This window comes from Leptonychotes weddellii, chromosome 4 (assembly GCF_054177405.1).
Source record: "Leptonychotes weddellii isolate Sample4059 chromosome 4, ASM5417740v2, whole genome shotgun sequence".
Lineage (NCBI taxonomy): Eukaryota > Metazoa > Chordata > Mammalia > Carnivora > Phocidae > Leptonychotes > Leptonychotes weddellii.
In genome coordinates, this window is record NC_138372.1 from 60,188,372 (window position 1) to 60,260,460 (window position 72,089).

The 72,089-nt window shown below is 36.3% G+C and overlaps 1 long non-coding RNA gene across 1 annotated transcript; it reads right to left on the minus strand.

The window, feature by feature from the left end:
- Nucleotides 1–28,413: 28,413 nt before the first annotated feature.
- On the minus strand, nucleotides 28,414–58,777 carry LOC145721112 (uncharacterized). The gene is made up of 3 exons (XR_014144577.1): nucleotides 58,694–58,777; nucleotides 29,711–29,860; nucleotides 28,414–29,385 (listed from the first exon to the last, which is right to left on the minus strand). It is a non-coding gene; the product is annotated as an uncharacterized LOC145721112 (long non-coding RNA).
- Between the last annotated feature and the right edge of the window lie 13,312 nt (nucleotides 58,778–72,089).

Sequence of the window (72,089 nt, forward strand, 5' to 3'; positions counted from 1 at the left end):
GGTTGCAACTGAGTCATTTAAATAATGGCACTAAAGTTGAGTTCAGATATTCATTTTGATTGCAAAAACAGTTAATGATATAAGAATGTATTTACCTGCCAAATTTTTATTAGCTATAGTACTGGAAATTCCAATTTTATCATTTTTAGAGAAGTTTTGAATACTGAAATTTAGTCTTCAGTAATAGATACATAATGTAATCTAAAGTAAAAAAACAAAAAACAAAAAAACCCCAAAACTTGAAACTCTCAATTGCAATTTTATTTGTCATTGCTGTCACTGTTGTGTTATTCCTTCCTCGAAAATTCATATAGATCAGCAGGAGTGGGAATGGCGCACCTCAGGTTACAATGCTTTGCCTGGATTCCTAAGCAAACAACAAACAAATATAGACATGCAATTAAAGTTAAATTTTTTTTGAAAGATAAAAGCTAAAGATAACTTCTGATTCTAGAATGAGCCAAGGTCTATAAAATTCCTTGTGGGTGTAACTCTTCATTTCTTAAAACTGTTTCAGGGAGTCAGTGTAACAATGCGCAAGTAGCTTCTTCCTGAATATTTTAATGATATCCTCGTGCCCTGAGTTAATGATCCTTTTCCGTTAACAATATATTGGGGACTCTAGTGAAAGAATGGTCCAAACACAGGCTTGGGAGTCAGGAAAATTGAATTTAGTTTTAACACCACTTTTAAGGTGATTCTGTAATTCTGAATAACTCCGTGAAGTGATAGTATCTCTTTTCTTTAGTCCTCTCATGGGAAAAGCAATTGCTTGTGTAATTTAAACTAATATCCTTCAATAATTATTGTATAGTAATGGGACATAAAAAGGATTGCATCAGTTTTCTGTGATTTTTTTTTTTTTAAGATTTTTTATTTATTTATTTGAGAGAGAGAATGAGAGACAGCGCAAGAGGGAAGAGGGTCAGAGGGAGAAGCAGACCCCCTGCCAAGCAGGGAGCCCGATGCGGGACTCGATCCCAGGACTCCAGGATCATGACCTGAGCCGAAGGCAGTCGCTTAACCAACTGAGCCACCCAGGCGCCCCTCTGTGATTTTTCTGTAAAGAAACTACCAGAGAATTCCCGGTGAACCAACAGGAACTGCTCGGTCTTTATTACCTTGAAATTTCCTTTCCAGGTGGTAAGACTTAGGTACATGGCTCTGACTCCTTATACTAGTCTCAAATGGACTGAAAAAGAGTTGAACAATGAACGATTTTTCCTTTGCTTCAACAGTATCAAAGGCCAGGAAATAAAAAAGGTTAATGATTTTCCAGGCAGCCTACTTCCGGTAAGGATGGCATTTGATGACAGGTGCTAGAAATGATGGGAGATGTGTATGGAAACTTTCCCATTCCGCCTGTAGGTGCTTGTTCCTAGAAATCTACTACATCCCCAGCTATGCTTGTTTAAGGTAGTCTTTTAAAAAAGTACTTAAACATCTTCCAACCAAACTATTTATAGGCATACTATATTTAGCAGGTTACATGTTTATTTCATTTTAAACCCATTAAAGAAGTAACCTAGTCTTAATTTGCATATAGTAGATAGCCATTTATGAAATGCTGTATTTTATAAATTAAATTATGAGGCTTTATAACGAAAGCCAATAATAATCTTTCATTCATTTATAGTATTACAGAGCCTAAATAAGCAAATGACTTTCTTAGTGTCTGAAAATATTTATATATGTGATATATAGCAGAGTTTTTGGCAGATAGTACTTGTTCAAAATTATGTCGCTTCTTACTTTTTGTTTTTGGTGAGGGTTGGGCGTGGGAAGAGGATGGTGATGTGATTAGAATTATTAGCTCTACAAAAAAGATAGCGTTGGACTTCAAGTATTAGAATTCTTTCAAATCAAAACCAAGTGATGACTGAGAAAACCCTTGCAGTCCTATTTTACATGGTAATTCTTTGAAGATTTTATATATTTATGTATTTATTTGAGAAAGAGAGTGATAGAGAGAGCATGTGAGTGGGGGGAGGAGCAGAGGGAGAGAGAGAGAACCCCCAAGCAGACTCTTTGCCCTGACTGGAGCCTGATACTGGGCTCCATCTCACAACACTGAGATCATGACCTCAGCTGAAATCAAGAGTCGGCTGCTTAACCGGCTGAGCCACCCAGGAGCTCTTACGTGGTAGGTCTTTGCATCAAAAATTTAAATAATCATCGACACAATCAACTGAAAATAGCAAGTCATTTTTTGACAATTTAAGACAGGAAGTATTTGGATTGCAAAAGTCAAAGTTACTCTTTAATCGAACTTCCACTAATCCAGTATTCTTTCACTAAGAAAATATTTGTAACTTATTCTGTGGGCCATAGAGATTTCTAGATTGTGGGCATGCAGGAGTGAACAAGACAGTCAGGACTTCTGTTCTCCTGGAGCTTATTTTCTAGTAAGAGAGACATTAGATCCTTAAGTAAATAACCCAATAAATCAGTTAATAAGGGCAGCAAAGAAAATAAAACACAAGGTGTGCATGGAAGTTTGACAGATGCTGCTAGTTGCTTATTCACTCTTCCTTCACTGCTGAAAGAATATCAATGCTGTTCAAAGTGGCAAGAATTTTACCTGTTTAGACATCCTTTGCAGCTAATGGTAGTCATGACACCGTTCTGAATAGTGAAATTTAAGAAGACTTTTGGATTTCTGGGACAGTTTTGCTTTCCTTATACAGGTGTGTCCCCTCCTTTGCCATTTACTTCTTGGTGGAAAGCAGAAGGGACGGATGGCTGCTACAAGAAGCCATGCTGTGACCATGTGAGAAAGACAGGACAATGCCCTGAATTAACTTCACCAATTGCCTATGCTTGTCTCATGCAGGAGAAAAATAAAGTCTTAATTCATTTAAGCTACTCTTTGATTGAGTTTTCTGTTAGTTGTGGACAGATGTGATTCATACTTTATACAGAAATGATGGGCAGTGATTAATATATACTGGATAGTTAGGGAAGGCATTACTGGTACATAAATGTGATAAGAAGTGTCCATGGCCATAAAAATATAAAATATATGAAAAAGCATTCTAATCAGAGGGAAGACCCAGTATACGATCACATGTCAGTCTTGAGCTTGACCAATGTTGCCAAAGTGTCATGAATTATGATGAAATTCTCTGTGACCATGAAGTAGATGGCTAGAAGACACTGCCTGGTAAGTGCCTGGATGGAAATTGGGTTTGAGAAGGAGGTATGTAAAGCAAGGATATGGAGAAGGGTAATACATGGAAAAAGAGAGTGGTTATTTTTTTAGAGAAATATTGCTTAGTATGGGAAACCAGGCCACATATCAGAAGCTGATGAGCCGATCCTTTGCCATGTGCACACACGATATATACTATCAATTATTCTTCTAGTTATGAACTGGCAATATATTCCTTTTAATGTCAGCAGGCAGACAATATTTGATTTATTTCCTTTCTTCCAGTACACAGTCAAATATACAATTTCCCATTTTAAAGTGGCCTATACACCAAGAATTTTATTTTAAAAAGCTTATTATATTTAAGTCCACCTATGAGTACAAACAAATCTAATATCAAAAGTCTAAAAACAAAGGTCAATATCTGAAATCTGAAAATCAGAATCAAATCTAGAAATCCACTCGCAAATGAAACTGTGGATATTGCTTTGTTAATGAATGACATGATCTCAGGTTTAAACTACTACACTTTATACTCATGTGACTAGATTCTTATTAAACCGAGTCCATAATTTCTGGATCCAGAGAAACGTAAATTCACAGAAAGCCAAACGTGAGTACTGCAGAGAATACCCAAACTGATGTCAAAAGTCTAGCTGTGAAGATGGCAGGCTGCTATTGGGAAGGTTTATGTATTACAACAGTTAGCCTGATCCGATTGGAACATTGCGGCTATGAAACAAAATACAATCATCAAAGATATCTGTATTTTAAAACAAGTCATCACGTGTTTATTTCATAAACATTTGTAAAACTTTGTTGAATTGTTAAATCTTGTAATCATTCATTTACCATAATTATTAGTTGGGGTTGAACGTAAAATAAATGTTCTTTGCAAATTTAAACATTATATATTATTGTTTTGCTTTTAATATGAAAGTCTACTCCTTTTTCTATTTCCTGAAGTAAAGCTGTTAAATACCCTTTACCAAATGATTTATAAATGCAATTTGTTTTTAAATAAAAGTACAGTGGTACAATGATACGAATTATTATCACTAAAGCTTTTAATTAAAACCTAAAATATGTGTGTCACTGTTAAAGAAGTTAAAATTTCCAGAGCCTTAATAAGAAAAGCTATTTGTTAAGGGGTCCTGAAGCAATTGTGCTTTTGAAGATAAGACCTAAAACAGCTTCACTCTGGCTTTTTTTTTTTTTTTTTTTCCTATTTAGCTTTTGAATCTTGCTTTCATGGAAGTTTTCTCTATTCTCTGTGTGGAGAAACACCAAGGAGGTATCTGCCTGGAAGGGAGGACCTTTTACAAAAACTTAGGAAACTAAAAGGGTTCAGATGAAAATGTGGAGAGTTGTTCCAGAAACCCTGGCAGTAATTCCAAAAAGACATGATTTTTTTTTTTTTTTTAAGAATCTTCAGGGATTTATCTTGAGGGATTTCATGCATTAAACTGTAGTATAAGAGGAACGATTTTGTAGGAACTCATCAGGGGTGCAGTGTAACCAGCAGTATTAATAGGGACTTGATGCTACAAGAATCTGCAGGTAGTGAATGAACAGCTGGGGAACAGTTTGACTCACAGATGCTTCCACATTGGTAGAGGCCTGTGGTGAAATTCATGGATATTTTACAAATAACAAATCCATTGCCATTCCAGCTGTGCATTCTCAAGCTGTAGATAATGGCGGAGGGTCCTTATGCCAAGGGCCCCCAGAACTAACACAGAATTGCTTGTATAACACAGAGCCCTTACTGGATAATAACTCTTCCTCAAGAGTCAGATCATTCATCTGTCAATATTGAAAGCCAAGATTCTCATTTAACATCATAGTGAAATGGTAAATGACCGGGGATGCAAAGAGGAATCTCTTTTTTACTTAAATTTCTGCCTTACCCTCCATATTTACCAGGTTTTTTTCCTGAATATTTAAATATGCAGAGATCCCCAGTCATCTCCAGCCTCATCCCTTGGCAATTTGTTAAGGCTTAGCATCTCAGCAGAGATTTTCTTCACTGAATAAAGCTGTGTGGAAATGTGGACTATGGCAGTTAAGTGAGTCCAGCACGAAATAACCAAGCAATATGAAAACCATTATGATGTTAAGGGTCTGGCGGCAAATCTGAATTATTCATTACCCTTCCCCCTTTTACCCGGTCGACATATGGGGTCGTGTGGGTGTTATTTTTATTAAGAACTGGAAAATTTTATGAAAAGACAGAGCTTGCTTTTGTTTTTAAACTCTTTGCAAATAACTATGCTAACTTAAAAATATGCCTGGTCCAGTATCAAAAGTTTAAGATATCTCATTGCTATTTATCACTGAGAAATTTTGGATTATTTCTTCTACATAATGGCAAGAAAAATGAGAAGTTGGAGATCTGGAAAGGCTGGGTTGAGTCAGTGACTTGTAAAGCACAACTCTCCTACAAAATATTGTTAAATTTTAAAGGCTGTTAACCATGCTAATGTTTGTGTTCATTCTCATGAAGAATATTTAAATGTGACAAATTATAAAGGTGATGATGGTTTTTCAATGTCATGAATAATTTTAAAAGCATATTCTATTGTTTCCTGCAATTGAACTTGCAAAAATTTATTTGTTTTGAACCATTTATTACTTTAGCTTTACCCATGTACTTACAGGTGCATTCATCAATGGATGTTATTACATGTATCCAGGAAAGCGATTCAATCATTTGAGGGTGACTTATTTTACTGGAGGTTAATTTGTAGGCTGCTCTGGAGCTATATGGCTTTAAGAAGTTACTGAAGGTGACAAAATGAAAATTAACAGCTTTAGCCCTGTATGGCTATATTCATAGCTGAAATTGAACAAAGTGGAAATAGGAGGCCATTGCAATCCCCAGGATAGACTTGGCTTGAGGCATGTCAGTGTGCTTTAGGTTTTTTTTTTTTTTTTTTTTTAAGATTTTATTTATTTATTTGAGAGAGAGAGAATGAGAGACAGAGAGCATGAGACAGAAGAGGGCAGAGGGAGAAGCAGACCCCCTGCTGAGCAGGGAGCCCGATGTGCTTTGGGTTTTAGTGTCACTGCTGGAGGCTGTTTTTATGCAAGCAGATCACAGGAAGCCTGTGAACCTGAAACATGTGAGTAAAATGATTTTCCTGGAAGCAATTGTTTATGATTGGTTGCATCTAGCAAGTAATTATGCATTAGCATTTTAAAATGCAGGTGCTTTGCCAATTTCAGGAGATATAAATATATGTAATTTGTGTCTCACTATCACTTCGTAGTTATTCCCATTTTACAGTTGAAGACATTTGTGGTCCAGAAGAGTTAAAGGACCTACTTACATTCCTTGTTCCTTCTCGGGCATAGAAATAGGAAGATTAATATGAGGGCCATTGCAATGATCCAAGTTAGAAATAATGAGGACTTGAGCAAAGAGTGTGTTGCAGAAGACAAAAGATGGTGTGGAGATAAAAAATGCAAGTTTTGGTGACTGGAGGAGTGGAATGGAATTAAGGATGAAAAAGACTGATATTTCAAGTCATTGTCTATGATTATAGGAATGTAGGGAACTTTTTTTTTTTTTGACTTAACTGTTTGCTTTGACATGAATTAGACTTAACGGAGGATTTGCAAAGATAGTACTATTTCTGTATTCCCTTCACCTAGCTTCCTCTAATTAACATCTTACATAGTGCAATTATCAAAATTAAGAAATTCATATTGTTGCAATACTGTTAAGGAAACTATAAATAACATTCATAAATGTTCGTAAGTGATAATCTCAGGTAATTATTTGAATAAGTATCTCTCCATCCCCATTTTTTATTTTTGTTTGCATTAAAATAAAACACTGAGGAATGCTTAACAGACTATAGATGTTAAGACATCAGTTTGCAATTGATTGGAACTTACCGAGGAACACTCCATTTTTAAAATCTGAAGTTGTTTTGGAGAGAATACCATGGTGACTCATTTTCTGGTCCTTTGATCTGATGTATTCCAGCTTATTACATTTGATTGCAGTGTTGGATACTGTGACCAATTCAGCTCCTTTCAAGTCCATCTTTTCAAAAAGTTTGATAATTAGTTTAACAGAATTATTTCAGACTTCTGCTTCCAGCCAAGATGAAGTCCCAGTGAGCAGGTTTACCCTTCTGCCTGAAATAACCGAAAAGTGGGTAAAATATAGGAGACATTGCTTTTCAAGACACTGTATTTCAGCAAGAGGTGTTGATCCTCCATCCCCAACTCCTTGCCTATAGAACTGATTTCAGCATCGGCAGGCAGAGCAGGGAGCTCATCTTTCATCATCTGCCTGGCAAATGCAGGTGGTGTTCCCATTTCCTTACCAGGAGAGTATTAGGGGGTCTGGAGGCCAGCTGAGCATCCATGTCACACCCAGAAGCAAAGAGACTTGAGGAGGCGGTGCAGGTATAACTGGTCACCATTAGAATTTACATCCCTCTCCTCCATGTTAGTGGGAAGAAGAGCCTCCATCCTACTTGGCATCAAACAAATGGAACAAGGTGGTGTAAGTAGGTGCTAATAAGCAGTTCCCTTTCCCCCCCTCCCTGGTGTCATTAAGGCCCACTGGAGAGCTGAACTTCTTTGTCCACCAGCCACACTATGATACTCTGATAAAGTGGTCTGAAGCAGGGCTAGCCACACTCTTGTTTCTCTACAGAACTCCCCCATCTCCAGCATGGTTGTTGAGAATCCACTTCAGGAGGCGCAAGGAAGTAGAAGAAGCAGTTGATTCTCCACTTGTCCCACTTCCCTTCTCATGGTTTCTGGGGGTGGGGGTGATAGCAGAGGGGGCCAATGCAGAGGTGAGCTTCTCCATCTTGCACCCATAAAGCAGTTTTTGGGCTTGAGTCCTTCACTTCCCACCTCCTTGGTGGTAGCTGAGATCAGGGAAAAGCTGATCTACCCCTCTGCTCAGAGGTAAGGAGGTGGTGGGAATAGATGTCCTATATTTAATAGGAAGGAACAGGAAGATCAAGGGGAAGCTAACCTTCCATCCCAGCTATGTGCGATGTGTGGTGGGAGTCAGCACCCCACTTGTGTGGGAGGAATGCCAGCCAGGCATGTGGGAAGATGGGCATGAACACACAACTGGCCTCATGTTACAACTCACCTGGGGACTGCCTACTAAAAAAAAGTTAAGTAAGATTTAAAGTCTCATAGCCTAATGTCAAATATAGCTAGAAAAGAGTAAAAACATAAAACTATTCTTCATACTAAGAACCAGGAAAATCACCCAGGAGGAAATACAATCGACAGATGCCAACATGGAGATGAATCAGATGTTGATATTATCTGACAGACTTTTTAAAGCAGCCATCAAAAGGTGCTTCACCAAGCAATTACAAATTCTTTTGAGCAAATGAAAAAATATCAATGAAGAAATACCTAGGTATTTATTCAAGCATATATCCGTATGAAGGTTTGTTCAAGAATGTTTATAGCAGCGTATTTGTTCTGAGAAACCAGATGTCCTACAATAAGTGAAAGGATAAACAGATTCTGGAATATTCATACAAAGGAATACTGCTTAGCAATAAAAGTGAACAAACTATTGATGTATGCAGTAACGTAGGTGAATCAAAATGATTAAACCGAGTCAGAAAAAAACAGAGTACATGTTGAGGATTACCTTTACATAAAGCTTTAGGAGATGCAAAATAACCTATTGTTTCAAAAAGCAGATTAGTGGTTACGTGGGGACTGGGAAGGGCAGGAGACAGGAGGGAGGGACTCCAAAGGAGCAGGAAGAAACCTTGTGTGGGGGGGTGATATGTTCACTATCTTGGTTGTGGTGATGGTTTCTCAGATTATATATATATATATAATATATGTCAAAACATATATATATATATGTCAAAACTTACTGAATTATGACTTTAAGTATGTTCAGTGTATTATTTCAAATTTACCTCAATAAAACCGTTTAAAACAAAAACAATCCTGCAAACTCCTTGTTTTGGGTTACTTACTGAATTGTATTTATTGATTCCCTGTACAGGTTAGAAAATGGAATCACTGAATTTTGCAAGGAAAAATTTCATATCAAGGTTTCGAAGGTCACAAGAAATATTCCCTGTCAGGAAACCAGAATGCTGTTTTTTCTTCCTGTGGGCCGCAAATGTCACACTTTGTGCCCTAGATAATGTATCTATAATATTAACAAAGACATTAATTTTACCATTTGCCATGCTAAATAGTGGGTGGATTAAATTAAAAGATATGCTCATAGCATATAAAACATTGTATCTAAACAAGAACACGACTGCAGTCTAAGAGTTAAATTTTCTTTTCTGATAATTTAAAATATTACATGACCATGACTGAAAACATAAAACAACTATTAAACATTTAGAACATCTAGGATTTAAAAAGTCTGAAGGGAGAATACTTACATTTACCAAGGGTTTTCTTTGTGCTGAGTTTGTGCCAGGAACTTCAAGTGTATTATTTTATTTGACTCACACAGAAATCTGAAAGAAATAGTATTATTGTTTACTGCAAAAAGCTGAGAACAAAACAGATTAAGAACTTGAGTCAAGTTAATAAAGATAGACTTAAAAAATTTTTTCCGAGGCCTTTTTATTTCAGAATTTATTTATCCTGCCAATAGATTTCCATCTTGCCAATAGTTTCTGTGAATGATGCATATAAAGAGATATTCCACATAGATACACACACATATATATATATTCCACAGTCAATTTAAATTTTTATTTTGTAATAATATTTGTGAATTTTCTTAATTTAACCATGTTTGATATACACTCAAACTCATCTAATCACCTCTTATATTTAAAAAATAAAATAATAGGTTTAATAGTAATTTCAACCACAATGCTCACGACAACATTGAAAAGATGCAGTGGCTGAGCTAAAAACAAATACAAAAACAAAAAGCAAAACCCCCCATATGTCTTCCTTTCACATTTCAAACATTTAACTTTATAAATAATAAAAATGTAGAGGATAAATAGAAAATCATGCAGCTGGAAAGAAGCATCAAACTACCTCTCTTCCTCCCTTCCTTTCTTTACCTTTCTCTAAAACACAAGCAAGTAGGACAGGAGAGAAGAGGACACCAATTCTTTGAAATCATCATATGATTTCTGCAAAAGTCTGAAGGATCAGGTTTGGTATCTCACAAACCACTGCTCAGTTTTGTGGAGATTCCTTTGAGATTCTCTTAATGTAGAAAACCACACTTTGGTTAGAATATTGTCTTTGTAGTTCTAAAAAAGCAGAAAGTACCCCAAGTCATTTTTGAAGATTTTAAAGCTTTTATTTCAAAAACCAACAATCTAAAGCTACCAAAAAAAAAAAAAAAAACACCAAACCCAAAACAAACACAAACCAACAAACAAAACAAAACTCACCCTAAGGACCTGAGTGTTTTTACAGTTCCTGTAGGCTTCATGGTATCATTAGAAAGGTTTCCTTCCAAATGTTAGATTAGGAAACTAAAACAAATCCACAAACTTTAGTGGGTTCTTTTGTGCTGTCTGGAGTTTCTCTCAAATTGGAATTGGAATAGGAATGAAATATTGAATATGGAACAAAACAGAAACTGTAAAAAAATTGTATTCTTTCTAACCATTTTGAATTTTGGAATTGTTCTAAGCAAATCTGACCTTCCTTATTTCAGTATTAATAAACAATGAATATACAATATGAAACTTTTATATTTGATTATAGGTCCCTATGGAAGTATCCAACCCTGGAGGACAGAGTAATGGGTAATAATAAGAAAAAGCTTCCCAGAGGAATTAACAGGTGATTCTTAAATAAAGGTTAGCTATGTTCTCCAAGGATGAAAAGTAATCCAAGGGCGGGGGGGTGGGATGGGGGGTGGGTAGGGAAGGCACATGAAAGGCATGGTATTTGTAGGGATATTTGTATAGCATGGTTGAAGGGGAGGGTGAATGTGGGGAACAGGAGAGGACAACAGAAAAATATGGGACAATATTTTGAAGACTGTTAAATGGTTCACTAAAAGGCTTTCAGCAGAACATTAATTTGACCAGCTGTATGTTTTTGGGGGAAAAAAATCTGTTTGAGGGACAGATTTGAGACAAGTGCGCCAGACAAGTTCTGAAAATATCTCAGGACAGATTGAGTGTTGGGTTTTGCAAATGGAGAGGAGGAAAAGAGTTTAAGAAGCAGAATCCATAGAACTTAATGACTGTGGGTGAGCAGAGGGAGAGAAGGGACAGTGAAGAATAACTCCCTGGATGACTGAATATAAGTAGATGGACAATCATTGCTTAGATTCTCAAGATGGTTTTGGGGAAAGATTAAAAAGCTGAGTCTTGGACATTTTAAGTTTGATGCACCTGTATGAATATTAGAAAATATCTGGAAGGTCCTGGATACAGTTTATGGTATAATAGGAAATGGGATGAAATGGTGAAACAAGAAAAGCAAAACCATACAGACATGTTCTTTCCTTCATGCAGTTCACTACCTATGGGAAAATACAGGCCAAACAATTATAAAAAATTAGTGTTAGTGCCGTCCTAGTGTTGCATAGGGAAGTAGAATATGTAATAAAAGGTTCCATTGGGTAGACTTCACCTAGCCTGAAGCACAGGGTGTCAGAACTCTTCACTGTGACAGTTATACCTAGTTTGGCCCTGGAGGTGAATAGAAGTTGGCAAGGTGATGCAGGATGTAGGGATAGCATCACACAGAGGTAGAAGCAACTTTGACACGTTCACGAAATAAATATGGATGGACAGACTAATCACCCTGGTCTTATAGAAACATGGACTGAGTTCTAAGAACTATGAGAAAACTTGGAGGGAATTCAAGAAGAAAGTGACATGATATAGAGGTTTAGAGCTCAGAAATATTAACAGTTCAAGGTCATATGGGTAGAATTAGATTGTTAGAAAATATTTCCAGGACAATAAGGTAAGATTCTCTCTCTTCTTTCTTTCTTTTCTTTTCCTTCCTTCCTTTTTTCCTTCCTTCCTTCATCCTTTCTTTCTTTCTTTTTTTCTTTCTTTCTTTCTTTCTTTCTTTCTTTCTTTCTTTCTTTCTCTTTCTTTTCTTTCTTTCTTTCTTTCTTTCTTTCTTTCTTTCTTTCTTTCTTTCTTCTTTCTTTCTTTTTCTTTTCTTCCTTCCTTCCTCTCTCTCTCTTTTTTTCTTCCTTTCTTTTAGAGAGAGATTAAGAGAGAGAGCACACATGGGGGGTGGGGAGGGAGAAAGAGAATCTTAAGCAGGCTCCATGCCCAGCACAGAGCCTGTTGTGGGGCTCAATCCCATGACCCTGTGATCATGACCTGAGCCAAAGTTGAGTCAGATGCTCAACAGACTGAGCCACCCAGGTGCCCCAGATTCTCTTTTTTTATGCGAGAAAGCATATGGTTTTCTATATTGCCTTGAGATGTAATGTTATGAGGTGATAAAATCCATCCAAGCAGAATATCAATGATAAACATATTAATATTAGTATCATAATATCAATATTAAAAACTACATGTACTAATAGGGATAGCTAATATTTATTATCTATAGAAAAGTATGTTTGAATCTTGGTCTAACTATTTAATGGTGATGAGGTAGTTAGCTAAATTCTTTAAGCTATTAAAGTTTAGTTATTTTTGTTTTCAAAACAGGTATATTAAAAGCAGCTTTGTTATGTGGTTGTGTGACGTTAACAGCTGTATATAATACATAAAAAGTGCTTAGAAAGTGCCTGTTAACACAGGAGGAGCTCAGTCTATGTTCTCTATAATTGATATTTTTTAATGCATATGTATCCCTCAGAGAAGTTTACACATTAGACTATCATTCAATAGCACCTCAGTGTAAACCGGTTTATCAGATGACTTCCCATCTTGAAATAAGCCAGGATGCAGAATCTTACTTATTGCTAAGATGGAGATAGTTAGCGTTTGCTTCTTGTGTTGTCACGTGATGCAGCCACCTAGTTCAGTGTTACAGTGAAATCCACAGCATACATAGGCATGAAGAGTTTACACATGGAAGGAGTCTGTATACCATGGAGTCAAAGTTACCACCTGGTTCTCTGCAGCAAGGTCCTTAATTTTTATTCCTGGAAATATCCTCATTGATACTGGAGACAATCAAAGAAGGAAGGGTGGAGTTTTAACATTTATCTAACTCAGAGTTCAGAAAGGCTCAAAGAGACTAGAGTCCATTGAGTAGATCCATATAGCTCATCATTGGTCTTAGATATATTTTTTCATATTTAATCTAGACAACAGTCTCTCAAGGTGGAAATTTGTTGGGCTTAATGTAGAGCATGAAATCAGCCATAATACTGATATTGCTAAATTGAAACACAGGCCTCTGGGGGCAAGGGAGGTTTTGGAGAAGGGTGTAGACCTTTGGAATGGTGACCACTCTGCTGTTGGAATGCCACGGGGAGTTGCCTTGCCCCCCCCCCCCAGCTTTCTTAGCCCAAACAGCCCCTCTGTGATCTAAGAGATGTATGCATTGTCCCCTAGGCTATGTTTAGTAGAACCTGCAGATTAGCATATCTTATCTTGCCCCATAAATCCTCTTAGTTTCAGTAAGACCCCTTATCACACATCAGGTGCTTGAGAAACAGTGATAAGGATTTGTGATTATCCTGAAGGAACAATAAAAGTGGGAGCAAAGAAGAGCAAAGGGTCTTTGTCTCTGAGTGTTGACCCCCTTGCCTTCTCTCTTTCACGGCAAAGTTTGGAGTCATCTTTCATTCGTCGGTACAGGGAGTGCTTGCCATTCCTGGCAGAAATGATCATACTTAATTATTCCTGATGAATCAGTGTCTCAGAAAGGAAAAAGGAGTTTCCCAATATTACACCATTATAATTGCAAGGTACTGGATTTAATTCCGTTTCTAAGGCCCCCTAGTAACGCACACATGCATACCAGCCCCTTTCATTTCTGCTTTCTGCTGGTTCCCACGCTGTCTAATCTCCTTTTCCCTACCACATTACCATATATCCAATGCTGTCTTGATTCTTAAGCCCTCCCAAGAGTTCTATCACCATAAGAATGTATATGTGTGTAGGGGGTGGGGGGCAGGCTTTGCTAAAGTTCAAAGATTTGCAGGTGTTTCAAAAAACATGCTAAAGTGATACCATTTTCAAATGTTCCTCAGCCATTTCCCCAACCAGGAACTCATCACTAACTTGCCTTGACTCAAAACTGAATTAGGCTCTGGGCTCTTCTTTTTCAGCCTCACTTTGCAGCACTTCCCTGGTCCCCAGTTCCCAAAACCTTTACCAACGGGTCAATTCAGCCTTGATTTTTCTTTTTCTTCTTTTTCTTTTTCTCCTCCAGAATATTGAAGCCATGTTCATCATGGTTTTTAAAAAGTTATATTCCGGGGCGCCTGGGTGGCTCAGTCGTTAAGCATCTGCCTTTGGCTCAGGTCATGATCCCAGTGTCTTGGGATCGAGCCCTGCATCGGGCTCCCTGCTCAGCGGGAAGCCTGCTTCTCCCTCTCCCACTCCCCCCACTTGTGTTCCCTCTCCCACTGTCTCTCTCTCTGTCAAATAAATAAATAAAATCTTTAAAAAAAAAAAAAGTTATATTCCCAGGAGGAATTTGTCTTTTCTCTTTGAGACATGTATAAAACATTTGACTTAGCACAGAGTAAGAGCTTGATTCTCAGTAGCTTTAAAAATTGCAGGGAAGAAGCTTAAGGATATTGACTAATAATGTATAATTCTAATCCTTCTACCCCTGCGTCAACCACGTTTTCTCCCACATAAGAATACATGAGAAACCGAAGTGACCTTGTTATAGGGAAAAGTTTCGAGTGGCTCTAATTTACGCTATAAAAAGTTAATTATGTGAAAATTCGAAGGTAGTCTTTTGTGCAATTTTGTAGGAGATTATAATACCTGCTCCTTGAATAGAGCTTTGAAATGTAAAGATAATTTTCATATCTACTGCCAAGTGTGAACTTTGGCCATTTTTATCTTCAGTTGATTTTAATACCAAAATAAAGTGAGGTGCTCATGATTGAACAGCTGGTAAACAATGGAGAAGGGTCAGGACCCAGCCTATGGCTTCTGGGTAGGTATTCTTTCTCCCACATAATGTGGACCCAGGCGGTGTTGGATGGAGTAGACTGTTGCAAATTTTCAGTGAATTTGTAAGAGTGTCTAGCATAGTCTTTAAACCAGGAATAATTTAATATCTGAGATTTTTATCCCATTTCTGCAAGGCTCTTTATTGAAAGGGTAAGGTTTATGTTGTTTTGAATATATCCATGGATGTTTGAGAAAACTGCTACTAACTGATCAAAAGCTGGACTCAACATTTCACATTTTTAAAGGATTACCAAGAGAAAAGTATGTAAAGGAAAAGTGTCACCTCTAAAAACAAAACAGATGTTTAACACTGCTACCAAAAGGAAGAGGGAAGAAAAGGAGAGAGGAAAGAAGGCAGACTGGCAGGGAGATGGGGAAGGGTTGGGAGATCTTTTGAACAGGATAGGGGAGCAAGAGTGATCTTTCAGTTGAATCCTTGAATAATGGATAGACACGGGTAGGCAATGGGCAGTCCAGAGGAGGAGAGCAATAAGACTGAAGATATGAATGCTGGAGTTTGCAGGGATATTCAGGAGGCGAATGCAATCAGTGTGGAATACATGTTAGGTAAATGTAAACAAAATGAAATCTAGAGCCATTGTGCGGCTCTTGATCCATATTTACCTTGCGCTCTCTGTTGTATACAGTATCTATTTTCCCTCCTCTGGCTCCACAGATAATGTGGCTTCATTACCATGGATAATTCATTAGCTATATACTTCAGTACCTTCTGAGATAGTTTTGAGAAGTGACCTTCCAAGTGGAACTAATTTTAAGACGATCTAAATAAATCTCCTAGGATTCCACTTCTCAACAGTCACAAATACTTTGAGGTTTCATCTGTTCTTCTATAAATTCATTGCAACCCAACTTTTCCCTTCCAAGAGAGCTTCTAAGCACTGACACTGTAGGATAACGACTACTTATGAAATTCTGATTGAGAGAGAAAATTGCCATCATAAGCGTACTTCCTGCTCACCAGACTTAAGGATATTTAAAATGTTTTCATTTATATTGCTCACCCAACCAAACACATTCACACAGGTTCTAGAAAGACTTTCTGTAGCTGAAATAATACCCAGGCAGGGCTTTGCCACTAATAAAATATGTAGGGAATATCGCAGAAAGACTAACATTAAAGAGGTATAAAATGTAGGCTTCTCTAATACAATGACCTAATATGTTCCTATTACAAGTCTTCCTATTATTTAAACAGCTGAACTGGCAGCTTTAAGACCCTTTAAAAGTTAATAGGGGAATTTCAGTGAGACTCTTAAGTCCATATGTGTTTTAATGGATGTTTTAATTACAGAATTTTATGCTGGTTCTTATATGTGTCTAGAATTATATGCTTATAACTGATCATATAAGTTACATTATTGTAAATCCTTATGTTTAAAGTTTTGCGATTGAAATGGCATTGTATTTCACCGTTGTTATTTTTCAGGATGTCTGTAATGTTTTCAGTTGTACAATATACAATATTTTCACAGCTTTCTGAACTCACATAAAGAGTCCTTCCAAACACGACGAAGAAAGTGACTTGCCAAATCTTTTTAAACCAAATGGTCACTTCTCTTCTCTTTCCTTTATGGACTCATGCTTTCCTTCTAGTGTATTTTGGCTTAAAGGAGAAAAGAAAGAAATCTATTTTAGAAATGTTTCAGCCATTTCATCTGAGTTTTTTGACACATATTCATTTGATATCAACTGCATATAAAGCTATGTTTTCATATCCTACTGGCTTTAGCAGAGTTGTCTGTACTTTTCATGTTCTAATTGTGTTTTTTTTTTAGGGTTAGAATGAACTAGCATACATAATCATACTAGTAAAGGTATGTGAAAAATCTGTAAGTGATTTTTGTTTTATTTTTCCCTCTTTCTCCCTTTCTTCCTTCCATCCTCTCTTCTTTCCTTCCTCTACTTCTTTCTTCCTTCCTTCTTAGCTTAAAATAACAGTTAATAACATAGACCCTATCATCTGAAGTTTTATTTATCCAAATGTCTGCAGCTCAAATCAGGTACCTAATGGCAGCACCTCTGATTCAATCTCCAGAAAATTTGAACCCTAGAATCACCATAGAATAGAATAATAGATAAAAGAAGGGAGCATCAAAACCTATAAAATAATACATTTATTTTAAAAAGATAGGCTCAGTCTATGAATTCTTATCATGATGCTTATTATCAAAGACATTTAATAAGTGATGATTTGATGTCAATATAATTATAGGCATCATGTATTGGAAAAGCTGTGCTAAAAAGCCTTTTCAAGTATTTTAACTACATATAAGTAAATACTGTAAGTGCATTTAGTCAGTTGCTGTACTTTGAAATTGTACGAAATGCATTTTAACAAATGTATGAAATATGAACTATGTTTTTTTAATCATATAGATCAAGGGCTAAAAACAATCTCTCCTATAAGGAGAAACCAAAAACTGTGATGATGGAGAGTTGGGGCACATTCATTAGGTGTTGAAGGAAAAGTACTTACACTTTTGCAATCTAATTTTAGAGTATGGAAAATGTGAAAAAGAGTATGTCCAAATTACCGTAAGTAAACTTGAAATCTAGTAATTAAGATTTAAGTCTTGATATGCTTGAAACCAGAGATGCATCTAGTGGGATTTATCATACTCTAAGAGATTTTTTACAAAGAATGACTTAGACTTTCACTTACAAAAATAATAGCAATAATCACAATTCTATAGAGAACATTGGGCTCTGGACTCCATTTCCTGAGAAATGATGTCACTATGATGCATCAGTATGCCAAGGAAAAGGAGTCAGTGGAAGGGGCTGGGAGATGTTGATGAAGAAGGTGCTGACTTAAACCTTATCAGCTTCTTAAAGATTGTTTGGTCTGTTGTTCTGGTTCCTTCCTCAGGAAGCTGAGATATGCATGGCTGCTTCTTAGATGAGTCATCACCAAACTGTGTTGTGGTATGGTAGGGAAAAAGCCTATGTCAGGAAATTTGGGGGACGGAAGGACACTCCTGCATGTCTATGACTGGTAAGCACAGTTGATTCAGTTCTGCACATAATGAGGCTGAGGTCAGCGGCTCAAGCCCTGGATGGGCCAATTAACTCTGTGCAGGGATCACCGACTGCATATTTAACCCTGGCTAGCCAGGTGTCTTGCACATATGAGCCACTCATAAGAGACTGGACAAGTTACTATATACACAATACCTGGAAAACCAACTCAAGTGTACTATCAACACTTTGTTGGCACCAATTTCATTTATAGGGAAACCTGATCAGACTCTTTAGAAAATTAAAGTCATTTTTCACATGGAATTATCATTTTCAATAAAATAAATATTCTTAAAATCATGTTGTTGAACTTGTTCTCAAAATAGTGGCTTGTGGCCCTAATTTCGGGGGGGGGAGGTATGATAATAAATAATACTTTCTCCACATAAACTACTCCTTTGAATTAGATAAAATTAAATACTAAAAGGCTAAAATAATAATCTTTAAGACCATTAATGACCTTTAGAAATAGTTTAGACACCCCTTGCAGAATTGTAATATTGGTGAAATTCCATTATTGAAATACTGGTTTTATCTCTGGTGAGATTATGTAGTAGGTATATGTTATGTAAATAATGTTTGTATTTTCTTTTGGGAAATCACTCTTTCACTCTTAGTCCACATCTTTATGTAGGATGTCTTCAGTTCTGAGATCTAGGAGAAGCCATGGGATTCATGCCTGACCCTTGAAGTACAACCAGTAACTTTTTTTTGAGAATTATTGGAAAAGAGGGATTTTCCTCTACCATGGTTACTTGGGTAGCAGGATGGAATGTGGAAAATGCCAGGGCCACTAGGAAGAAGGTACCTACCTGAAAATAAAGCTAACATGGAGAAAAGCATGGTCCTGGTGGGCGGTGGGGTGGGGCAAAAACAAAAACAAAAAAGTCCTCATGACTTTTTGAGCCCCTGGATACAACGATACCTGAAAGTAAACTTTGGGATTTCAGCGTTTTATGAAGTCAATAATTCCCACTCTCTTTTTTGTGCTCCATTCTATTTGATTATATGTCTATAACTTTCAAACTTCAAATAGCTAATTAATAGAAATAAGAATCAGAATCAGAACTTTTAGTTAATGTAACAAATGTTTATTAAACACTTACTTTGGGCTTTAGACTTAATCATTCAGCTCTGGTTTTATAGAATCCAATAGAATAATATTTTCATATTCTGTATGATGAAATTATAGTGATACATAAAAAAGTGGAAAAGATGATAAAATGTACATTCATTTAAATAGCATAAAAAGTAACATCTCCAAGCAAAAGGAACATGAACATTGATTCTCCTTCTGTTTTTGCAACAATAGTTGTGCCATTTTTGTTTAAAGACCTGTAATGCTAACAAGGGCAGACAGGTGTTTTAAAACGACAATGTAAAATTACACATGAATATTGAAATAATGAGTCCGGAGGGCTGGATGCTTTGTAAAAAATATCTTTTGTAGCATTGATCTGCCATGTTGGCCAAGCTTGAATGAAGCAGTAAGCTCAGTGAACTCAGTCACGTGGAATATCACATCTGTTGCAAACATATTACCTATCATTACTGGTACCTTTATATTCGATTGATTTTTATTATGTTGCATGAATGGGTAGGTTAGTTCATAGAGACAGAGGTCACACTATAGAAAATAACATTTTTATTTAAGAAATACATGATATAATGTCCTTGGTGGGGTTTAATCATACAGTGGGTCACTAATGTTGAAGACATCGGGATGAAATATCAAAACCAACTCCAGGGTTGTCTGGGTGGCTCAGTCGGTTAAGCGTCTGTCTTCGGCTCAGGTCATGATCCTGGGGTCCTGGGATTGAGCCCCGCGTCAGGCTCCCTGCTCAGTGGGAAGTCTGCTTCTCCCTCTCCTTCTGCCCCTCCCCTCTGCTCGTGCTGTCTCTCACTTGCTGTCTCTCTCTCTCTCAAAAAAAAAAGAAAAAGCCACTCTAATTTGAGGAGGAAATACAACTATTTTCATTATGAAGCATTAACATCCAAATAACTTAAAAAAAGAGGAAACTTCAATTCTAGTTTCTCTCTCCTTTCTACTTTGGCTTTCTAAAATACATCAAATTTGTTGAAAACCACAAAAAAATTTAAGAGATGAGGTACAGTGCCAAAGGGTGAGTGGCTAGAATAAAAGTTGAGTATACTTTTGATACTGCCTTTTGTGTTGTTATTCTTTCCTCAAGGTCTCCTATGAATGAGAACTCTTAATAGAGAATAAAGTGGCATTTTTTTTTTGTCTCTTCCTTCCATCTTTTACATTATGACATTATGTTACATTTTCTTTCAAACTTTCCCTGTCAACTTGAATAGTTAGTAATGCAGAAAGTTCCTTTATGTGGCTGCTGGTGGGAGGAGTAGGGTCATAATTCAGATGTTATGTTTTCCTTTGGGTCAGTGCACAACTTTCTTTCTTATCTAACAAACAAATGATGACTCTAGATCAGAAAGATGAAGATCAAACTCAAACACCCTAAATGGATGAGTTTCCTTTTTCCTCTTACAAAAGAGGAAATGCCACTTTCCCACCCCTTCCTCTGAAAATGCATGACCTGCTCCTCTCCTCCTGGGAGTTGCAGAGAAATAAGGGTTCACAACACACAGCTCATCTATCTGGCCATGGTGTTTTCTATCCATAAATTAATATGCCTCTTGGACTCACTGATAACCCTTTAAGGAAGATTTAAATCTATTTCCTCAGGGTCCAAATCAAAAGATTTTTGTCTAGAATAAATCTGAGAGTCCTAATGACAAAAAGAAATTCTTCATACACAAACAAATGAAAAACAACAACAAAACCTTAGTAAGAGAATGAGCTTTTGTCTGATTATGAAGACAAAAAGTGTGTGTGTGTGAGAGAGAGAGAGAGGGAGGGAGGGAGAGAGTGGGAAAGAGAGAGAGAGAGAGTCTTGATTCCTTTGTATCTCTTGATAGGTGGATGATGTTTGCCTAGGACAACTATCGTGGTATTACAAAACTGTCTCCTCAACCATGTCATATATTGCTAACTACTTGGTTCATTTCATTTAGACAGAGTAATAATTAGTTTAAACACAAATCTGAGCCCCTGTGTTGTTTTCTCTCTGCTTTGTTTCATGATAGTATGAGCATGACTGTAAGAATGACAGCTCATTATTTCATGTGAAATAAACCCTTCTCATTTCTTTAAACACCAACCATCATCCCCATAAAAATGAAAACTAACTACGCTAAAAGCAACTCAATGAACAAAGGGCAGACATCTCTTATGCACAGTTTAGAAATAGAAACCAATTTGGAATCCGAGAAACCTGAAGTTGGCTCGATGTTTCCCCATTTACTGAATGGCGGAAGCTCGTCAATTCTAAGAAGGGAGAAAAGGAACCATGGGTATTCAATGAGGCAAAGTTATTAAAACCCATGGCTCATACCATATACACGCAAAAATGTGAGTTCTTCCCAATTTCATTTGAAAAGACTTGAAAGTCTCCTACGTGCCAGACACAAAGCCTGGCAGTGTGGGTAGGACAGGTGAGGGTGTGGTCCACTCAGAGTGACAGGTCCCTGCAGAGCCTGGCCCCGGAGGGCACCACCAGCTGCTGGACAATAATAGCAACTGTGCCTACTTTTGGTCGAGGCCACTTTCTCTTTAAGTGAAGACTTTTCTCAAGGCTCTGTTCTCTACCCTCTTCTCTCTCACATTTCTTCCTTCTGTGGTAAACTCATTAATTCTCATCTCAACTCTCTGGAGCTCATCTCCAAACCAAAATTGGAGTTTTCTCCAACTCTCAAAACCAACTCCATGAGATTATGGGTCTTGTAATTGGAAATATAGAAATAAGAACTCATCTTCTTCTCTGCCCAGAGTGTTTCCTTCTGACATCGAGGTTTTTGTTAAGGACTGTAGCATTCATGCCACTCTCCCAGTTAGACAGTTATAAGAAGCGAGAGAAGTACGGTGCAGGGTTTAAAAGCAAACTTTATGGGGGGAAGTCTGCTCAGGTCCAACCCAGCTGTCATTGGAATAATAAAGTAACTTAATACCTTAATCCCACGTTGCTGTGGTACAGATAAAATTTTACAGTTAATGATACTGTATTGTATATCTGAAAGTTGCTGAGAGAGTGGACCTTGAAAGTTCTCATCGCACACAAAAAATTATGACTATTTATGGTGATGGATGTTATTGTGATGATCGTTTTGCAATACCTACAAATATTGAATCATTATGCTCTACAAATGTAATTATATGATGGTACTGGCCAGTTATATCTCAATAAAAATATATACATTTTTATAATATATGTATAGTTCTTAAGATTGTGCATAGCATGTAGTTAGCACTGTAAAGATAGTTTGTGTTGCAGTAAACACTTTTATTTGCTGTTCTAGAAGTATACGCTCAGTATTTGCACCAGGATGGAATTAGGCTCCTGTCCCTTATATTTCTGCTTGTCTGATCACCTGATCATCATGAAACTCTAATCATCATTCTCAAACATCGAACAATCTGCTGCAACTACATCTAACAGATAAGAATTTTTCTTCTTTACCCTCAACATATATAATAATTCCTGTATTTTTGGGATGCCCGGGTGGTTCAGTCAGTTAAGCATCTGCCTTTGGCTCAGGTCATGATCTCAGGTTCCTGGGATCGAGTCCCGCATTGGGCTCCCTGCTCAGTGGGGAGCTTGCTTCTCCCTCTCCCTCTGCTTGCCTGTTACCCTGCTTGTGCTCTCTCTCTCTCTCTCTGATAGATAGCTAGCTAGCTAGATAAATAAATAAATAATCTTAAAAAAATAATTCCTGTGTTTTCTGCTTCGTGGTAATACTGTTTGTATACTAATCTTATCCCTTTTAATTAGTAAGATCTTAAGGTCAAGAAACTGTTTCTTACCCGTTTTTGAACCATCAAATTATATTTTTTTTGAATCCTCAAAACAAAAGCTTATTCATTGCGGGGACTGGATTGTAAAACTACTTTGAATTGAGTGAAAAATATTCCTCTACAAGACATTAGAATTGAATCATAGGTTACTAAATTTTAAATTGGATGTCCTGCAATTTCCTTTAGTTGTAGTTGCATAATTTATATGAGAAAAAACACTATTTGGGATTTTACTATGTTATTGTGATTGAATACCACTTACTTGAGAATGTGTAGTAAATGGACACAGTAAGTTATGGAGGTAAGGTTCTGGGGCACCCATGTGGAGTAGTTGATGAATTACTTAACCCATCAATTTTACAGCTCTTTTCCCCCCTGAATAAGAGTATTAATGACACTGGTGACTTGAATTTATTGATTAAGGAATTTAAGTGCATATTTAGGAAAGAGATCCTAAGATGACTGATGTTCTTTGCTTGGTTTGACCTTTATAATGTTAAGTTTTTTTCTTTTTAAAAGTTAATACAGGATTGTTAGGGTAGGGGAACATTGCAATGTGTGCTCTGCACTCAGTGTAATATTAGGAAGGATGACAGAGTAACCCATAGAAGGAGATGGAGAAATGAACCAAAATCTGGCAGAGATACAATTTCTCTGGGGTTGGGACATAGGGAATGAGCACCAACAAAGCTCTTGCTAACACTTCCACTTGGGTTTGTATATCATAAGAGATACCTGACGTTCCTTCTCAGCTTCCAAACACAGTTTCTTATCCTATGGTGGAATCATGTAGTGTTCTCTGCCTGGAGCCCCTATCAAGTTATCCGTTTATTATTTCACTAATTCTTTTTCCCAATATATTTTAAGCACCCACATCTTTCATACATAACAGCAGGTACTGGGGGTAGAATGATTAATGAGATAGGGTCCCTGCCCTCACAGATTCAGAAACAGGATTAATTTTAATTAATTAATTAATTAAAGACAAGATTAATTTCAATACTCTGAGATAGTCTCCCTCCTAGTTCCAAAGTAATTATACTTTTCATTCATCCCAAAGTGTGAAAAGTGATGAGTCTTGCTTTATGAGTGAGCTTCCTGGTTCTGTGGATGTTATGTTGGCCTTTAGCTCTAAACTTCACAACTATTGTGTTTTGTTAGATTTGGGCAACTGTCCTATATCATCTCATTTTCCATGAACAGTTTTTAAACCCGGTAGTTTTTGAAAACCAATAATATCTTGTCAGCATTCAAGAATCATCTCAAAAACTCAACTTAGTAACAAGAGCACTGAGTAGTTTGTTTTTCTTCTTTTTGAGTGTATCTCAGGATCTACCTGTGGAAATGAGATCTTGGTGTGAGCACTGGCAAATTTTGAAAGCATGTTTAGCCTAAACTTTTGTGGACATGTTCCTCCTCTGACAAGAAGTAGCTGTTTGGGCACAGGAACTGATTATTCTTGAAGTGGCTCTTAATAGCTTCCTAGCTATTTTGCTAAATTTTTTCAAAAGCTATACAAATTTAGCTTTCTTGGAATAAGGGTGGAAGAAACATTCCAATAGTAGGATTTCCTGAAAGCACAGTGGAAGGTATCCTGATACTCTAATGAACACTTGGTAGCCACAGATCTGGTCCCGCAAATCTTTTGTACTAATGATTCATTCTGCATCTTCGCTTCCGCAATAACATCCACTAATGCAGAAGATGAAACAGAGAAATGATTCTTCAACGGAAAGGAAGAAACAGAAAAGAAAAGTATAGTTGCTGAGCTGTTTAAAGGGAAGTCAAAAAAACACCTTGTCTTATTTACCACACTGCTAAAACAAACAGTTGGAAAAAACCCATAATTTAGCCCGAATAGTCATGTCTGGTAACTGAGCAGTGTAGTGTAAATAGCATAAAATTTAAAGTGGAACAGAATTAAGCTTAAATTCCTGCCCCGCCCCCCACCCACAGCACTACTTTTGTGGGACACGACTTACAGACCTTCACTTTCCTCAGCAGTAAAGTTGGAAAATACAATATTTACTTGTTAGAAGCCTTAAATAAGTATGTACTATACTGATCATAACATCAGATGCACTTGATAAACAAATGTAGTCCTCACTCTCCCAATAAAGGAAAAAGAAAAAAAAATATAAACCAACTATAAAGAAAATTTTGCAAAATACTTTTTTTTTCCTATTAAGATAAATAAAACTGTTGTTTGTGGATAAATAGCTTTTAAAAACCATGCCAAATAATTAAATAGGGAAAACAGTCTTATTCATTTCTAACTGTTCAAGAGTGGATTTCTGAGCAGCAAAGTGGCTTTTATTTTATTTTTGTCCCCACTGGAATAAGCATGCTTTCAAATGTATCCTATTGGTCAGGAATTGTCTTGACTCCCATGAGTAATCTTTTCCCAGCTGTGTCTATATAGGTAAACAACACAAAGACTTATGAAATTCCTTCAGTTATTAGACCATATCCAAGAGTTCCCTGGCTTTTATTTTGAACTAATATGCATCAATGGCGGATACAGAAGGAACATCCAGGTTAAATATAGCTGTCTCTTAAAGAGCTGACCTGAAAAATTGAACACATTGTGGTTAATGGTGACCCTCCCTGCACTTTGCTATTGGGTGCGGATTTCAGTGAAACTTCATATCCAGTAAGACCTCCCTGGGGAAATCAGTTCTGGACATTGGAACTCTGCCCTCAGTTAGATGGGGCCATCTTTACAGAAACACTCCATCAGGACTCTCCCAACGGTAACCCCCATTTGATAAAGTTGAAGAGATACGTCCTCAGATCACCCTGTCTAGAGAGCAAACGAAGAAAATAATAGTAGATATTTGTTATATTGGGAAAAAGTACACATATGTGCCTCATGTCATGAATTCTTGACAAGAAGTCTTTTAAAAAGGCTTCACTAGATATATAGAAATATATGTCTATTCACATTTGTCATGTTAGAATTGTTTCTGAAATTGCATCATTTATTTCTGGGTTGAAGAATCACTATGGGCATCTTTATGACAGTAAATGTTTATTTAGCCCTTACTATATGACAGACACTGAATATACAAAGCTCTTTACATCTATTAACTCATTTTAATTCTCTCTCCAACCCTAATGAAAGGAGTATGATCAGTTTCATCATTTATGAAGGAAGAGTTGGCTGAGACCCAGAAGAGGAGCCATCTCAAGGTCGTTCAACTAGCGTGGTGTCACCCAGATCTTTGTTCTTCTATATCAAACCATCTTTTCAAAAAGTTACTTGATTCTAAGAAGTTGAAAACAAAAAGGCTAAGTAAAGCATTCTTCCAATTTAGCAGGAAAATATTTTACCTGGGAAGTTCCTTCTGTAGTCATTCAACCGTTTTTTTTGGTTGTGTGTGTATATATATATATAAAGACCAGATAGCTGAGTTTTTTTGGGGGGGTGGGGGTAGAATTTAGAAAAAGGGTATAATTGTCACCTTACTGGTTAGAGGCAGTTGGCAGATTGGTGGCCAACATTTTAAATCCTCCCCAAGTTACTTAAAAATAAAGAAAGCATCTCCCAGTTATCCCCTTCCTTCACCCACCTCCCTTTCCACAAGCCTCAGTTTGTTTTGCAGAGTCTCATCTGGTTTGAATTTAGATAAAATAAAGAAAGAAATCACTGTATTGAATATTAGGACATGGCAGCATCTGTAGACACGGTGCCTTCTTTCTATTCTGCACACAGCGATTGAATTCATTTTCCATAGGTACATGAAAGAATTGATCACAGAGGTGGGAACTGACTAACCGGAAGTGCTGTAAGAAAATACACTGTCTACTAATAGAAACTATGTCTGCAATCCTTGAAGGATGTGATGACAGACTGCAAGTATTTCTGTGGACATAGCAGCACCTGTCTATTCTATGTTAATAATAAAGGGGGTTATGGACAGGGTATTTTGGCTTCAAGTACACTTTAAGAGGTAAGGAGAGAATATACTTTGGAAGGAGAATAGATGCAAATGTTCTCAGAGAATACTGATAAAGGGAAAATGACTCCCAGTGTGACAAGGCGGATATGGGAGAATTTTATTTTATTTTATGTTATTTTTTATTTTTATTTTTTAAAGATTTTATTTATTTATTTGAGAGAGAGACAGAGGGACAGAGAGCAAGGGGGGTGGAGTAGAGGGAGAGGGAGAAGCAGACTCCCTGCCAAGCTTGGAGCCCATGACTCTGAGCTCAATCCCAGGACCCTGAGATAATGACATGAGCCAAAGTCAGCCGCTTAACCAACTGAGCCACCCAGGCCTCCCCTAGAGAATTTTAGACTGTATCAACAGAAGGTTAACATTCTCTCCAACTCTTCCTACCAGGACACAGATCCAAATACATGTTTTATGTTGTAATTTTGAGTTAGATGAAGGTGACAGCTATGTTCTAGCCATGGTCTACTATACTAAAATGACTTGTTTCTATTATTTTCATTCTCATGTTACCTTTTAAAAATACTCTTGCAAATATTTAAAAATCATACATATCATTTAAATTTTTTTTTTCATTTTTAAATACTTATTTCTCCTGAAGATTTTAGGCATTCTGATCTCCTGCTCCATATGCCATTCCGAGACTCCTTGTACCAGAGCCAATTTTTGGTTTTACTCTATTTCCTTTGATAGGAATATTTTTATCATTTTTATGTTGGAAATTGTAGTTCATATTCACTTCCATTAACTATTTTCAGAGAATTAATTTAGGGTCTGTTCCTAGGTGGGACTTTCAATTGGTCTTTGCAGTTAATTTGAGTTTTTTTTTTTTTTTCTTGCAGAATTTGGATTTCCCTTTAAAAAGATAAAATGTAGTAACAATCAGAATGGGGCGGCGGGGGCGAGAATGAAGTGTTTCACTAAAAGGTCTGCTCCAATTTGTGCATATACTTCAGGACAGTATTTAAAATGTTGTGTTTCTAGGCTTATTTCATATTTTTTTGAGGAATTGTTTTTTTACAATAGTTAAAAGATTAATTCACTTTATTTTACTGTTGTATGTACATATTTTATAACCAAATTTTTTGTCACTTTACATCTTTATGCTTTCCCACAAAATGCATGCTGTGGAGGACAATCTCTGTTGGGGCTGCATGCCACATCATCCCACATTAAATATCACCGCAATGAAAGGTGAACCTTTACAAATGTATGCCAATTTAATGATGCAAGGAATGTTTTATAGACTCTAAGTGTTTTCTGTTCTGGTTTTCATATAAAAATTATATAAATGAAAGAAATAGTTTTTGAATACTTGGCTTACAATTTTGACCTTTATATATATAAATGTTCCTTTTTTTTTTCTTTCAGTGGTTGTAGAATAACTTCTCCAAATGCAGAGCCTTATTGTAGTAAAAAAAAAATATGCTTAGAATACAGCATGATTATTATATAGTTTGATTTCCATGATAAATATGCAGCCAACAATAATTCTGTATAATGAAAACAGTCTTGCAGATTTTTTAAAGGGTGATTTCCATACAAATTCAATGCAATATTTAATTCAAGGAGCTGTGGGCCAGGATAAGTTGGATCACATATGACAGAGAACCATAAAATGTTGACCAGTTAGAATGATAATAATGGTAAAAGGTGAAAGAATTGGATCCAGAAGAGAGAGTGGCCATAACAATAGTATCAGGATAAGTAAATTCAAACCAAGTTATTTTCTCAAATCTTATACACAATTCATTTTTTTTAAGTTTATTTATTTAAGTAATCTCTACACCCAACATGGGGCTCGAACTCATGACTCTGAGATCCAGAGCCTCACATTCTACTGACTGAGCCAGCCAGGCACCCCTACAGTTCATTTTTTAAATTCATTTATTTAACAATCAGTATTGAACTCCTACTTGGTTTTAAGGACCATGCTAGGAGACAAAGTGCTAACTAGAACAAACCCATTATCTGCCCTCAAAGAACTTATAACCTGGACTACTATAATTTCTGAGCCATGATATTTCTGGACTTGCTAAATACCTATAAATTTACTGTGCTAGGGTGCATCAGGGAAATAAAAATGTTCCTTAGACAATTTAATTAAAGCTGGAAAAGTGGAGAGCCAAGATTTATGAGCAGAAACACAATGTGCCAATGCATATTCTGGAAGTCTCCATAAGTATAAAATCAGTCATCCCCAGGACCAGCAAGCTCAGACTTAACTTCCAGGGACCTATGCTTTAGGGGCTTCTGATATGATCTTAGAACAACAGTCGTAATTTGAGGAGGCAGCTGAAACAGAAGAAGGGAGTAATTACATCATCGGACATTAAAAAAAAGAAAGAAAATAACAACAACAATAAAACTCTAAAACTTGTAGACAAACAACTAGTTCATAACTATCCGTTTCACTCCTTTCCTCATGTGCATCAGAAAGAGGACAACACAAGTAGTGAAGCACGTGGGCTCTGGCACCAGACTGCCAGGTTTTCAGCCCTGCTTTACCACTTTCCAGCCATGTGATTTTAGGCTATGCCTCAGTTTCCTCATTTATAAAATGGTGCCGGCTGCACCTTCCTCATAGGGTTGTGAGAATAAAACGCATGAATATCTATACCTCTGCTTAGAACAGCGCCTGGCACAGTGGTCCGTAGCTCCTTTCAGCGTTAGCTTTTGTTATTGAAGTCACACAGTTAATGGGGGTAAGTTTATCTCCAGGTTCAAATTTTCTGATTATCCATAAACCCCTCCTGTGGCTAGCTGAGCTCTGAAAAAATGGAAAAAAATGGAGGAACCGTGATTGTCGTAGGCAAGACGTTTGGGTCCAGTGATAGCAAGCACTCACCTCTCCGAAGTCAAAGGAAGTAGAATGTGAGTGTAGATGCGCTTCTCTCCATCTTACTTGAGGCTCGTGGACTAAGAGCAAGAGAAAAACAGGGAGGTTCAGAGATTCTCTTTTACAGTGATTTCACTTTGTTGTTGCCATTGTTTAGAACGATGCTTCGGTCTTTTTTTTTTTTTTTAAGATTTTTTTTATTTATTGAGAGAGAGAATGAGAGACAGCACAAGAGGGAAGAGGGAGAAGCAGGCCCCCCCGCTGAGCAGGGAGCCCGATGCGGGACTCGATCCCGGGACTCCAGGGTCATGACCTGAGCCGAAGGCAGTCGCTTAACCAACTGAGCCACCCAGGCGCCCGAAGCTTTGGTCTTAGTAGCAAACAGATACAATGTGATTTACTTAGAGTAGTGGTTCTTAACCGGACATACCATCCCTTGGAGGTTGTTCGGAAAATGTGGTAGGGCATTTTGCTCTTATGGCAAGTGGAAGGATACCTCTTATCATTTAGTAGGCAATTGCCAGGGATGCCGGAAGCTCTGGAGGTGTACAGAGAAGTCCTGCACAAGGACTGGTCGAATGGCCCTGTCTGACTTTCTTTAATGCTCCACTGAGTCTTCACGGAAGGGAAAGACCTGTTAATAACCAAGCCTAAGAAAATCAAGTATTTTTGTGAATCGTTTTAGTACACGCAGATTTTTTTCATCTTGCAACTACTGTTTAAATTGAGGAAAGATGGTACTTGGTTATGTTAAAAACTTTACCAAGAGTGGTTCGCCATTTCTCACAATCACATCACCAATGGCATTGTGTTTCTCTGGGTTCTGAAGCAACGGTACAACAAAAATGAATCAATTTGCATTTTTAAAAAGATTTTATTTATTTGAGAGAGAGAGAGAGAGAAACAGCATGAGAGGGGAGAGGGTCAGAGGGAGAAGCAGGCTCCCCGCTGAGCCGGGAGCCCGATGTGGGACTCGATCCCAGCACTCCGGGATCATGACCTGAGCCGAAGGCATTCGCTTAACCAACTGAGCCACCCAGGCGCTTTTTTGCATTTTTATCGGTAGCATTCACAGCGATGATACCTATAGGAGTGAGCATTTACCTATTTCATTATTACGGCTTGCACAGTCATGTCTAAAATGTACAGATTGAATGTATAATATTTTGTTATAAATTAACTTTTCTCCATTAATGATTTATGTTTTTGAATTGTGTATTGATAGATGATAATAACTGTGAATTTCATATTGGGAGAGTAAAAGTGGCCCTATAAAAATATTTGTTATGTAAGAGAGGTATTGAATTGGTAGGGTCAAGAACCAATGGCCTGTAATCTTGTACCCAAAAGGATAGTGCCAGATACTAAAAGTTTCTAAGAACAGTTCTGTCTGTAATGTATTTTTTTCTGCAACATTGTATGTTCCAGACTTTTCTTGTCTCTAATTTTCATTTGTTTGCGTGTGTGTGTGTGTGTGTGTGTGCATTTCCAATGATAGAAAATCAGTGAGGAAGTTAAAGATTTCACTACTTTAATTTATTGTATTCACAACGTGTTCTGTTTTTTCTGTCTTTAAAAATAAACTGATAAAAATACCAAAATACTAGAATATTTCATTGATTGATATTTTCTTAATTTTTTAGATAATTTGAGAATACTATTAGATACTACGTTTGTGACTAGCTCCAGCAGGCAATGATGATGCTGGGAAAACCAGAAACCTGATTATTAACCAGAAATATGATCACTCAGGTCATCGAGTATCCATTTATAAGTTTGCTTTACAAAAACAATACTCCATCAGAAAACCACCATCCTTTAACTCTCTGATCATATTGCCATGCTTTTATAAAATACTCTGCAAAAATTCCAAATTTAAATCTTTGCAGTGATATGAAAAACTCTACATGTGCATTTATATTTTCAATTCCTATGATAGTTTTACAAATGAAAACAAAGGCAATAAAACCAGCCATAGGATGTTGTGAAGCAACCATTACAGAACTACGGAAAATTGATTATATAGAATACCAAAACTTTTTAGAATTGACTTTATAAGAAGAAGCTTATTAAAAAAACACTACTGGCAGAAAGGGAAATATGAAAACAATAGGAATATACATGACAACTAGTGAAATAGAAAATGGAATATAAATGTATTAAAATGTGAACTACCAAAACACAATATTACTTGTTTATATTACTATGAGTATCTTAATGGAGAGAAAAATCTTGAAATGGCAAGGAGATGAACTGGATGCCTCAGATTCATTTTCTGTGATTATTAATGAATCATTATATTCCATCTCAGAACCATATCTTTCCCAGTACTTGCATGTGTGCCCTTTCTCCGGTAAGGTATTTCCCAGCAACACCATGTGTTCATCAAGACTCAGGAATAACAGACTTCAAAGCCATAGACCTCAGGCTGACAAACCACAAAATCTAGCAAAAACCCAAACTGCTTGAAGAACCGGTCCCGAAGTCAAGAGAGAGCTCCTTTCTGTTCAGACACCTTTGATCTATGCCCCCAGAGTATTTTATTTGTCCTTCTGTCAATCTTTGTGTAATGTTCCTGACCGCTTCTTAATCAATAATTGTTACCTTTACTGTTTCTCCATCATTATTCAAACCTCTGTCTAGAATTCAGCCTCAAGAAAAAAAAATCCTGCAAGAGGGCAACCACATGGATGGATCTGGAGGACATGATGCTAAGTGAAACAATCTGGTCACAAAAGGACAAACACAGAATGATTCCACATCTATGCAGTATCTGAAATAGTCAAACTCATAGAAGCAATGAATTGAAAGTGGTTGCCAGGTGCTGGAGTGAGGGCAAAGTATGGAGTTACTAATCTACAGGTATACAATTTCAGTTATGCAAGATAAGTAAATTCTGAAGATTTGCTATTCAACATATTTTTATAGATAACATTACTGTATCATACACTGAAAAATCTGTTAAAAGGGTAAATACCATGTTAAGTGCTGTTACTACAATAAAAAATAAAATTCCATAAACCCCTTACATTTCAACAGAAGCTCATTAAACACAGAAATTTAAGCCTGTTCTTTTAGTCAACCTTAGAGAAAAATATCCACAGAAAATCCTGTTGATAAATAACAACTTCTGTAATGCAAAGTGAATAAAGTATCATCATCAGCAATAATATATATTAAATATATTAAAGAGAAATATCTATATGTATATGTTATATATTAAAGAGAAAGCAAGCTTTCACTCTTGGAATACTTTATAATATAGTTGCTCCTGATGGTGCTTTTACATGACTAAAGAAAAATGATTCAAGCCATAATTCAAATATTACATTTGAAACTTTGTTTCTGGTAAATATTTTTGTTCTATAATAGCATATGATAGAGAAAATTCCAAGTCAGGTAGGCTTAGTTTGTTTACTTGGAAAATATTAAAAAATGCTTTGGAGATTAAACCCATAATTTACTAGATTATGTTGTTGTAGTTTCTCTATTGATTGTGGTAATTATGGATCCTAGGACAAAATATTCATGGGAAAGTTTTTTCATCTCCCCATGTAAATGCTCACTACCCCCTCCGCCCCCTGCCTGCTTTTCATCAATTCTAGCCATCCTGAGTGCCATCTTCATCTACCCAGCGAATGTATCTAAATTTCATCCTCATGATAGAATCAGAAGAATTCATGAGAAATTAAAAAAAAAAAAAGTGGCTGCAGAAATACTGAAGTAAAAAGGATGTGGAATATTTCCAAAGCAGGTCTCTCTTCCTGACGCTCTCTGCAGCCTGAATTTAAGGTCAGCTTCCCAGTGGGACTTAAAGGGACTCAAATGCTCCTAACCATGTTTGAGCAATCGATGGTGATCAAACAGCTGGGCATGTTTGCCCACATTTTCTCTTGCATTGGGACCCAACTGCTCTCTCCTTAGGTCAGAAGGAAAGCTCTGATTGATCTCATTGGGAGCTTTGCCAGGGAAAGGAGAATAGTATTGGGTTCCCGACATCAAACTAATTTTTTACAGAATAGCCAAGAGTCAGATTACCATCTTCAGCAGCATCGTGGAGACTAGAGAGAGAATAAAAACAAAGTGGGTACATATTTGAGAAGAATGATATTCTGGGCAATTAATAAATTGCTGTAAAAAGGCAATCCTACTTTGCATTGCCCAGAAATAAATGTGTTAAGAAAATGAAAAGTTATGAGAATCAAATAATACCTGAATTATTTTATATTTTAAAAATCATGACTTTTTTGAGACCATTTTATCTAGGAAAGCAAGGATGCGAATGTGTGGATGTGTGTGTGTGTCCAGGACATGGTTAGAAACTTCTATCTTTCATGTTTGAAGTGTGGATCCATGAACATCTCCATCCTTCATCTCTACTAGGAAAGTGTCCCCCATTCCCACTGCTGGTACACATTATTTGATAGGGTTGGGTCCACCGTGAAAAACCTCTTGTCTTTCCCCCATGGTGCCACATACTATTCTCTTGCTTTCATGCTGTGGTGAGAGAAGTAATGGGGAAAGAGGCTGCTGGGCCTCATGATTTCAATGGCGCCTGACATTTATTTGGCCCCGATAAATGTAACTATTAATGGCTGTTCAGAAATTAACATGAAAGAGTCTAGAAATAACTTTGCATTCTTCTAAGAATCAATGTTTCAGACTACATGAGGTTCTTTACATTTTGTCCTTGAAGATACATGCTCACATAATTTTATGTATATACAACACTTAGAGCAAATTATATACATGCTTGGAACTTTGAAAAAGGAGTGTTTTGTTTTCTCTTTCACCTCTGTTTTTCTTCTCTCCTTTTTTGTATCACCTCTGACCCACTACCACAACTCATGTTCAGAAGTTCATGTTCCTCCAGGCTTATAAAATAACAACAAAAAATAAAGGTCTATATAACATCTCTATCATCTACCTATCTATCTATCTATCACTATCATCTATTTAACATCTATCATCTATCTATCATCTATCATCTATCTATCTATCTATCTATCTATCTATCTATCTAATATCTATCTTTGTACTAATCATCTAAGTGCAGTCATGTAGAGAAGTTATCTTTGTCATTATTTTACAGAGTTGGGATCTCATAAAGACTCTTCAGAATCTTACTCTCTTCTCTCAGTGCCAGTGTGAAAACTGCCAATTCAGACAACACCACGGGGGAAAGAGGAATATAAAGGCACAGTAGCCCCACAGAGGAAAGCACTCATCTACTCTTTTCCACTGGTGTCCTTGGCAGGAGACGCAGGGTCATCTGAGACTATTGTAATTAGGAAATTTGGCTCCAAGGTATCTACTACTCACAGTGCTATTTTGGGGACTGAGCTCACTGTCTCATTTAAAAGTACAGAAACCTGTTCATCTTGTTTTGAGTATACTTTCCTGCAAATGCCCAGGTCCTGGTGGTTGGGCTGGCCCTCATCTCTTGGCAGAGCCCCCATCCTCTCTTCCTGGGCTTGCACACTAAGCTGGACACCGGCAGACCTCTTTTGTAATAACCGCTTTGGAGGAAGAGGTTTAATTAACATAATGCAGCCTGGCAGTAGTCGATAGCATATGGAAAGCTGAAAATTCCCACGAAGCCTGGCCTGTTCCATGTCCTCAGCCTCACTCATGCTCAGCGCAGGGGCAGGGAAGGATCCTTCTGTCTGCAGCTGCGGGGGACCCTGTCTCACGATCACTTTCAGTGCTGTGAGCACCATACTTCTGGCAATCTGGCCTCTCCCTGGGTTCTTTGCCCCCATCAGGTAATGGGTTTTCTTCTCTTTGATGCACTCTCAGCAGAATAATCCAGTCCCTCAATTACCCTGAAGTTGGAAACACACATCACTGCTCTCCTTTCCTCTTTCATGTGTCTTTCTCAAGTGGAAAAATTGCAGTAACAACAAAAAGCTTATTGGAAGACACCAGGAAACCTTCTGCAGCTTTCAGTTACTAAACTTTTTGACTCCCTCCTAGGAATAGGGCCAGCAAGGTCTCTACGGTGATCGCATTTTACAACCAAATATATCATGTCCATTTCCTTTCTGTTAAACAAATGTTTCGATCTCATACAAATAAGACGAAGACGGCATTATAAGGGCTAAAAACAACCATCCTCCTAAATGTTTTCAGGCATCGGTAAAGGAAGACAATGCAAGTTTAGAACGAGAGCATAGAGACGTTATAATAGAATGTCGCTGAAAGATCAGAATTGATGGAGAAATTCGACCCATTTCCTTCAAAGGGAAGGCTGCATTTCAAGAGAAGTTAATAAAATCAGAAGACACTATTAAAATAACGAAAACACCCAAGCGTTGGTGGGAAAATGAATCTCTCAAGGTTATAAAGCAGACTTTTATTGCTAATCCTAGCCCAGTGACCTTAGCACTGCTGCTCTAAGGACGTGGGTGGCCCACAGTGAAAATGACAGCACCCTGGTCCCCTTTCTTCCTTAGATTTAAAGGTCTTGGCTTATGAAGTCTTTCTTTGTTATCTTTAAAGCAAACTAGTTCCTTTTCACTATAGGTCAGAAATGCGTGTTCACAGCCTGATTTATTTTGCGCAATTGGAGGATAATTCTCATTTGAGCTATAGAGTACTCCAGTGCTTTCCAGGGGCTTACACTGGACCTGGGGACTCCATGGGTCTGTTTTGTTGAAATGTGATAGCGCTGTACCCACCCACCCAGGTGCGTTTGTACATAGTACACTATCTGGCATACATCTCTATAATACTAATCCTTGATGATTCCTTAAAATTCCCCTTTTTCCTTCCAAATATATTTTTTCTTTTCAGTCTATAGATGTTTTTAATGATTGTATTTCCTTATTTCTTTTCTTTTTTTTTTTTTTTTAAAGATTTTATTTATTTATTTGAGACAGAATGAGAGAGAGAGAGCACATGAGAGGGGGGAGGGTCAGAGGGAGAAGCAAGCTCCCCGCGGAGCAGAGAGCCCGATGCGGGACTCGATCCCGGGACTCCAGGATCATGACCTGAGCCGAAGGCAGTCTTTTAACCAACTGAGCCACCCAGGCGCCCCTCCTTATTTATTTTCAACCTTACCTCCTAGTTAATCAAATTCTGAAAATTAAGTAAACAGGGTTGGAAATAGCAGACTGCATCTGACTATTAAATAATTTAATTAAAAATTTTAAAGATTGATTATCTTTGTTGAAATGGACAAAAATGCTGAGAACGACTAGATGATTTAAGAACGGGCAGAATTAAAACCTCTCTCGTGGTAGACTGCAAAATATAATCACACATTCTCCCCATTCCTGTCCACCCCTTTTGAGTATGGGCTGGTGTTGGGCTTCTTCTTGGCCCATAGAATCCGGCCCGTGTGACTCACGTGACCTAACATCCCGGGCCCCAGGTCATTTCGTAGCTCCCACCGTTGCCTTTTCCAGGGCTGGCTTCTGGGCATGCAGCATTAAATATATAAAATAAATATATAAAAATAAATATATAAAATAACAACAAAAAATAAAGGTCTATCTAACATCTCTATCATCTACCTATCACTATCATCTATCTATCATCTATCATCTATCTATCTAATATCTATCTTTGTACTAATCATCTATGTGATTAGTCCCTACTCAGAAGGGCCCGCCCTTGGTTCAATGCTCTGCTGCTGTCATCTTTAAACTCTTAAAAAATTTTAAACCAGAGGCCCCAAATTTTCACTTTCACTGGACCCCGCCAGTTGCCTAGCCAGCCTAGCCTTTTTGAAGCTCCGAGATGACTGTGATCTGAAGGAATCAATGGAGCCTCCTTGAAAGACCACCTGGGAAGAAAGATTCACCTGTTTCAGCGATCCCAGCGGAGCTCAGCTGCTGGTTGACTCAGAGTTGAATGCAGCTGCATGAGTGAGTCCAGGTGGGACCACAGAAATATTGTTCCGCCAACCCAGGCAGTTGTGAGCAATAAGAAATTAAGTTTGTATTAAGCCAGTAAATTTGGGGTGGTTTGTTGCATAACGGAATCTCAAATAGTCACCGTAGGAACATGTATAACTTTAGAAGAATAGATTTGAATTAAAATACGAAGACAATTTTTCACCACATTAAACCCTTAAATTCTGTTTTGCTAACCAATATTAATGCATTACTTGTGAAATCAAACTAAACAGTAAGTGGTTGCTTTAAGTTTTGTTTTTGAATGGAGAATACGTAGAGACTAAAAATCCATAGACTTCAACTTGTGGATGGGTGGTCTGACTTAATGTTTGATGATTTGCAATGTGATTCAGACACATTATTATACTGAAATTTGCAGGTAACACCTACTTGTAGTGGTGTTTACATAGATTTTTTTTTTTAAATATGAAGTTTTTATAGAAATAAGAGTTCAAATAGCACTAGGAAAAAATCTTTATACAATATTATTTAATAGCCAAATGAATGAGAGAAAATGGCATTGCTTTAAAATTGTCATAATTTAAAAAGAACAAAAAAGCAAAAGTGAAATAGATGGGGCATAGCTCTAAAACTGAGTTGAGACAGAGTGTAGCAAGTTGACACAATTAAGCATGATTCAAGTAGTGTAAAATCTATTTTTAAACCCTTTTAATCAAAAAGTGAACACATTCTCATTGCTTTTTACATGTTTTCTAAAGAAATTCTTGATAATTAATGTAAACTCTTTCCTCAGTTCTTCTGAGTCCTCAAGTCTTAAAAATGATACTACGATGATGGAAATAAGAACTGTTGTTACAATGAAAAATAAGGACAGTTAAATTAGGTCAGTCTTTGGTCTGTTAAAAAATAAGGGTCTGAATCCTTTCTAATAGTATTATTTTGAGACAAAGGAGGTAATCTATAGGATTCATTAGTATAGGGCTGTCTAGACAGTTTAGATTTTCTCATGTTTGAAAATCAAACTTAGTAGTGAATGAAATGGAGTGCAAATATTTTCAACATAAGTATTTTGATATTAAGATAAATCAACAATCTGCAGCACTGGCATCGTCAGGAGCATGGGTCACAAAATTTCATTTGAATATATTGCCTTTAATGTTCCTGAGCTTATTGAAATAATAGCTTCCTTCAGTACACATGAATCGCTTTGTAAAAATAACATATTTGTATCTACTTAGGAGAAGCAAGCGCCATGTAGAATTACTGAGATATTCTGAATAATAAAATAAATGTTTAATTTAATTTTATTTATAGATCTTTACGATTATCCATTTAAGAGGCTTTTGTTGTGCACTTGAAATCACAATAATGCCTTCTTAGTCCAGGACGTTAGCCAGTCTCACATAGATACTTCTCTGTGTTCTAATTCACACCTAAAGCAATGATCCCAGGCCAAGATGAAAAAGTGAAATGCTGAAGAGTCTGTTTTGATTCTTCTTGTGAGCAAATAATGCAAATTGTTTTTCAGGATTGATAGCACATTGAGTAAGTCTATACAAAATAGTTATATATTATTTAAAAATGTTTCTGAATGTTCCTGGTGGTTGAAGCCAATCTATGTTTATAAGAACTTTGCTAGTTTTGCAGAGTTGTGAAGTATGGAATATGTCAACATAAATAGTATTACATTTGGTGTTTGTTAGCTGAATACATGAGACAAATTCTGAAGCGTGAATAAAATATATGCTGGTGTAAGGACTTTTCATTGCTTTAGTAACTCAGAACAGTAGGATATAAAATTTGAAACCGAATTCCTATATCCAGCCAGTATTCAAAATGATGTCCAATGGCCTAAAATAACATAATATCCATATAGAGGAAAATGCTTTAATAAATTGTAGCATAGCCATATAAAGTAATACAACAATGAAAATGTTTGAACTGGGGCAATGTGTTTTAAAATGGTAAACACTAAAAATATATAATGTTGAGTATAAAAAGCCACTGCAGATGATAAAGATTGTTACCATCACATAATATTTTTAAAAAATGAGAAACAATGCTATATTTTGTTTACAGAAAAATACTTTCATAGTAGAATTATGAGAATGTTTAAGGATAATAAAAAGTGAGATTGTTATCTCTGGAGTATAGAAAAGAAAAGGAATTTGATAGTAAGTTATACACAGAAGCTTCAAATGTATTTGGAATATTTATTTCTTATGTTGGTTGGTTAGATATACAGCTCTTAGTTTTACAATTGCCAGTACTTTTATGTTTGCCTGAAATATTTTATAAACAGTTTTAAAGGTAATGTATCAAATATCTACTGACATAAAACACTAAAGAACGACCTTAAATCTCAATGTCTTAAAACAATAAGCATTTACTAAGTGTACAAACTCAGAATATCATTCCTATTTGGCTTATCTAGGCAATTGTCAGGTCCCAGCTGGGCTCATTCAGGTGTTTGGGGATGAGCTTGATGTTACCTGCTGGTATAGGCCGGTCTCAGTTTGTGAGACTAGGGGGACTCAGCTCTCCTCCATGTATCTCTGGTCTTACTGAGCATGTCTTCGGGGTGATGGTAGCAGTTCAAGAGAGAAAACAGAAACCTGTAAGGCCTCTTGAGTTTTGGTCTTACAGTTCTGTTGGTCAAAACAGGTGACGTGGGTGAGCCAAGAGTCAGAGAGAAAGATCACCACAAATTCATATGTCAAAGAGTAAAAGTCCAGAGAGCTGAAGGATTTGAGCCATTATTCAAGGCCCCAGTCTGCTCTTAATGCCACAATTATTCATATCTGTCCCTTATGCAAAATATACTTAGCCCTCATCTGATCACACGTAAGCTCCAACTCCAGGATCTTGTGATCTACATCAATTTGAATGTAGCTACTTTTAATCTGGTGTCTTATGAAACAAAGAAGACAAGTTTTCTGTTTCACACACACCCAGCATATAGGTGGTGAAACAGCAGCAGGGTGATAACAATAAATGCTGCTCTTTACAAAGACAAAGAATCTGAGGCTCTTTAGGGGTCACTCATCTCAAAATTCTGAAATTGCACTGTGTAAAGATAGCCAGGCCCTCTATTTTGGGCTTGGAGAATGTTCTTAGGTCAGTTCTGATACCTAAGAAAAGCTTTTCATTCTGTTATTCTCTACAGCCTTTAGCTCTACTCTCTGGGATATTTTTTTATTTTCCATGAGCTCCTTTGGTACATCTAAAGACAGTTGGGAAATTTACTCTATGAAGATCATCCAAAGCTTGTTTTCGGGTCATATACATTTAGGGTTCTAAAGATCTATTTACATTTTGCAAAATCTCAGTCCGGTTTCGATCAGCTGGATTGTCCTTCCACCAATTCATCTCTGTCAAAAATGTTGAGTGGATTTTAAATAGTTAGTCCAGTGCACTTCATGATCCAAAGCCACATTCCCTATTCTTTCTGAGACTTGCATCTCTCTCTAGACTTGTTTATAGTGCTTGGGTTGTACAGGCTGTTATGGAACTAGGACATTCATTTCCTAGAAGCCCTTTTGCCAGGTGAAAGGGTTATTAACTGCTTAATCCTCTCTGAGGTCATAATAAAGGGACCCATAGCATTGATTTGGCTTAATCACTTATGCCATGTCCAGCATGAAAGGTTAGAGATGAGAAACAGTTTTATCTTCCAATTTAGCAAATTCTGGCCCTTCTACCTTCCTTCTATTTGCACACTTCCAGTATCACTTTGAGCTCATCTCTTGGAGTACATTTTCATATATAGTTAATAAGAAAGAACTACTCTTTTCAACTTTTTGACTGGAAATCTTTGTGTTCAAGGTTAAATACTTATTAGTTACATTTTTAATCTTGTAAGTTAAAGCAGGTAAGAGATTTACCGCATGTTTTTGCAACTACATAACACACCACCATATTTTAGCTTTCCTTGGCATCTCTCTTAGCATTTTTCCACCTTCCTTTTAAAGTCTCTTCATTGTACTTACAGCCTTCACCTGCCACTCTGTCCCTAAACCGGTGTCACATATTAAGATTTTTGCTGCAGCATCACCCTACTCCTCGTACAAATTCCTACATCAGGTTTTCTTACTACAATAATACTCAATGGGCAACTGTTCCAAAAGTAAGTGACAGTAACAATCTTACTATTTAGCTGATGAGGCTGTGTGCTGGTGATTTAGATTTGACTCTGCTTGGAGTTCTTTAGGTTTCAGACTCACTCCCATGGCTGAGGGTGTGCTGACTGTTGGCTAATCTAGGTTGGCTCTGGCTGGAGTGACTCGGGCAATTCAGCTATATTCCACATGTCACTTATCCTCTGACAAGCTAATCTTAGCATGTTCTCAAGGCAGTGACAGAAATACGAGCGTGCAAAGACTCATGAGACCCAGACAGAACTGACACACTGTCATTTCTAATTGTATTGGCCCAAACCGAGTAATTATGAAGTAACTATGAAGTTACTTGGCAAGAGCAGGGACTTGGCAAAGGTAAAATTTGGGGTTGTTTCCACATTCTATCACATATAACATAGTCTTATCATCAAAACTAATTTATAGATTTATCTTGACAGTGCTTATATGAATTACTTTTGTAGTGGGGAAAGCTTTTCCAAATTTAATTTTAAACAAAACCATTACACTTACTCCTATATAACATTTTATCTTTCCAAAGAATTATCTGTATTTCAGAACAGAATCATAACTGAACACACTTGAAACATTTAGATAGGATTTTAAAAATGCATTTGTAGACTAGTTACTTTACAACTCAAAAAATTTCCCCATGAAAGGTAATGATATGAATCTTAAACACAACAGAATTATTTCTTGGAGAATTAACTGCTAGTTTCAAAACAACCTTCATGTAAAACACACCCAAAAGCCCATATCAAAATGTGCTTTTTCTGAAATGGTTCTGTGTCGTAGAAATGTGTAGTACATTAAAGATCTCTGCAAGCTATTTACTACTCCTCTCATGAAGAGGTGGAGTATAATTTTCATCACCTTAAATCTAGTTTGTAGTGACTTCTTGGACCAATTGAGTGAAATAAAAGTGACATTCTGGGATTTTTAGGGCTATGCTATTAGAAGCCTTTAATTTCTATCCAGATATATTTTTTAAAGATTTATTTATTTATTTCATAGAGAGAAAAAAGAAGAGAGAGAGCCTGTGTGCATCTGTGCTGCCTGCAAGCAGGGGTTGGGGGCAGACGGAGAGGGAGAGAAGCAGACTCCCCACTGAGCATGGAGCCTGACCTGGGGCTCCATCCAGGGCTTGATCAGGGGCTTCATCACAAGACCCTGAGATCACAGCCTGAGCTGAAAGCAAGAGTCAGATGCTCAATCTACTGAGCCACCCAGGTGCCCCTTCATCCAGATCTTCTATAATGTACTCTCTCTGGAGCCCTAAGACACTATGTAAGAAGTCCTTCTATCCTAAGATTGCTAAGCTAGATAGACCACTTGTAGGTACTTTAGTAGACAGTCCCACAAGAAGCCAGCCTTCCAAACATCCCCGTGAAGACTCCGGACATGTGGGTAACTATATTTGACCATCTATACCACCTTTTGCCAGCTGAATAGCACCAAGTAACTTCAGGCAATGTAAATGAAGAATTTTCTGAGTCCTGATCTAATTCTTGACCCATAAAACCATGAGATATGATAGAATGACTATTGTTTTAATCTAATTTTTGTGTTTTTTATTTTTTATTTTTATTTTTTGCAGTAATGGATAACCAGAACAGAATTTAGCAGCAGGAAGTAGGAAGCTTTGAGCACAGGTGACAATTAGAAGCTGGAAAAAATTGGAAGAAATTTTTTGAAAGTTGGAAGAGCCTTGAAAAGACTATTAGTGACAGATTGAAGGACCATAAGTAAAACATTTAGAGGTCAGAGCAAAAAACACACCTTTTATGTAGCAGCAAAAATTTGGCAGCTCTGTTATCTACAGTAAGATGGAAAATAGAAAGGTCACTAAATCAACTCATTGATCTCACTGGAGAGATTTCCAGGTAGAATATAGAAAGTGCCACTGACTTCTTATAGGTCCTTAAGATAAAATATGAAAAGAGGAGTAACCCATAGATAAAATATTTCAGTCTTCCAGCAGAATTTAGAGGAAACATAAAGGAGCTGGGACACGCTAGATCTGAAATTAAAACTGTCTCTCTATTTCTTTTAGTAAAATATTCTCAAAGTAAAATGTGATCTTTGGATAAAGAAAAAAATTAAGAGTGGGGATGAAAACCTCTTTATAAATAATCACAAGATTTAAGGGTATGATTTGTAGACCCTTTTTTTTTAGACAAAAAGATTTCTAGTAAACTTAAAGATGTGATTTCACAATGGTCTCCCAGGTGGCCAGTGATGGAGAGTGGCTTGTCTCAAGGCAGTGTGTGGGTATATTTTTTGAGTGAATTCCAATAAAGCTTGTAGAAAACCCACAGAATCTTTAAGAGAATTATACCACCAGCTTGGACTGAAAGAGACACTGATAGTACAATAAGAAAAGTGGCTTTAGGATTCCAAACTTCTACAAAGACAGAGCAGGATGAAAAGGCTACATAGTGTAAATTACTGGCCATTTTTTTTTTTAATGGAAAAGGAAGGGTGAATTCAAGGACATTATAAAGAACCCAGAGAGCAGAACCAAAGAATCACTTTCAGGTTCCATTAGGAGGTTCCTAATAGATGCATTGTCAACATGTGCACAGTTGTATTTCAGAATTTCTATGAACCCCTGGTTCTTGTTCTCTCTCTGCTCCCAAGAAATGGAGTATTTATTGTAGTTATCCTATGCTATCTCATCAATGTTTGTTGGATGTATGTGTGAGAGGGTCAGATAACTTATCTCATTAGTTCACTAGGCTTTAGATTGGGTGGAAGTCTATGAGGGGATGTACTAGGGAAAGCACACCCAGGGAGCCTCATCCACACTTAAAGCCATTTAGATGACAAGATTCTTGAGCCTGAGCATTATACTATAATTTGGTAAGACTTTAGGATGTCTTTGGAGGACATAAGCATATTTTGGTATTTAAAGAAATGTAAATAATTTGTAACCAGAGCTGGGACTGTGACAGATTAGACATGGCTACAAATTATTTGACACTTATCTTGTGGGTGTGGTATGTATTTCCTTTCCATTGAATCTGGGCAGCTTCTGAGCAATAGATTATGGTGGGTTGACACTGCGTTGGTTTCAGTTCTGAGTCTTAAAGGACTGGCATTTTCTACTCTCTGTCTCTTGGAATGCTCTCTCTGTGAAATGTCAGCCATTACATAAGAAGTCCAACTATTCTGCCATGAGAACACCCAAGTAAGCCATTGTAAGAGACCACATGAAAAATATGGGTGACCATTTCCCAGTTTTTCAAAGCCTCCCAGCCAAGCACCAAATTGTGAATAAAGAGGTCTTAGGTAACTCTGTTCCCAGGTCCTGTCTGAATGTTATAGCATGATAGATATTGAATGAGAAACACACAACTGGGCCCAGGAAATCTATAGAATCATGAGAACTAATAATTATATTTTTAAGTCATTATGTTTTGGAATAGATTTTATTTTATTTTTTAAAAGATTTTATTTATTTTTTGTGTGTGAGAGAGAGCACATAAGCAGGAGGGAGGGGCAGAGGGAGAGTAAGAAGGAGAAGCAGACTCCCCGGTGAGCAGGGAGCCCAACGTGGGGCTTAATTCCAGGACCCTGAGATCATGATCTGAGCTGAAGGCAGATGCTTAACCAACTGAGTCACCCATGCAACCCTGCTTTGGGATAGATTTTAAGCAGAAGTATATGGCTGGAACAGAATTTAGATACATTCTAAGCTGGACTCGATTTAGATATCAAAATCCTGGAATTTGAACTTGAGCTCAGTATTATAATGAGATGATAGTTTTGGGGGTTTTGAAAGGACACTGAGTATATTTTGAAAATGGTAGAAATATAAATAATTGCAATGCCAGTCATCAGACTGTGGTAGACTAGACATGGTTGCAAATTCTTTGTTACTCTTCCTATTGAGAGATAGAGTCTAATTCCCTAGTAGAATGTAGCAAAAGTGACAATCTGCAATTTTCAAGGTTAGATTGTAAGAAGAATTTATCCTCCACCCATCTCTCATGGAATAGTTCCTTAAGCAGTTCAGAGCGATACGGGAAGTTTGACGATCCTGAGAATATATATGCAGGTGAGGTCATGGGTAGATGCTTTAGTGGACAGTCCCAGGTATGCCCAGTCTTCCAGTCATCTCTGCAAAGGCTCCAGACATGTGAGTGAAGCTATTGTGAACCCTCAAGATCAGCCCATCTGCCAAATGAATAGCATCCTGTAACTATATTCAACACTATGTGGAGCAGAAAAATCTTGCAATTGAGCCTTGTTCAGATTGTTGAACGATCAAAAATATAACAAAATTTGTTATATTTGTCAACCTTTAAATGTTGGAGTGATTTTTAAGTAAGTAATAGGTGACTGATGCAGAATGCAAATCATACAAAAGAGTAAGTCAATTCAAACCAGGATATATGTTTAAAGATGAAATAAGAAAGTGAAACTAACTCAGGGACATTCTAAATTTTCTTCAACAGATTTTTATAGATATCACTGTGTTATTGAAGGAATAGAGGAAGATAGAATCACATCTTATTTAGTGAAGTTTCTCCTCTTTCAAAGAAAAGAAATATTGCATTATATTTCACAGCCATTTTGGCCTGAAGCTCTCAACTCTACAAGTTGTCTTTAACACAAATCAGCCGTACTTAATTCCCTAGGCATAGGCTCTCCACAGGCCCATGAATTATAATATTAGCACATTCAAAACTCTAATACACATTCTATTACATTAAATCTTCATGTCCAGTATAACCAAGAAAAAGAATATCCTACCCAAAGTCCTTCAGAATTAAACCATTTATATTTCTCTGAAATTATAATCACCCTCTAAGTGATTTTGAACTCTTTGGGTTCTTTACTTTCTAACTCTTATATTTAGGAGTTACAAAATCCTACACAGAAAAGTAAACAGGAATATTGCCTGCTTTCAGGATGATATCATTTGTAAATTTCCCTAGAAGACATTACTTGCTCCCTCCTCTGTGCTCTCTTTGGAGATGCCAACACTTCAAATCTCTACCATTTTAGTACTTATTGCATAGGACCACAATTGTTGGCTTCTGTGCTCTTCCTAAAATATATGTTACAGAAATGCATGAAATAATGCTTGCAACAAAAGGGGAGATCATTACATAAACTGTGTGAAACATATTTTTTTCCTAATATCAAAACATCTTTAAAATTAGGAGAGAGCATCTTATGCATTTATATGTAGATTAGAATGCTACAATTTGGGCACGTAGAAAGTCAGGGAAATGAGTTGAAAGCAGGAATTACTTAATCGGCATTAAGAAGAAACAGAGAAGAGTAATGAGAAAAATAATAAGTAAAGAATTTTGTTTCTTGAGTTATCAAAAATGGAGGAAAGGGGACTAAGCAGGTGGTTGGAGAGAAGAGGAAGCTTCTTTGAGTTCCTGAATAGAATTGGTTGTTGATACCTCTGAGAGTGCTCCAGGGATCATAATAAGTTTTATTTGCAAGTAAGTCCTGCAGACATTCAATTTCTATCTTAAATCACCAAGCAACATTAGAATAGCCAAATATATCTTTTCTGAATTGCTATTTTCAAGTAGACATTTGTGGCTGCCCTCACCAACACCCCCCCCTTTTGAGGAAACAAAACAAACTAAACAAACTAAAACCAACTTCTAGACTCTACCTTGAAGAGAATCGATGAATGGGTCATACCCAGTCAGAATGGGGATATATCAAGTACTCAATGACATTATGGTTGAAACTCCTAATGGTGATTCAGAACGATGTTTCCTCTAATAGAATGTGCAAGAATAAATACATAATCAACTCAAGGCATTAAATATTCAAAGAAGAATCAAAACAATTCTTAATATAATTTCAGTCGTCAAGACTGGATTATGAAGAACAACTTCTGGAATATATATGAAGTTAAATTCGGGTCTCTGCCATCCGATTGCAGCTGTGCAGCTGGAATACTGCTGAGTTTTTTAAATCGTTTGTGTTAATTATTATTTCTTTGTAAGGCTTTCTGAATTTCAGCCCTACGTAGAAGCAATGTGATACTGTACAGTTCTACATTTTTATTTTGAAAACTAAGGCATGTGGATTCAGCTACTATAACTTCAAAGTCTATGGTACATGATATTTCATGCTAGAAAGGCTAACAGTGACTTCAAATTCAAAGTAGTTCTGCCGTGCATTCTGTATTAACCCTGGTTTTGAATGGAAAGCTAGTATAACCCCTTGGCTACAGTGTCCTGGGGAAACTAACTGAATAATTAGTAGACATAAAGAGATGATCCATTAAGATCATGCTCACAGGTACTTTAGTGAACTCGGGAGAAATAGTTGCCCCTTTGAAGCAATCTGATTGCAAAATCAAAAAGAGCTATTTGGGAAACCCTCTATAAAACTGAAATTTCAAAACCACTGTCTGGACATTGTTAGCTGCCATTTGGTGTTCCTAAATTCTGAGGGCGGACAAAGTTTCTTTCAATCTTTATCCAGATGTAAAATTATTCATGAAATCAACGTATCGATGTGTTTATGGACTGAATACATCTAATCGCCATAGTAATATGTTCAGTTTCTGTTATGAAAATAAGAATGAATTGCATAGAAAACAAGTTATTCAACAGAATTAACGTGTTAATTTCTTTTGGCAGTGGAAGTGTTGGGGGGAGTGTGATTTTACCTAATAACAGATTCTGGCATTTAGAAATTGTGGCAATTACCTAAAAGATCATGTTTCTTCTGCAGTGACTAGCTAACTATTACCACGCTTCATTATCTTTTACTCTTTCAGGGATCTTTTTTAGATGAGATCTAATTTAGGATTTTTATAAGTTAAAGCATCATATTAATGGTAGCTAAGGTGACAGAGTATTTTGATTTTTGCATGTAGGAATATATATTTGCAATAACAATATTCTTGGGAAAGAAGGGACTACTAATATATGCTATAGAAAGAAAATTTGTTCTTACTTGGTTTTCTGGGTACTTGAAAGGAAAGGTAACTTGAAAAAGAGCCAAGATATCTTAATGAGTGAAGTATTCATTTAAAAGAACTGATTATTTTACAAATTTACTGAAATTGAGTTGAACTAAGGACATTTTCCCCTTCAATTTGTACTAGTCCAGACTCTAAGATATAACTTTTACATTTAATTATTAGATATTTCCTTTCTAATTATTTGTCATGTGTAGTATATTTAAATATGCCATCTTGAGAATTCACCTTGATTTAAGCAAAGCCAGTATAAAACTCCGGACAATTCTTTGGTAAGAGATTCATAATTTCCCTTACTAAAAAGCATTAGTACATGATTTGATTTGACAAATTCAATTTGCATAAAACTTTCCAGGACACATCTATTGCATAAAAGGAAGGTAAGCTTTATTTTATTAATGAATCTATTCTAAACCCTTGATTATAGTTTGGTATGTGATTTGTGTTTTTATTCAGATTCTAATTATTTGGAGAATCTAGCATTCCAGAAATATAATCTGCTACTTTGACATTGTTACTATTTTACTCTTCAATTGCACAGTTAGGTACTTGATTCTCTTTATTTTTTTATGGCCTATTTTTATCTGGCACACCTGACTAGTCAACGAAGCCTGGTAATTTAAAATGAAAGTTCTTCCATTTCACAAGAGATAAAGTAACATTCTGATAATTTACAATCATGGTCCAAACAATGGAAAAATAGGAGATGTTTTCTCTGGATTCCAAAACAAACTGCATATATATGAACAGGAAATAGAAATGCTCTAATTCAGTTTCAAAATTATAACATCAGGGTAGTTCTTAAGACAACCATATGCATGCATAATGGTTCTTAAATATTTGTTGAATAAGTGGATAACCAGCAGATTTTAATAAATAAATAAACTTCTGTTGCTTTATATTTTAACAGCCTCAAGCAAGGATTATTGTTTGTTGTTGGTTTGGGTTCTCCATGAAGCAGACACCAAGATGCAATTAAAAGTGAAATAAATTCTGGGGTGGGGGGGTTTGGTGGGGGTGGGAATGGCTATTAAATATATAGGAGAGGTACAAAAGGAGTAGGCAGAGAGAGCCTGTAATGTGGGTGTGATATCTGTGAAGGAGTGAGGGCAAAGAAAAAGATTGGATAGGAAGAGCCCTAAACTATAAGGAGCTCTGAGGAAATCTTGACCAGCCTGTTGGGGAGTCCCAGAGCAATGATTTCCCATTAGAGTTTAACTGCATTGGCAGGAATGCCTTAGCTTTGGTTCCCCCACCATGTTCAATTTATGAGAGTGGCCAGCAAGAATGTGCCACATCCTGAACATTGTGGTAGATCCCAAAGGTATGGCAGATGGAGGCTGTCCTCTGACAATATTCCTCATAATGGGTTCTCCCTTCAGGGGAGACTGACACACTCCTATGACAGCCACAGTTTGTGTCCTCCAAAATATTTAATTATTCAATATAGGGTTTTTGATCCACTGAGTTTCCTGAATTTATGTCCATTTTGTTCTCTGATGTCTTAAAGACGATATCGATCTGTTATACTCTCTGTTCATTCTCTTCTCTCCCATGGGGCAAACCCAACATTCAATCACACACTCTTAATTCTGCTGTTCATGGATTATACTAGGTGTAACAATGGTAACAATGGTCTCAGCAAAAATAAGGGCTAGAAGGCAAGGAGGAATACATATGGGTGAAGAAAATGACGGATTCAGACCAGAAAATGCATCAGAGGGGAAAATAACAAGCCTTACTTTTATGGTATTAGTAGAAAAGCAAATGATGATGAAAGTTCTTTAAAAACACAATAAGTAGGGTAAAGGCCAAAGAGAAAGGGTGTGTTTGTTAGTGAGCGGTCTTTTTATAGAGGGTGCTCCAGTAAGGGGATTGAAGTGAAAGAAAGAAATGCGCAGTTGTGCGTGGAGGAGTCATCCAGGCAATCAAAGCTCTTGAACTAAGCACATGTTTAGTCTAGTCAGAGAAAAGTGAAGAAGCTTCTATAAGTTGGATGGAATGAGCAATGGGGATAGTGGTAAGAGAAGAGCTAAATGGGGCAGCTGTTGTCAGGGTAAGCAGGGAAATTCTCCTATAAGGTCTTGAATTTTATTCTGAGTCAAAGGGCAAACATTACAATTTCCCACAGAAGAGCAACATGCTCTGATTTTAAAAGGATCACTCTGGCTGCTATGTGGTAAATGGGCTGAAGGAGATATTAAGGATAGAGCATCATAAGCATCAGGGAGGGTCACTATATAAGAGCAGAATGTCCAATTCACCAAGAAAATATAAAAATTCTAAACATATGTGTAATTAATACAAAGGCTTTGCAAAATATGAAACAAAAATTCCAGGACAAATTAGAAAGATTAGTATAATTTAGGGAATTTCAGTACAATTTTTTTTTTTTTTTTAAATTTCAAAGAAACAGACAAGGGAGCCCGGGTGGCTCAGTCGGTTAAGCGTCTGCCTTCGGGCTCAGGTCATGACCCCAGGGTCCTGCCTCATGTTGGGCTTCCTGCTCAGTGAGGAGTCTGTTTCTCCCTCTGCCCCTCCTCCCACTTGTTCTCTCAATCTCTCTCTCTCCCTCTCAAATAAATAAAACCTTAAAAAAAAAAAACCACACACACAGAAACAGATAAAAAATCAGGACAACAAAATTTATCTGAGGGACATAAAAAAAAAATTCTGCATCTAACAACTAGAAAATTTTTCTCAAACCTACATGGAACATTTACAAATACCGATCGTGTAAATAGGCCAAAAAGCAGACCTCAGAAAACTCTGAGTTAAGATAGGTATGGGATAGGTATATGCAGATCATATTGTCTGATTACAAAATGATTAAGTTAGAAGTACATAGCAAAAGATACATGAAAATTTCCTGAATACTTAGAAATTACACACCAATATTTAAATAAATCATAACTGAAGAAGAAATCCTAATGGGAATTTAAAACTACCCAGAAGTAAATAATAAAAACACACTACATATCAAAATTTAGACCAAGGTAGGCAAAGCTTTTTAAAATCAAAACAAAATTATGTGGCTGTTAAAAAAAAAATTACATTTTACAATGTTAAAATTATTTTATAATATGCTGGTTCATGTCTTTTGCACGTATTTTTTAGTTGGTTCTTAAACCTCAAATCCACAAAGTTCTTTGTATGTTACTAGTATTAATATTTTTTTAAAAAGATTTTATTTATTTATTTATTTATTTATTTATCTATTTATTTATTTAGAACCAAGAGGGAGAGAGAGCATCTCCAGCAGGCTCTGCGCTGAGCATGGAGCCCCACATGAGTCTGGATCCCAGGACCCTGAGATCCTGACCTGAGCAGAAACCAAGAGTTGGAGGCTTAACCTACTGAGCCACCCAGATGCCCCTGATAGTAACAATCTGTTTTTATTCGTAGGCATTGTAAGTATTTCCTAGTTTTAACTTGTCAGTTTTACTTTTTCTAGTATTTTTAACTAGAAAAAAAAGAGAAATAATTTTGTTTTCTAAATAAATAAATAAATAAATAAATAAAATCTTTTAAAAAATTATTAATACCAGTAACATACAAAGAACTTTGTGGGATTTGAGGTTTAAGAACCAACCAAAAACTGCGTGAAAAAGACATGCCAGCATGTTATAAAAAATGTGTGATTATGAAAAAATATATCAAAATAACAGTTAAATACTAGCTTATATTTATTCTACTGAAAAATTTTCTAAAAATCTGACAATCCTAGGTGATGGAGATATGGATCCACTAACTTCCGTATTTTAGTGGGAATGTAAATTAATACACCCTCTTTGGAAACGCAGACACCGTCTTGTAAAATTGTACTTTTTTTTACACCCTACAACCCTAGGTTTGTTTTGGGTCAAATTCCCTCGACAGGAGGAGGCAGGGGTTCTGGAGCAATGCTTTGTTAAGCCTGTGCACCTAGGAGAAGCTTATAAGGGAGTTGGGATGCAGAATAGGGAAAGCTGGGGAACCGAACAAGGATGTAATAGAGGTGATGTCTCTGCAGTCTTTCTTGCCTAAACGCAAGGTAGCTGCTATTTGTACACTTTCATTGACTCCCAGCTGTCTCGGGTGCAGATGGGGTTGGGGAAGGGGCACAATCCAGGCAACTCAGCTGATGCTGCATCTATTTTCCAAGAGCAATTCTCCAGGGCAGGTTGCAGGTCTAAGCTTTTGGCCACAACCAGTAAAAGGAATCCCTGAAAATCTGGGTAAGGCAGTCACAGCATCTCCCACGACCTGAGAGAAACTTTCCACATGTACAAGATTGCTCATACATGCATTGCTCACAGTGGCCAAAAACCGGAAGCAATCTCTGGGTTTATTGATATGAGAGCAGATATATCAACTGTAGGATATTCACATAATGGAATATTATGCAGTTGTCAGAATGAATTAACCGCAGCCTCATGCAACAATCTGGATAAATTTCAGCAACATAAATATCAAGTAAAAAATAAATTTGCATATACCGAAAAACCCTTTATCGAGTTAATAAATAATTAAAATATAGAATAATGCATATTGATGATTTTAAAAATATATAAAACTATAGAAAGGAAGTGATGAACAACACCTCTTGATAGTTGTTACTTTGGCTTAAGAGTGGCTGGAGGATGGGATGGAGGATGGGGAGCACATATCTAAAATATCCACTGAGTGCCAGTTTTTATACTGAATGATAAATTCATGAGCTTATTACACTATCAAAACCAACAAATGAGTAAAATGTAAATAAATTTTAAAAAGTCTCTGTATGAGTGAGAGTGTAATGAATCAATAAATAGGATTATTAAAATTCTGGGCACCTATAAGATTAAAGAAATAAGATTTTCTAATTATAAAATAGAGTTTCTGTTTAAGAGATGAGTTAAGGATAGTCATAAATTTTGTTTTGAGCCACTGGAAGAATGATGTCTTTTACTTAGGTGGGAAGATTAGAAGGAAAGAAAATTTGGAAGCAGGTTGATGGCGGGAATCGAGATACTGGTTTTCCATAGGTGAAGTCTAAAATGCTTATTCAAAACCCAAATAAATATATCAGGTAAGCAGTTGAATTTTGAGATTGTTGTTAGAGGGACAGTTCTGGACTAACAGTACTATTATAAGTTGCTACTACATATGTAAAGCCATACAGCTGGAGAAGATCACTCAGGTGGTGAATGTAGATGAAGTGTTAAGATCTGTGAACTAATGCTTGAAACACTGCAACTATTAAAGGTCAAGAAAAAGAGGATCAAGTATACTGAGGTAGGAAGAGGTTTAAGACAGAATGATCTTCCAGGAGCCAGGTGAAGAAAGCAGGTAATTCATTGTGTCAAATGCTGCTGAAGGGTATAGTAAGGTAAGGACAAAGTACTGATTATTGCATCGTCAACGTGGAAGTCATTGGTGTCCTCAATAGGTAGTTTTGGTGGAGTAGTGGGGTAGATGCAAAGAAGATGGGAAAGAGAGAAGTTGGGGGTGGGGGACAACAACCATAGAAACATCTCATTTAATGTGTATCTAGTGGAAACAAGTTTAAGTTGGTGCTCTGGCCCATTTTCTTTCCTTGATAGAGAGTTTCAGCGTTAGAAGTAATTGCACATATACAGATTTTAAAATCTAGAAAGCACCCTAAAGATGAATTAATGCAATTCCATCATTTTGCCCATGAAATACTTGAGACCCAGGAAAATAACACTAGTTGCATGAGAACATAAAGCTTATGAGTTAATGAGAGCCAGACTGAAATCGAAATTTTCTGAATCTTAATTCAAGGTTATTTATATCTTACTGAAAAGGTCAGCTAGGTTATAATTTTAATTTTTTTTCATGCAAGCAGGAATAAAATGTATTTGATTTAGCTACCAACATAATAGAAAGCTTGGTTGTTGGACTTTATATAAGATTTATTCAACTACTTCATTTCCAGGTTGTACCAAGTGCCACCACTTTAAACCATCCAAGTCCTGCTCATCATTCTGGTTGCAGCCTACATGTCAGGAAGGTAAAGTCTCTGCCCCCAAATTATGTAGCACAAAGCCAAATATAATACAATTTGTTATTATTCATACTTTTGAATTATGCATGAATTTACTTCTTCTATTTGCAGGAATAATGGAGACGTTATAAGTATATGAAAGCAAATGACTCCTAGCTTCTTTGAGGACCAGGAAGAGTCCTTTTCTCCTACTAGGATTTTTTTCTTTAGTTATAAAAATGCAAATATAAGTTGAAAAACTTAGAATTGTCTTGTTGATTACTTAAACATTTAACCTGACAACCGATTCAGTCCTTGTCAAGGGGTTTTTGCAGCGAACAATATAATATTCCAAACAAATTACAGATAAGATATGTACATTTTGTGAAAATATTAATTTATATGTACATTCGGGTCAGGATACATATCCACTTATGAGGAATTATAAGATAATTTCTCAGTCATGTCAATTGAAGGTTAAAGGAAAAGCTTCTTTGAAGAAATAACATGTCACGCTCTTTGGGTGTTTTCATTCAGAAGAAATATAATACCCTTAGTAATATTAAAATCCCTAGAGTGTGCGATATGGCTAATGTCATCTTTTTCCCTTTCTCTCTTTCTCTCTCTGACTCTGTTGGAAGTCATCCAATGAGAAAAGTAAGGATTTGTTCCTTTCAGTGCAAGAAAGAGACAGCTAAAGTTTATCCGTTATTGGAATTGGAAGTTAATGCAGTGCTCCTTAATAATACTCAGGGCTAGAAATCAGTAGAGGTCCTAGAGTAGACTTCCCTTTGAAGAATGAATATATTGATTTCATTGGCATAATGTTCAAAAGGGTAGTTATTTGCTAACTTTTCATCCTCTTTTTTGGTATCAAATTGAGGCTTTAGCATGTATTTTGAAAATCTCCTTTGTCTTTAATATTTTTTCATTAGCTCTAGATGTTTAGTGTATTTCAAAGAAAGTTTAATATGCTTGGATTCATTTATACTGAATTGTTTCTTTTTTTTTTTAAGATTTTATGTATTTATGAGCGAGAGAGAGAGAGCACAAGCAGGAGGCAGAGGGAGAGGGAGAAGCAGACCTCCAGCTGAGCAAGGAGCCTGGATTCCAGGATCCTGAGGTCATGACCTGAGCCAAAGGCAGACCTTTAACTGATTGAGCCATCCAGGCACCCTTATACTGAATTCTTAAAACTGTTACGTTTTGATATTTAAGAAGACTGAAGAGACCTATTAAAGCCTTCACCTAGTGAAAAAAAAAAAGATTGTATTTTACTGAAGAAAATATTTGTTAGAATCTTTAAAATTTAAGTGTTCTTAATATAAAAAATAAATCCATAAATAAAAGTGTGTATTTTATTACAGAAATTTTAATCCCTTTTCAAGATGACCGAGCAATCAAGGGAAAAAGATGGAGGGAATTAGTAATTTGGGGGCAGCTATATGCACCTTGGTGCCGGGTGCCTTTTGCATATGTCCTATTTAATTCTCACCTTAAAATTTGACAATAATATTATTGAACACATTTATCAGGTGGGGGGACCAAAGTTTAGAAAATCTAAGTAATTTGTCCAACAATAACCCCAAATAACTAATTTGCCCACCAAAGATCTCTGAATCTAAATTTCAACCTTGCTACTGTAGAGCTATACCAATGAATAAATTAATGAATAAGTAAGTACATTACCAAAAAAAAGTTCCCATAATCACATTTAGTATAGGTCTTACTGTTTTTGTATTATTATCTAATTAATTCTGTGTTCCCCACTAAAATGTAAGCTCTTTGAGAACTTGTAACATACCTATTTTTGTGTTTCCATAGGATTTGGCCTAGAGAAAGGAATCTATCATCTATCTATCCATCTATCATCTATCTATCTATCATCTATCAATCATCTATCCATCCATCCATCCATCCATCCATCCATCCGTCCATCCATCTACAGGAATGATTGACCAATAATCAATGTTTACTCTTTTGCCCTCTGATGTGGAACTCAATCAAGCTTCAAATACTATCTGTTTTTCTTTCAAAGTGTTACAAATTTGAACTTTCAGGCTTGGCTGGCTAATCTATCAATTTATTTCAAAGGTAGCATTAAACACTACATTTTCTAATAATGTACATATAAATCATTGAAAATAAAACTCTGTGTGTGTATATTGTTATACTTATGATGAACACCCATAGTGTTTTTACATCTCAATTTTTGTTTAACTATATTCCACACTACCACATAGTCTTATTCTAGTTTATATCTGTTATAAAATATTCCACTAAATGAATGATCATGCTTTATTTAAATATTCTCTTATTACTAGGTAAAGATGTTGCAATGTAACTATTTCCTGTAAGTCTTTTCTTCAGGATATATTCCTAGAAATCAATACCTGAGTCCAAAGACTGTGAACAAGTTGTAAATTGTTTACTTTGTAAATAATTAAATAATTTGTAAATTATTTAATACCTTAATGTTTAAGTATTTATTACTTTAAATATTTAAATATTAATGTTTAAGGATTTATTATTTTAATATTTAAGTACTTAATGTTTAAGTATCTGTTATTTTAAATTATTGTGGTATAAGACCTTCACATCCTTTTTTACTCATTTTATTTCTTTTAGAACATAAACTTTTGAACAAAGATAAACAGTTAATTTGTTATCTCATTTTACATGACTAAACCTCTTTTGTTATAGAAAGGATTTGAATAAGTTCAGTAATAATGTCTCCCTGAGAATATAGATTGAAGCAAATTATTTGATATCCAACATATCAGAGTTCATGTACCTATAATCAGAAATTCTGACGAATGGCTAATTTAATTTATCTTTGAAAGTCTTCTGTGAAATAACACATTGCAATTGATTCCAACATGTAAATTACTATTCTTTGGGGGGAACAAAAGAATCTTTAGGTTTTAGAAATGACAGTATTCTTTTCAGAAAGAAGGAGATATTTGTAATGTTTTCCAAATATAACACATTGCCATTGTTAATTGATAATTTTTTATTAATCCTAAGCTAGAACCTACATAATTAATTCATTAGTATCTCTGTATCACCAGGGATCTGAGTTTAATATTTGTAGTGAAGCAATATTGAAACAAGGGAGGAAAGAACCTGCGATAGGACATAGAAGAACCAATATATGATCCTGGCAATGCCACTAATCAGCCATAAAGTATTAGATTTTCTTGCCTAAATTCTGAGCAAAAGTTTCTTCCCTTTCATAGTTCACAAGGATGTAAATGGTCTACAGTGCAGTACTGCTTATCAAAAACTCTGTAACTTCCTCACGACTAAAGTATTATTATTGAAAGACTTAAAATTATAAATTTCAAAGCTTTCTACTAGTAAAATGTCAGATAACATGCTTTCTATACTTGGATATAAATTGGTTTTGCTCCTACATCATCTTTATTAACAAAATGAGCTCCTCTGAAGTCAGTGTTTATTACAGAGTTAGAGACTCTTAGAACCTGAAACAACTCCACCAACATGTGGAGAAAACAATCAGCTTAGACACAGACAACAGTTTATTCATTTAGGTTATTCATTCATACACAAAATCTGTTCAAATACTATTAGAACACCTAGAATGTGCTAATCACCATTCTAGGCATTGGGGATATAATGATAAGCAGAACATGCATTCCTTTTCACATTCCACTGACATGGAAAAGCATGAAAGCGAGTGCAGCACTAAAAGGGGTTCTAGTCGATTTTATAGGAATATAGCAGAATTTCTTACTAGAAGATTTAATAAGCTTAGCCAATTTGAAGTATTTTGCAATTACCTCTAATTGGTAGCTGTGTAATTACCTCCATTTGGGGTCCAGTCATGCAACATTGCCCTCTCTCTCTCAGGTGGATAGTGGTTTTGATGAAATCATTTGGGGGCTGGGGGATTTCCATTTCTGTCAACACATACCACACAAAAAACGGGAGAACATTCCCTCAGAAGCACTTGATGTGTACTAACAAGAAAATAAAAAATACATAGATTTAGGATTAAGGGAAGACTAAACCCAACTCAACACCTTAAGCACTGAAGCTGGAGGTTAGCCTTGAGGGCATTTGCTAAATTTGATGAACTCAAACTTTGATTGTCATGGATTTGTGGGACACAGGGGACAGGAGATAATGCTCAGCACCTAATCACAACAGGATGTCTATTAGGAAAACATCATTATAAATGATTTATCCTAAAAAGCTACACTGTCATCCTCAGTATACCAGTGACTAAGAATTATCTATCCCCTTAGCACCATCTCACCCAGAAGATGAACTAGTACTTGAGTCTTGGTATTGAGCAACAGAAGTATCTGAAAAATTGTACCAGTAAGGAGGACCTCATAGATTTGTAGCCTATAGTTAGAGTATCTGAAATACCCAGAACATATCTGAAGAGACTGGGCAATTATGCTAAAGAGAGTGAGCAGTTATGCTAAAGTGATCTCAAAATGGTAGTGCCTTGAGCCACCTCCCAGGAGAAAGTGTAAATCCTCTCCAGGGGAACTCACATTTACAATGTGCCTCATGGAAAATGTGCAACTTGCAATCAAAACTTAGTAAGTACATCTAAGAACAAGGTCAATTTATTCATTAATTTGTTCAATAAGTAGTTATTGAACATGTGCTATATATCAGGCATTCAGCAGTGAAGAAAATAGTTGAAAATCCTTATTGTTACAGTGTTTACATTCAAGTGGGGAGAAAGAACAAGAGAACAAAATAAAACAAGACCAAACTAAGGGAGACAAAACATAAGAGACTTAATCATAGGAAACAAACTGATGGTTGCAGGAGGGGAGGGGGTGGAGAGAAGGGGTAACTGGGTGATAAACATTAAGGAGGGCATGTGATGTAATGAGAACTGGGTACAATATAAGACTAATGAATTGCAGACCTGTACATCTGAAACCAGTAATACATTATATGTTAGTTAATTGAATTTAAATTAAAAAATGTTAAAATAAATAAATAAATAATAAATAAAAACAGACATGAGAAAAAAACAAGAATTATTTCACAAAATACATATACAAATAATTTTTTAGGAACATTCCATTTCTTTCTATAGCAGGGTGAATTTTACTCTATGTAAAAGCTTCAATAAACTTTTCTTAAAAAAATAGAGAACTAAAAAATATATAGAGAGAACTAAAAATGCTCTCTGATGGTTATATTATAAAACATATAAAGGATCAGAGCAGAGATAGACAAAGAGAAAGATCCCAGGCCAACAGGACAGACATTGACTTCATTCATTCATCATTCAACAAATTATTTCTTAGTACATTATATGTGTCAGGTTCTTGTTTTAGGCGTTAGGAATACTGCAGTAAATAAGACAAGTAAGGTCGTAGTTCTCATGGAGGGGAAAGGCAATAAACAAAGAAAAAGCTCATTCTGGAGAGGAATATTTAATGTTGTAGAGATACGTTCATACCTTATCAAACTAAAAATGATATTTATAGGAAGCAAATCACTATAAAATAAATATTATATATGTGTTATTTTATTATTAATGTATATTTAGAGATCTATTATATAACATAGAGCTTGTTTGGAGGTTCTAGCAGGGGAGCGCAGCTACTCGTATACCCTTGACCGAAGAACCGTCCTCCTCTATCGGGGAAGGTCGTCCTCTTCGACCGAGCGCGCAGCTTCGGGAGGGACGCACATGGAGCGGGGAAGGAGGAAGGGGACACCTGCCTAGCCAGCCAGATCAGCCGAATCAACCCTGGCGATCAATGGGGTGACAGATGTCGCAGCCAGATCGCCCTTACATCCTATTATATAACATAGAATATTGTATATAAACACACACACATACATATACCTAAGACTAAGAGGATATTTACTATAATATAATTAATGTTTATTTCTAGGTAGTGAAATTATGAGTTGCTTATTTATTTCTTGTGGTTTTTTTCTGTACTTTCCAAATTCTCAATGATAAGTATACATTACTTTTACCATCAGACAGATGTCTAGAGGGATGTATATCAAACATTACTAATAGTTAACTCTTGGTAGCAGAATATGGGGTGATTTTGACTTTTTTTACTGAACTTTTCTGTATTATGTAAATTGTAATGGATTTCTGTTTTTCAAAAAGAATAAAGCTACTTAAAAAAAATAAAACATGTTAGATGGTAGTGAGTGTTGAGAATACACATTGCTGGTTTTACAGATGGAGGATGGCTCCAGGAGCCAAGGAATTCAGCCAGCCTCTGTATCTATCTATCTACATCTACATTTACACCTACATCTATATAAATGTAGAATAAAACCACAATGGGATGACATTCCCAGCAAACTGGCCAAGACAAACCACAGTATTGGTAAGGATAAAGTATAACAGAAATGATTGCTCATTGTATTAGTGTTATTTTGCTGCTATAACAGATTCTCACAAACTTAAAAGGACATAAATTTATTATTTCACAATTTTGTGGGTTATAAGTCCAACAGGGTCTCACTGGCCTAAAATGCAGTTGTTGGCAGGGCTGCTTTCCCTTCTGGAGGCTGTAGGGAAGAATCTGTTCCCTTGTCTTTTCCACCTTCTAAAGGGTAAATTCCTTGGCTCATGGCTGTGTGTTGTCGTCCTTCTTCAAAACCAGCAAAAGTAGGTTAAATCCTTCCCATGTTGAATCAACTCTTCTGTCTCCCTCTTCTACTTTCAAGGGCCCTTTTTTGTTGAGTCCACTGTAGGGATAACCCAGGATAATCTCCCAGTCTCAACGTTCTTATTCATACATTTGCAAATTCTTTTTGTCATGTAAGGTAAACATTTACAAGTTCCAGTGATTAGGACATGGATATCTCTGGGGTGTGAGGAGCATTATTATGCCTACCACTGAGGGGAACATTAATTAACAGAATTATGAAAAAACAATTTGCATTACCTAGAGGAGTTCAACAAGCACATGTTCTAAGACTTAGACATTTTACTTCTAGGTATATACCCTAAGAAATTCTTTCACATATTCATAGGGAGACATGTACAGAATGTTTTTAGCAGAATTGTTTTAATAGCCCCAAAGTAGAAAAAATCCAAATGCTCATCAATGGAAGAATGGATAAATATATTGTGACTATTATAAAACAATATTATACAGTAGTGTAAATTAATGATTAACAACTATAGGTATCAACATTAATGAACCTCCCAAATATGATATTGAGGTGAAGAAACAAGTCATAGAAGAATATATAAGGCATGATACTATTTATATAAGATTCAAAACATTCAAAATTAAACAATATATTCTTTATGGATGTATAATTATTATAAGTTATAAATAACAAGAGAATTTTCAACCTGAGATGGGCCCACATACACAAGTGTTTTCTTGATTTTTCTTTTTGTTGTTTGTGTGCTTTATTTTAATTTTATTTTTATTATTTTTAAGTATTTTATTTATTTATTTGAGAGAGAGAGAGATCACGAGCAGGGGGGACGGGTAGAGGGAGAAGCAGACTCCCTGCTGAGCAGGGTGCCCCATGCGGGACTCGATCCCAGGAGTTTGGGATCATGACCTGAGCCTAAGGCAGACCCTTAACCGACTGAGCCACCCAGGCATCCTTTGTGCTTGATGTTAATCTTCCTGGAAATTGTGTTTTTCTTTACTTTTTTTTTAGGATGCAAGGTATATTTTATAATAATCTTAAAAAAAGATTTGTTGGGGAGCGCCTGGGTGGCTCAGTCGTTAAGCGTCTGCCTTCGGCTCAGGTCATGATCCCAGCATCCTGGGATCGAGTCCCACATTGGGCTCCCTGCTCAGTGGGAAGCCTGCTTCTCCCTTGCCCATTCCCCCTGCTTGTATTCCTGCTCTCGCTATCTCTGTCTCTGTCAAATAAATAAATAAAATCTTTAAAAAAAAAATTTGTTGGGATGATCTTAGCTTTATTATATATAGGCCTATGTCTTTGGTCCAGTTATTTCATTGAGTTTCAAGATTAATGATTTATACAATTGAGATAATTATATTTACCAATGTAAGAACAAAATTAAATAATTCATGTAAATGTCTGATAAACAACCCATAATATGAAATAATCCCTTCCGTAAGATTGATATAGTCAGTAATCACAGAAGAAAAGTTTTATATATCTGCACATCAATGAACTGAGGTCATTAAACAGTTAAGACATAAAAATAGATGAGCTGCCATGATGGCAAAGCAGGGGATGCTTAGTTTTGAGCAAACAAAAAGAATGGTCAGGTTATAAAAATTTTAAAAATTGTTATGCTCAGCATTTTTGTGCATTTTTAACAATGGGTCACAGGTCTCTGTTAGTCTGAGTTCCCTTTCTTCACAAGTATTCTCTTTTATTTTACTTCCCAAATATGCTGAGTCTCATTATTAAATTTTATTATCCAAAATAATCCAAATATTCTTTCAATTAATTCAACAAGTATTTATTGAGTGAACCATTGTTTCAGATACAAGGGATACAGCAGTGAACAGGCCATACAAAGTCTTTGTTCTGATGGAATTTATAGTCATTCCTGTGGAAGGGGACAGAGCATTAACCCATCATTATCGATTCATTCATCTGTCCATATGCCTCTCTGTGCATCCATCCATCCATCCTTCCATGTGTACAATGAATTTAGTTACATGTGACCATGATGGTAGAGAATGAACTGGATAATAAGACGAAAAGTAAGAATAGTGGGTTGGCTAATGACAAAAGGGCATGGAGGAAGGTTTTTCTGAAGAGGTGAAGGATGATGAATTGATTGGAGTGAGGCAAGATAGGATTAGGAAACCATGTCAGAAGGTGTGCTACTCTTCTTTACCCTGTGTCCACCCCTTCTCACCTGATGTGTGCTTTGGGAGATTGGCATAGATTGTATCAGGAGGCACGTTGCCCTCTGACATCCAGTGTTTAGCCAATGGGGAGTACTAGCAGGAGATCAGAGTAAAGTGGGAGACTGACATATAGGGGCTTTGTTTTTTCCTGATGGGTCTATGTGAGCTGGCTTTATCCTACTATAAGAAGTCGAAAGTCCCATCAGCTGGCCCTAACCACTTTGCTTTCCTTCTCTTCTTACTCTTTCAGGCCCAAAGTGATAAAATCTCCCACTGTCCCTATCACTGTCACTATCCCATTCCTTGTTACTTCCCTAAACCCTCCCCACGCCTTTGCAAATAGTCTTCTCAATTAGCTTGAGGATGCCATCTCTTTCCTGCTGAGGTCCTGACGATGCAGAGGCAGTTGAAGTAGACCCTGGGAGCAAAGCAGGAGAGAGGGGAATAGAAGTGGGTATGGTGGAAAGAGGTCATATCCTGTATATATTTTGGAGATACAACCAGCTTGATGATAAACTGAAGGTTATATCTGAGGGAAAAAAGGAGAAAGACTCCCATGTTGGTTGTCATCAATTATGTGGATAGTGGGACCATTAAAAGAGAGAAGAAGCAGTGGAGAGCTGGTGAGGGGGAGAGTGGAAAGCAGGTTTTCCTTCTTGAAAATGTTACATTTGGGATTCTTTAGCTTTCTCTTTCTACTCTTGTCTTCAGAGAGTGAAAGTTTAAAGGAGATAGAAAATGGTGGAAGGGGGCCAGGCTCGTGGGGATGGACACTGGGCCATGACGTTAAGGTCAGTATTTGTTTTAAACCAGGTATGGAATTCAGAGGAGAGGTCTTTTCTGTAGATATGAATTTGGTCATTGTCAGCATACAGATGCTATTTAAAGCCAAAAGATTTGATAAGATCCTTTATGAAGACTGCATGTGTCTATTCCTTAAAACTTGCAAGTTCTTAATAAACACATCTACATTCTTGGTCCACTGCCACTTAAAAAACTCTTCTGTACTCCATATAGTTTAGGGATTTCAGAACTATGGGTCTCTATTAACAGTGACTAAGTTCCAAATTATTTCTATTTTTCTGTATCTTTGCTTTCTTTCCTGAAATAATTATAAACAACCTTTTTTTCTACTCACTTGCTTACCTTAGCTCTCAAATTTTATAGGAGTTACTATATTTCTTCTCACTCTTCTTTGGATATTTTTCAACTTCTCTCCTTCTCTCTGTTACTGTTAAAACACTTTTTTTTTTCTTTCAGTCAGCAAATATTCTCGGTCACGGCATAATGCACAATGCTTCCTTAGCTGCCTTCTCTCCCTGAATTCAAATTTGCACTTTTAATTTTTTTCTATTTTTATGTTTTAGTCTGTTAAGTTTTTGTTTTCTGAACTAACAAATTGCAGCATAATGGATAGGTTGGCTCTAGATTTCTCTTAATTAATTCTCTGCCTAGAAAAAAAGCAGTATTTATTTTCGTTCAAAAAAGCCCATCATTCTGAAAGGATAATAATTATTTTTTAACTGGAGTACTACCAGGAACTAAAACAAAACAAAACAAACACTCTCCCTAAGGTAGCGCCTATTTTTTAAAATAGTTACTCCTTATTCTATTTCATCTATGAGATAAGCTGGGAAATGATCAATTTTGGGGCTTTTCAGGAATGGAATTGTATCTTTCTTTTCTTCCACTGACTTTTATGGGTTAAATTTAGAGATTCCTTGGTAATTGTGGATCCATTGGGGTGACCAACTGTCCAAGTTTTCCCAGGACTTTTCCCAGTTTTCACGCCGCAAGTTCTGTGTCCAGTGAAATCCCTTGGCTCCTGGCAAACCAGGATGGTTAGTCACCCTACAATAGGTCAGACTATCTGAATCACTTGAAAGCACACAGATCCAATGCAGAAAGACAGAACTTTCTTTTAGGTAACTGGAATGATTTCATAGTAACTATTATGTACGTCCCTGACAGGTTTTCATTTATGAGGGTGTGGTTCTTAGAAAATAAACTCTTAAATTACTGACATCTTTTTCTCATGTTTTCATTCTGATAGAAGAGTGTAATGTATTTCTTTTCTGGCCTAGGATGTATAATTTACATGGGTCAATATAGCATAGTATTTGGGGTACATAACCAAGCAAAAAAAAAAAAAAAAGCTAAATTTTAATTACCCAAGCTTGACAAAGGAATGGGTAGGTTTTAACCCATTCCTTACCCACTGTCCCCTTCCTCCTAATTCAAAGTGGAGAGAACATTTTTTAGGAGAAATGTGTCAGAATTTGCCCTTTTTTCTTAAGATAAGACCTATTCGACTATGAATAAAGCTACAATATACATGACTTGGTGGAATTTTTCATTAAACCCCCGGTTGTTTTCTCTACATTGTTCAAATAATCAGAATTCTGAGTCAAAACTGAGGTTTGGCTTCTTAGTTTAATCCACATTAAAATGACATGCTTGTGCTAAATCCCTGTCTTCTCTTTTAGGTTATCCATTAGAATATTTTCTGATTAATAAGTATACTCAGAGAATATCAGGTATCCAAAGACAAAATACAGTCATGAGGGCCAAGTTGTCTTTGAGGCAACTGGATTTAAAAAAAAAAAAAAAGGGGCGCCTGGGTGGCTCAGTTGGTTAAGCGACTGCCTTCGGCTCAGGTCATGATCCTGGAGTCCCTGGATCGAGTCCCACATCGGGCTCCCTGCTCGGCAGGGCGTCTGCTTCTCCCTCTGACCCTCCTCCCTCTCATGCTCTCTGTCTCTCATTCTCTCTTTCTAAAATAAATAAAGAAAAAAAAAAAAAAAGAAAAACAGCAAAAGAGACCTTTGTTTCTTCTTTTGCACAGCCCACTGATATAATGATGCATGACTATTGGAGTCTGTAGGCATTGTTTTCTCCTTTTAAAATTCTCTCTCCCCCTCACAAATCAATTTACTGCTTGGCAAATAAACACATAATGTATAAAGCCAACTTACAGATTGATAAAATTGAAAGGAGAGCATGAGTTTATTGGCAAGGGACCACATTTCCCCTCCATGACAGCTCTGGTGGTGGAGAGCTGTTTACAGTGTTTGATATATGATCCATTACGTCTGCTACATTGTGAAGGAATGAAGCTATGGTTAAATGGGACCAAAGAAAAGCTCAGGAATCCAAATCCTCACGGATCTTTTCCCCATTCGCGTTTGATTCTTTTTCACAGTCTTGTCAAAATTGGGAATTGATTTGTTCTGATAAAAGTAATTTCAGTATATAAAGCCATTGCAATTATTTTACCAAAGTGCTATTAAGGTTCATATTTGTTAACAGTTTTCATTATGATATTTATATGAATGATGGAAATAATTGGTTGCACTTCCAACACCAAAATAACATTTCACATACTTACACACATTTTAAGGGTCTCTTTTGTGAGTTCTTTTGTTGTGCCTGTAGCCTTGGAGGGCTTCTCTGTGAAGTCAAGGCCAGATGGATGTTGGCTTAATGTGAGCAAGTCTCCTGACAACAGTAGATTTCTAATATAGAATTTTAATATAGAATGTTGCCTTATGAAGTTATAGATTTCCTATAAAAGTAAATGTTTGAGCCAATGCTGGAAGATCCTTTGATGGGAGTACCATTATGAAATTTCCACATTGCTTCCAGGACCAAACTAGGTGTCCTCAAAAGTCCTTTTCAAATCTAACATGCTAACTTCTCAATAAGGATTCCATAACAGATATTTACCACAGTTGTATATGACATATAGTCAACCTGACACCAACACAACTTTAAAATTTGAAAATGATTTTGGCTGTTTCTGTGGAGGTAGATGTGAGGATGTTAACCTCTCTTAAATGTAGTGAGTGCTATGCTTTTTCTTGAACATTGTCTTTTCCCTTGTACTGTATGGTTCTAATATATATATATATATTTAAAGAAAACCTGTCTGGAGCTTTTTTAATAATTCATGCTCTTTTTCATTACAAAACTAAAAAGTCAACTTAAAAACTTAGTAAAATTTTTATGAAAGCTGGAGCCTATAATAACTTCGGCTTTTTAAGGAGTGAAGACAACAACATTGCTTCCTTATATACCTCTTTTCAATAAAAACCAATTTAAAAATTTACATTTTTCAAGGAGGGATGATTCCCACAAACAAAACATAAGTATGCATCACACTGTGCCAGGGTGGACGCCTGTCACTCAAATCACTGTCATGCCGCAAGCCACCCTGATACAATCAGAAAGGAAAATAGAGTTAGTTAGATGGGTTTACAGAATGATATCTGCACGAGTGGCAGATGTTTGTGCTATAACCACATTATGTACACTCAATTTTTATTATAGAACAATTGCTTCTAATAACTTTTATGTTCATGATCAATGTGTCATAAATTCACCTGAATTTCAAAAATGACCTAAGAAATCTAAAGAATTGCTCTTCAGTTGTTTTCTCCCAATATATTCAATAATGACAATAAAAAAAAAAAGTAACTGATTTGAGCAGGTATTGAACGGTGGATTCTGACAATCTGTGAGATCTCAAATATGTGGCCCAGTCTTCCTGGTTCATGGAAGACCTGCCATTATGTCCAAAATGATTATCAATCATTGGCTGCACAATATTGTCTGCTGTAAGTGGGTAGTGTGATTAATAGCAGCAATTCAAGCATGATCTGGAAAGCTGTGATCTTTATTGACTAAGTGAACTGGTGACTCTCTCTTTTCATGTTGTTTGTACTCAATTTGTGCCGCTTTCAGTTATTGGTATAGTCTATTACTATTTCAGTTATGATATCATTCCACATTATATCAAATCAATAGTAAATGTCACGTGAAGCAAGAAACATGTTCATTTATCCTGTAGAAATATCTTAGCCTATTTTTGTCATCTTAAGTTTCATTCAGCAATAAGCTGATAGAAATAATCTAGGTTTGATGATCAATTTATTTACATATATAACAGGCTTTTACCTTCATATTTATAAATATTTCTTACATCCTTACCACAGACCCTAGGTTTTCTTCACTGCTGATTCCTTAACGTTAATACTGATAGTGACCACATTTTCAGCTGAATGAAAGCAGAAAACAGACAAAATATTATTTTAGGAGAGTGTACATTTGTTGACTGTCTTGGAAATCAGCTTCTACCTCATTTTGCCCTGAGCATATATTGTTTAATCTTTAAATATGGGTTGTATATTTACGTATAAACATGCATACATATTGCACTGGTTTCTACTAGAAACAAATCTGATTTAAATTTGAATTAAGTTAAATGTCTTTCTGTATTTAGTCTGAAATGCCAGCTGGTAATTAGCCAAAAGAAATACAGTGTAGTAGGTAAGAGCATGGGCAGGTGGAGCCAGACTGTTTAGGTTTAAATTTGGTTAAATCATTTATTAGCTATATAATATTAAGCTTCATCATCTGTAAAATTAGTTGTTGGGAAATAAGATGTATTAATTAATGTTCTAACTCTTCTTAGAACAGTTTCTGTTTCATAAAAATTACTCAATTACTGTTAGGCTCTTATTATTAGTTGTTATCCTAGTGAAGGTATCAAAACTAGGCACCTGGTTATATGTGTTTGGGCTTGTCATCATACAAAAGGCATTTAGACCTGAGACTGGAGGAGTCTGGCTAGTGAAGAGAAGTGGGCTAAGAGAAGTAAGCCAAGACTACGTGTAAGTGGTCAGACAGTATTTAGAGGTTTAGCCAGAAAGTGAGACTAAGTACTGCTGACAAGATTGGAGGAAACAAGGAGAGTATTCTGAAAATCTGGTGCAAAAAATATTTCAAAAAGGAAAGAGTGATCAACTATTTCCACTGTGAAGAGGAGGTGATGGTAGGATTAAGAATTGTCCATTAGTGTTGGCAAAAGTGTCACCTTGAAATAGCAGTTTCGTAACGTGTTGGAGTGAGAAAGAAGCAAGGACACAGAAAAGCGATGGTACTGAGCACAGACAACAAATTCTAGGAGCAGAGAAATGTGTCAGTAGGTAAAGGGGACCAACAAAGTATAAGAATTTTTTTTTAATTTGGAATTTGTTATGGAGTATTTACTCGCTAATAGCAACGATTCAATAGATATTGATGTTGATGATGCAAGAGATGAGGGGATTGGTTGCAGGAGCAAAATCCTTCAAAACATGCAAAGGACTGAGTTATAATATTCTAATTAACCATCCAGTGTAATTTGTTGTTGTTCTTAATTGTCTTCTTGGCTCCTCAAATAAGACTCTATGAAGGCATTTTTTCATTTGTCCCACCTACGAGAGGGCTAGGAAACCGGCATATAATAAATATTTGTTAAACAAACATAGGCACAAATAAATGAATGAAAACATAAATAAACAAAAATAAACAAATGAAGCGGTAGTATGGCCTTAGATGGGAGGACAGACAATTTCTTCATTGTCACAGGAGGGAAGAAACGCATATAGGGGCAGATGGATGTAGGTTAGTGGAGTTGTCGATCATAACACACAGGTGTTCCTATCAGTCTACTTCTATCATATTACTGAAATATAATATGCAAAATTTACTTCAAGGGGGAATAATGAGAGATAAATTTAGGGAAATCTTGCAGAGAATAACCAAAAAAGACAATGAGACAATAGGAGAAAACCGAGTTTTTTGAAATGATTAGAGATTTGATTTAGAAGGTCAAAAATCTGACTAATGAATTTCAGAGAGAAAATAGAGAAAAGAGATGGAAGAAAATTATCAAATAAGTATTACAATATATGTGTTAGAACAATGATTATTAAAATACATATTTGTTGTTAAATTTGCATAATCAAAAGGAGTAAATGAAGAGTTCAAAGATTGTAGAGAGAAGAAAAATAAGACTGTTATTAAGCGAAGTTCACACATAGTCAAGAGACTCTCAGTAGTAATGGTAGTCAGAAGACAAAAAGAGTAATGATTGAAAAATTCTGAGGAAATCTTGGTTTTATCATAGAATTCAATACTGGGAAAAATTATGAATCCAATGTGAAGATACAAAAAATACATAATCAGATATGCAACTTCTCAAAAAATTACCATTTTTGCACATGTGATCAGGAATTTACTAAATTGAGAAAGTTAAATAAGAAAGGACAAGAACATGAGATCAAAGAAACTGGAAATCCATCCCAAAAGATAGGCAAAAGATGGTCAAGAAAAAAAAGTTCCAGGATAAGAGCTATGTGTAGACCATAAGAATAACCAATTCATATTGGAGCAGAAGATATAAGTATTCAGGAGCAAGAGTTTTGCAAATAAATCGAAGTGATAAATTCTAGAAGATATCTGAACATTGGAGAAATTGCACTTAATATCTACTGGAAACTATAGATTAATATAGACGAATACAAGGCAATTTTTAGTAATAGGAGAAACTACTAATCATACAGGAAAGAAAAAATAAATATGTCACTTGACTTAGCAATGTATTATTTTTGTACATTCAAAATAGTATGAATATTAAGTAAATAGTAGGAAGATTACGTTAGAATGATAGGTGGAAAAAAAATCCAGAATGGGATTATTGGTGTAAAAGGACTAAATTTGTATCTACCATAAAAACAAGTCATTAGATAATATTTAAAATGCAGAGTCAAAGGGCATCTGGGTGGCTCAGTCGATTAAGCAATCGGCTTTCGATTATGGTTCAGGTCATGATCTTGTGGGTGGTGAGATCAAGCCCCACCACGGGCTCCACACTCAGCTGGAAGTCTGCTTTGGGATACTCTGCCTCTCTTTCTCTCTCTCCCCTCTCCCGGATCATGCTCTCTCCCTCTCTCTCTCTAAAATAAATAAATCTTAAAAAAATAAAATAAAATACAGAATCAATCAGTGGCAATATATGAAAATCATAAACAAATTTTAAGATAAATACAAGAACAAGTAGAAGGGAATACTTTCCTTTGGGGAGAACAGAAGGGCAGAGCTGCTCTTTTACATGAATCCTTAACGTTTGTATTATTTCAGTAAAATAACTTGAGTATAGAATTAATTTGAATGCATGCACACATGTGTATAACCACCCCACTGGCTATTCATGGAGACTTCAAAATAAGGTCTGGACATACTCTGTATATAGTCATACTTGAATTTATTTAAAATGTGCAGTTGATTAGTAATGCAGACCTAGGCTTGTCTCTATATACATACAACTATACAACAGTACTCACCTAGGAAACAGGCGTGCACACACACACACACACACACACACACTCACATCATGCTCAGTTAAATGACAATCAAGATTCAACTGCCTGTGTTCAAACCCAGTTATCCTAATAGCTAATCATTGGTTGGCAACTGTAAATGAATAGAGAATTATAAGCAATTTTGATGGCTATTTTAAGTTTCAGATGCTTATATCTTTTGTATTTACTGTAAGAAGGAGGGAC